The sequence below is a fragment of the Salmo salar genome, chromosome 29, assembly GCF_965601325.2.
Source record: "Salmo salar chromosome 29, fSalSal1, whole genome shotgun sequence".
Classification (NCBI taxonomy): Eukaryota; Metazoa; Chordata; class Actinopteri; order Salmoniformes; family Salmonidae; genus Salmo; species Salmo salar.
The window spans coordinates 30,408,066-30,480,154 of NC_138319.1; the positions used below are offsets into that span (position 1 = coordinate 30,408,066).

Consider the following 72,089-nt stretch of genomic DNA (forward strand, 5'->3'; position numbering starts at 1 on the left):
TTGGGCTTTCCTCTGACACAGCCTGGTCTAGAGGTCCTGGGCTGTATTCAACACCCTCTGTAACGCCTTGTGGTCGGGTGCCTTGCAGTTGCCGTACCAAGCGGTGATGCAGCCGGTCAGATGCTCTCAATGTTGCAGCTGTAGAACTTTTTGAGGATCTGAGGGCCCATGCCAAATCTTTTCAGCCTCCTGAGGGGGAAGAGGCGCTGTCGTGCCCTCTTCACAACTGTGTGTGGACCATGTTAAGCTTTCGACTCCACTACAGCCCCATTGATGTGAATGGGAGTGTTCGTCCCTCCGTTTCCTGTAGCCCGCAATCAGCTCCTTGGTCTTGCTGATGTTGAGGGAGAGGTAGTTGTCCTGGCACCACACTGCCAGGCATCTGACCTCTTCCCTATAGGCTGTCTCATTGTTGTCGGCGTACCGTGGACAAGCCACCCGGGGGAGACGGGAGGAGACCACCCAGCCTACTGGATCTCACCAAGGAGGTGTGGGACGCCCAGCTGATGTGATGATGAGGGAGCAGATGACAGCCATATGGTAAGGGAACATATGGAGAAGGCCCAGCGTGCCCAAACCAAGGGTTCCATTTGGGTTTTCCGGCAGCCGGGGAGACGGGAACCCCAATAGATTTACCATGTGAACCTATTGAAGAGGTGGCACGTGAGGACAGCCTTGGCCGTGTTGTGGTCAAAACCAGCTCAGAAGCAAGCACTCCGGGAGCTCATCATACCAGATCCTCGAGGCCTGAAGGAAGGCTGTGAAGCAGGAGGTGGAGGCTATGCTGAGGATGGGAGTCATTGAGGATTCCCACAGAACATGGTGCAGGGGGTGAACGACATCAGTTTGTTCGACTCCTACCCCATGCCGAGAGTGGACGATCTCATCAACCGGTTGGGAAAGGCCTGATACATCAGTACCCTGGATCTGACCAAGGGATATTGGCAGGTACCCTTCTCCTCTTGGGAGAAGCCGGCATTCTCGACACCGGACGGTTTATACCAATACCGGGTCCTCCCATTCGGTCTACATGGAGCCCCGCCCACGTTCCAGCGCCTGATGGACCGAGTCCTCCGACCCCACCAACAGTACGCACTGGCCTATTTGGATGACATCATCCTCCACAGCCAAGGTTAGGAAAGCACCTAACGCCAGGCAGTACTGGACTTGCTCAGACAAGCCAGGTTGACAGCAAACTCCAAGAAATGCAAGCTGGGGTTCGAGGAGGTGGAGTACCTGGGGTATTTGATTGGACGGGGGAACATCAATCCCCAGGAGAGGAAGGTCCAGGCGGTTCGTAACATCCGCACGGTCTGCTCAAACCGAGGGGCTCTGTGTTCTACCCCGGAGGAGACAGCATTCCCCGGCGGTAACCCGGAAGAGGTCTCCTGGGGGAGACTGTTTCTTTTCTTTTCCTTTATTGGTTTAAACTGAGGTATCACTCTTGTGTCCGTGTCTGATCTGTGTAAACGTCTAGATCAAACCCCCTGGTCTGCCACAACAGGCATAAGCCATGGACAACGAACACAATTACATTTTATCTATGGAAATTTGAATACACAAAGATACCGTGACGAGATCCTGAGGCCCATTGTCATGCCATTCACCTGCCGCCATCACCTCATGTTTCAGCATAATAATGTACGACCCCATGTCGCAAGGATCTGTACACAATTCCTGGAAGCAGTTCTTCCATGGCCTGTATACTCAGCAGCCGTCACCTGTTGTGTATGTTTGGGATGCTCTGGATCGACGTGTACGACAGCATGTTCCAGTTCCCACCAATATCCAGCAACTTCGCACAGCCATTGAAGACGAGTGGGACAACATTCCACAGGCCACAATCAACAGCCTGATCAACTCTATGTGTCGCGCTGCATGAGGCAAATGGTGGTCACACCAGATACTGACTGGTTTTCTGATCCACGCCCTTACTTTTTTTTAAGGTATCCGTGACCATATCTGCATTCCCAGTCAAGTGAAATCCATAGATTAGAGCTTAATGAATTTATTTCAATTGACTGATTTCCTTATATGAACTGTAACTCAGTAAAATCTTTGAAATTGTTTAATGTTACGTTTTGTTCAGTGTAGCTTGTGTGTGCAGAGCGGCACCAGAATTAAAAATACATCTTACCTTTTTGTAGTTAATAAATACAACATTAAATGTGATAACAAAGCCTATAGTATCCTTAACTGACATTGAGAAGTTAATCCATTTTTCTCCATCGAATAACTATCTCACTCCCGATCTTCTGAATCACGATTGTAACGGCAGTACAGTAGCCTATGGTAACGTCAGTACAGTAGCCTATGGTAACGTCAGTACATTAGCCTATGGTAACGTCAGTACAGTAGCCTATGGTAACGTCAGTACAGTAGCCTATGGTAACATCAGTACAGTAGCCTATGGTAACATCAGTACAGTAGCCTATGGTAACGTCAGTACATTAGCCTATGGTAACGTCAGTACAGTAGCCTATGGTAACGTCAGTACATTAGCCTATGGTAACATCAGTACAGTAGCCTATGGTAACGTCAGTACAGTAGCCTATGGTAACATCAGTACAGTAGCCTATGGTAACATCAGTACAGTAGCCTATGGTAACATCAGTACAGTAGCCTATGGTAACATCAGTACAGTAGCCTATGGTAACATCAGTACAGTAGCCTATGGTAACATCAGTACAGTAGCCTATGGTAACATCAGTACAGTAGCCTATGGTTATGTCAGCACATTAGCCTATGGTAACATCAGTACATTAGCCTATGGTAACGTCAGTACATTAGCCTATGGTAACGTCAGTACATTAGCCTATGGTAACATCAGTACATTAGCCTATGGTAAAGTCAGTACATTAGCCTATGGTAAAGTCAGTACATTAGCCTATGGTAACATCAGTACAGTAGCCTATGGTAACATCAGTACATTAGCCTATGGTAACATCAGTACATTAGCCTATGGTAACGTCAGTACAGTAGCCTATGGTAACGTCAGTACAGTAGCCTATGGTAACATCAGTACAGTAGCCTATGGTAACGTCAGTACAGTAGCCTATGGTAACGTCAGTACAGTAGCCTATGGTAACATCAGTACAGTAGCCTATGGTAACGTCAGTACAGTAGCCTATGGTAACGTCAGTACAGTAGCCTATGGTAACATCAGTACAGTAGCCTATGGTAACGTCAGTACAGTAGCCTATGGTAACGTCAGTACAGTAGCCTATGGTAACGTCAGTACAGTAGCCTATGGTAACATCAGTACAGTAGCCTATGGTAACGTCAGTACAGTAGCCTATGGTAACGTCAGTACAGTAGCCTATGGTAACGTCAGTACAGTAGCCTATGGTAACGTCAGTACAGTAGCCTATGGTAACGTCAGTACAGTAGCCTATGGTAACATCAGTACAGTAGCCTATGGTAACGTCAGTACAGTAGCCTATGGTAACGTCAGTACAGTAGCCTATGGTAACATCAGTACAGTAGCCTATGGTAACGTCAGTACAGTAGCCTATGGTAACGTCAGTACAGTAGCCTATGGTAACATCAGTACAGTAGCCTATGGTAACGTCAGTACATTAGCCTATGGTAACATCAGTACAGTAGCCTATGGTAACGTCAGTACAGTAGCCTATGGTAACGTCAGTACAGTAGCCTATGGTAACGTCAGTACAGTAGCCTATGGTAACATCAGTACAGTAGCCTATGGTAACGTCAGTACAGTAGCCTATGGTAACGTCAGTACAGTAGCCTATGGTAACGTCAGTACAGTAGCCTATGGTAACGTCAGTACAGTAGCCTATGGTAACATCAGTACAGTAGCCTATGGTAACGTCAGTACAGTAGCCTATGGTAACATCAGTACAGTAGCCTATGGTAACGTCAGTACAGTAGCCTATGGTAACGTCAGTACAGTAGCCTATGGTAACATCAGTACAGTAGCCTATGGTAACGTCAGTACAGTAGCCTATGGTAACATCAGTACAGTAGCCTATGGTAACATCAGTACAGTAGCCTATGGTAACGTCAGTACAGTAGCCTATGGTAACGTCAGTACAGTAGCCTATGGTAACATCAGTACAGTAGCCTATGGTAACGTCAGTACAGTAGCCTATGGTAACGTCAGTACAGTAGCCTATGGTAACATCAGTACAGTAGCCTATGGTAACGTCAGTACAGTAGCCTATGGTAACGTCAGTACAGTAGCCTATGGTAACATCAGTACAGTAGCCTATGGTAACGTCAGTACAGTAGCCTATGGTAACGTCAGTACATTAGCCTATGGTAACGTCAGTACAGTAGCCTATGGTAACGTCAGTACAGTAGCCTATGGTAACGTCAGTACAGTAGCCTATGGTAACGTCAGTACAGTAGCCTATGGTAACATCAGTACAGTAGCCTATGGTAACGTCAGTACAGTAGCCTATGGTAACGTCAGTACATTAGCCTATGGTAACGTCAGTACAGTAGCCTATGGTAACGTCAGTACAGTAGCCTATGGTAACATCAGTACAGTAGCCTATGGTAACGTCAGTACAGTAGCCTATGGTAACATCAGTACAGTAGCCTATGGTAACGTCAGTACAGTAGCCTATGGTAACGTCAGTACAGTAGCCTATGGTAACGTCAGTACAGTAGCCTATGGTAACATCAGTACAGTAGCCTATGGTAACGTCAGTACAGTAGCCTATGGTAACGTCAGTACAGTAGCCTATGGTAACATCAGTACAGTAGCCTATGGTAACGTCAGTACAGTAGCCTATGGTAACGTCAGTACAGTAGCCTATGGTAACGTCAGTACAGTAGCCTATGGTAACATCAGTACAGTAGCCTATGGTAACGTCAGTACAGTAGCCTATGGTAACATCAGTACAGTAGCCTATGGTAACGTCAGTACAGTAGCCTATGGTAACATCAGTACAGTAGCCTATGGTAACGTCAGTACATTAGCCTATGGTAACATCAGTACAGTAGCCTATGGTAACATCAGTACAGTAGCCTATGGTAACGTCAGTACAGTAGCCTATGGTAACATCAGTACAGTAGCCTATGGTAACGTCAGTACATTAGCCTATGGTAACGTCAGTACAGTAGCCTATGGTAACGTCAGTACAGTAGCCTATGGTAACGTCAGTACATTAGCCTATGGTAACATCAGTACAGTAGCCTATGGTAACATCAGTACAGTAGCCTATGGTAACGTCAGTACAGTAGCCTATGGTAACATCAGTACAGTAGCCTATGGTAACATCAGTACAGTAGCCTATGGTAACGTCAGTACAGTAGCCTATGGTAACATCAGTACAGTAGCCTATGGTAACGTCAGTACAGTAGCCTATGGTAACGTCAGTACAGTAGCCTATGGTAACATCAGTACAGTAGCCTATGGTAACATCAGTACATTAGCCTATGGTAACATCAGTACAGTAGCCTATGGTAACATCAGTACAGTAGCCTATGGTAACGTCAGTACAGTAGCCTATGGTAACATCAGTACAGTAGCCTATGGTAACGTCAGTACATTAGCCTATGGTAACGTCAGTACAGTAGCCTATGGTAACATCAGTACATTAGCCTATGGTAACGTCAGTACAGTAGCCTATGGTAACGTCAGTACAGTAGCCTATGGTAACATCAGTACAGTAGCCTATGGTAACGTCAGTACAGTAGCCTATGGTAACGTCAGTACAGTAGCCTATGGTAACATCAGTACAGTAGCCTATGGTAACATCAGTACAGTAGCCTATGGTAACATCAGTACAGTAGCCTATGGTAACGTCAGTACAGTAGCCTATGGTAACATCAGTACATTAGCCTATGGTAACATCAGTACATTAGCCTATGGTAACGTCAGTACATTAGCCTATGGTAACGTCAGTACAGTAGCCTATGGTAACATCAGTACAGTAGCCTATGGTAACGTCAGTACAGTAGCCTATGGTAACGTCAGTACAGTAGCCTATGGTAACATCAGTACAGTAGCCTATGGTAACGTCAGTACAGTAGCCTATGGTAACGTCAGTACAGTAGCCTATGGTAACATCAGTACAGTAGCCTATGGTAACGTCAGTACAGTAGCCTATGGTAACGTCAGTACATTAGCCTATGGTAACGTCAGTACAGTAGCCTATGGTAACGTCAGTACAGTAGCCTATGGTAACGTCAGTACATTAGCCTATGGTAACGTCAGTACAGTAGCCTATGGTAACATCAGTACAGTAGCCTATGGTAACGTCAGTACAGTAGCCTATGGTAACGTCAGTACAGTAGCCTATGGTAACATCAGTACAGTAGCCTATGGTAACGTCAGTACAGTAGCCTATGGTAACGTCAGTACAGTAGCCTATGGTAACGTCAGTACAGTAGCCTATGGTAACATCAGTACAGTAGCCTATGGTAACGTCAGTACAGTAGCCTATGGTAACGTCAGTACAGTAGCCTATGGTAACGTCAGTACAGTAGCCTATGGTAACGTCAGTACAGTAGCCTATGGTAACGTCAGTACATTAGCCTATGGTAACGTCAGTACAGTAGCCTATGGTAACGTCAGTACAGTAGCCTATGGTAACGTCAGTACAGTAGCCTATGGTAACGTCAGTACATTAGCCTATGGTAACATCAGTACAGTAGCCTATGGTAACGTCAGTACAGTAGCCTATGGTAACGTCAGTACAGTAGCCTATGGTAACATCAGTACAGTAGCCTAGCCTATGGTAACGTCAGTACAGTAGCCTATGGTAACATCAGTACAGTAGCCTAGCCTATGGTAACGTCAGTACAGTAGCCTATGGTAAGTCAGTACAGTAGCCTATGGTAACATCAGTACAGTAGCCTATGGTAACGTCAGTACATTAGCCTATGGTAACATCAGTACAGTAGCCTATGGTAACGTCAGTACAGTAGCCTATGGTAACGTCAGTACAGTAGCCTATGGTAACGTCAGTACAGTAGCCTATGGTAACATCAGTACAGTAGCCTATGGTAACGTCAGTACAGTAGCCTATGGTAACGTCAGTACAGTAGCCTATGGTAACATCAGTACAGTAGCCTATGGTAACGTCAGTACAGTAGCCTATGGTAACATCAGTACAGTAGCCTATGGTAACGTCAGTACAGTAGCCTATGGTAACGTCAGTACAGTAGCCTATGGTAACATCAGTACAGTAGCCTATGGTAACGTCAGTACAGTAGCCTATGGTAACATCAGTACAGTAGCCTATGGTAACATCAGTACAGTAGCCTATGGTAACGTCAGTACAGTAGCCTATGGTAACGTCAGTACAGTAGCCTATGGTAACATCAGTACAGTAGCCTATGGTAACGTCAGTACAGTAGCCTATGGTAACGTCAGTACAGTAGCCTATGGTAACATCAGTACAGTAGCCTATGGTAAAGTCAGTACAGTAGCCTATGGTAACAGTCAGTACATTAGCCTATGGTAACATCAGTACAGTAGCCTATGGTAAAGTCAGTACAGTAGCCTATGGTAACGTCAGTACATTAGCCTATGGTAACGTCAGTACAGTAGCCTATGGTAACGTCAGTACAGTAGCCTATGGTAACGTCAGTACATTAGCCTATGGTAACGTCAGTACAGTAGCCTATGGTAACATCAGTACATTAGCCTATGGTAACGTCAGTACAGTAGCCTATGGTAACGTCAGTACAGTAGCCTATGGTAACATCAGTACAGTAGCCTATGGTAACGTCAGTACAGTAGCCTATGGTAACATCAGTACAGTAGCCTATGGTAACGTCAGTACAGTAGCCTATGGTAACGTCAGTACAGTAGCCTATGGTAACGTCAGTACAGTAGCCTATGGTAACGTCAGTACAGTAGCCTATGGTAACATCAGTACAGTAGCCTATGGTAACGTCAGTACAGTAGCCTATGGTAACATCAGTACAGTAGCCTATGGTAACATCAGTACAGTAGCCTATGGTAACGTCAGTACAGTAGCCTATGGTAACGTCAGTACAGTAGCCTATGGTAACATCAGTACAGTAGCCTATGGTAACGTCAGTACAGTAGCCTATGGTAACGTCAGTACAGTAGCCTATGGTAACATCAGTACAGTAGCCTATGGTAACGTCAGTACAGTAGCCTATGGTAACGTCAGTACATTAGCCTATGGTAACGTCAGTACAGTAGCCTATGGTAACATCAGTACAGTAGCCTATGGTAACGTCAGTACAGTAGCCTATGGTAACATCAGTACAGTAGCCTATGGTAACGTCAGTACAGTAGCCTATGGTAACATCAGTACAGTAGCCTATGGTAACATCAGTACATTAGCCTATGGTAACATCAGTACAGTAGCCTATGGTAACATCAGTACAGTAGCCTATGGTAACGTCAGTACAGTAGCCTATGGTAACATCAGTACAGTAGCCTATGGTAACGTCAGTACAGTAGCCTATGGTAACGTCAGTACAGTAGCCTATGGTAACGTCAGTACAGTAGCCTATGGTAACGTCAGTACAGTAGCCTATGGTAACATCAGTACAGTAGCCTATGGTAACATCAGTACAGTAGCCTATGGTAACGTCAGTACAGTAGCCTATGGTAACATCAGTACAGTAGCCTATGGTAACGTCAGTACATTAGCCTATGGTAACGTCAGTACAGTAGCCTATGGTAACATCAGTACAGTAGCCTATGGTAACGTCAGTACAGTAGCCTATGGTAACGTCAGTACAGTAGCCTATGGTAACATCAGTACAGTAGCCTATGGTAACATCAGTACATTAGCCTATGGTAACATCAGTACATTAGCCTATGGTAACGTCAGTACAGTAGCCTATGGTAACGTCAGTACAGTAGCCTATGGTAACATCAGTACAGTAGCCTATGGTAACGTCAGTACAGTAGCCTATGGTAACGTCAGTACAGTAGCCTATGGTAACATCAGTACAGTAGCCTATGGTAACATCAGTACAGTAGCCTATGGTAACATCAGTACATTAGCCTATGGTAACGTCAGTACAGTAGCCTATGGTAACATCAGTACATTAGCCTATGGTAACATCAGTACATTAGCCTATGGTAACGTCAGTACAGTAGCCTATGGTAACGTCAGTACAGTAGCCTATGGTAACATCAGTACAGTAGCCTATGGTAAAGTCAGTACAGTAGCCTATGGTAACGTCAGTACAGTAGCCTATGGTAACATCAGTACAGTAGCCTATGGTAACGTCAGTACAGTAGCCTATGGTAACGTCAGTACAGTAGCCTATGGTAACATCAGTACAGTAGCCTATGGTAACGTCAGTACAGTAGCCTATGGTAACGTCAGTACATTAGCCTATGGTAACGTCAGTACAGTAGCCTATGGTAACGTCAGTACAGTAGCCTATGGTAACGTCAGTACATTAGCCTATGGTAACGTCAGTACAGTAGCCTATGGTAACATCAGTACAGTAGCCTATGGTAACGTCAGTACAGTAGCCTATGGTAACGTCAGTACATTAGCCTATGGTAACATCAGTACAGTAGCCTATGGTAACGTCAGTACAGTAGCCTATGGTAACATCAGTACAGTAGCCTATGGTAACGTCAGTACAGTAGCCTATGGTAACGTCAGTACATTAGCCTATGGTAACGTCAGTACAGTAGCCTATGGTAACGTCAGTACAGTAGCCTATGGTAACGTCAGTACAGTAGCCTATGGTAACATCAGTACAGTAGCCTATGGTAACATCAGTACAGTAGCCTATGGTAACGTCAGTACAGTAGCCTATGGTAACGTCAGTACAGTAGCCTATGGTAACATCAGTACAGTAGCCTATGGTAACGTCAGTACAGTAGCCTATGGTAACATCAGTACAGTAGCCTATGGTAACGTCAGTACAGTAGCCTATGGTAACGTCAGTACATTAGCCTATGGTAACGTCAGTACAGTAGCCTATGGTAACATCAGTACAGTAGCCTATGGTAACGTCAGTACAGTAGCCTATGGTAACATCAGTACAGTAGCCTATGGTAACGTCAGTACAGTAGCCTATGGTAACGTCAGTACAGTAGCCTATGGTAACATCAGTACAGTAGCCTATGGTAACGTCAGTACAGTAGCCTATGGTAACGTCAGTACAGTAGCCTATGGTAACATCAGTACAGTAGCCTATGGTAACATCAGTACAGTAGCCTATGGTAACATCAGTACAGTAGCCTATGGTAACATCAGTACAGTAGCCTATGGTAACGTCAGTACAGTAGCCTATGGTAACATCAGTACAGTAGCCTATGGTAACGTCAGTACATTAGCCTATGGTAACGTCAGTACATTAGCCTATGGTAACATCAGTACATTAGCCTATGGTAACGTCAGTACAGTAGCCTATGGTAACGTCAGTACAGTAGCCTATGGTAACATCAGTACAGTAGCCTATGGTAACGTCAGTACAGTAGCCTATGGTAACGTCAGTACAGTAGCCTATGGTAACGTCAGTACAGTAGCCTATGGTAACATCAGTACAGTAGCCTATGGTAACATCAGTACAGTAGCCTATGGTAACATCAGTACAGTAGCCTATGGTAACGTCAGTACAGTAGCCTATGGTAACATCAGTACATTAGCCTATGGTAACATCAGTACATTAGCCTATGGTAACGTCAGTACATTAGCCTATGGTAACGTCAGTACAGTAGCCTATGGTAACATCAGTACAGTAGCCTATGGTAACAGTCAGTACAGTAGCCTATGGTAACGTCAGTACAGTAGCCTATGGTAACATCAGTACAGTAGCCTATGGTAACGTCAGTACAGTAGCCTATGGTAACGTCAGTACAGTAGCCTATGGTAACATCAGTACAGTAGCCTATGGTAACGTCAGTACAGTAGCCTATGGTAACGTCAGTACAGTAGCCTATGGTAACGTCAGTACAGTAGCCTATGGTAACGTCAGTACAGTAGCCTATGGTAACGTCAGTACAGTAGCCTATGGTAACGTCAGTACAGTAGCCTATGGTAACATCAGTACAGTAGCCTATGGTAACGTCAGTACAGTAGCCTATGGTAACGTCAGTACATTAGCCTATGGTAACATCAGTACAGTAGCCTATGGTAACGTCAGTACAGTAGCCTATGGTAACATCAGTACAGTAGCCTATGGTAACGTCAGTACAGTAGCCTATGGTAACATCAGTACATTAGCCTATGGTAACGTCAGTACAGTAGCCTATGGTAACGTCAGTACAGTAGCCTATGGTAACGTCAGTACAGTAGCCTATGGTAACATCAGTACAGTAGCCTATGGTAACGTCAGTACAGTAGCCTATGGTAACGTCAGTACAGTAGCCTATGGTAACGTCAGTACAGTAGCCTATGGTAACATCAGTACAGTAGCCTATGGTAACGTCAGTACAGTAGCCTATGGTAACATCAGTACAGTAGCCTATGGTAACGTCAGTACAGTAGCCTATGGTAACGTCAGTACATTAGCCTATGGTAACGTCAGTACAGTAGCCTATGGTAACATCAGTACAGTAGCCTATGGTAACGTCAGTACAGTAGCCTATGGTAACATCAGTACAGTAGCCTATGGTAACGTCAGTACAGTAGCCTATGGTAACGTCAGTACAGTAGCCTATGGTAACATCAGTACAGTAGCCTATGGTAACGTCAGTACAGTAGCCTATGGTAACGTCAGTACAGTAGCCTATGGTAACATCAGTACAGTAGCCTATGGTAACATCAGTACATTAGCCTATGGTAACATCAGTACAGTAGCCTATGGTAACATCAGTACAGTAGCCTATGGTAACGTCAGTACAGTAGCCTATGGTAACATCAGTACAGTAGCCTATGGTAACGTCAGTACATTAGCCTATGGTAACGTCAGTACATTAGCCTATGGTAACATCAGTACATTAGCCTATGGTAACGTCAGTACAGTAGCCTATGGTAACGTCAGTACAGTAGCCTATGGTAACATCAGTACAGTAGCCTATGGTAACGTCAGTACAGTAGCCTATGGTAACGTCAGTACAGTAGCCTATGGTAACGTCAGTACAGTAGCCTATGGTAACATCAGTACAGTAGCCTATGGTAACATCAGTACAGTAGCCTATGGTAACATCAGTACAGTAGCCTATGGTAACGTCAGTACAGTAGCCTATGGTAACATCAGTACAGTAGCCTATGGTAACATCAGTACAGTAGCCTATGGTAACGTCAGTACATTAGCCTATGGTAACGTCAGTACAGTAGCCTATGGTAACATCAGTACAGTAGCCTATGGTAAAGTCAGTACAGTAGCCTATGGTAACGTCAGTACAGTAGCCTATGGTAACATCAGTACAGTAGCCTATGGTAACGTCAGTACAGTAGCCTATGGTAAAGTCAGTACATTAGCCTATGGTAACATCAGTACAGTAGCCTATGGTAAAGTCAGTACAGTAGCCTATGGTAACGTCAGTACATTAGCCTATGGTAACGTCAGTACAGTAGCCTATGGTAACGTCAGTACAGTAGCCTATGGTAACGTCAGTACATTAGCCTATGGTAACGTCAGTACAGTAGCCTATGGTAACATCAGTACATTAGCCTATGGTAACGTCAGTACAGTAGCCTATGGTAACGTCAGTACATTAGCCTATGGTAACATCAGTACAGTAGCCTATGGTAACGTCAGTACAGTAGCCTATGGTAACATCAGTACAGTAGCCTATGGTAACGTCAGTACAGTAGCCTATGGTAACATCAGTACATTAGCCTATGGTAACGTCAGTACAGTAGCCTATGGTAACGTCAGTACAGTAGCCTATGGTAACGTCAGTACAGTAGCCTATGGTAACATCAGTACAGTAGCCTATGGTAACATCAGTACAGTAGCCTATGGTAACGTCAGTACAGTAGCCTATGGTAACGTCAGTACAGTAGCCTATGGTAACATCAGTACATTAGCCTATGGTAACGTCAGTACAGTAGCCTATGGTAACGTCAGTACAGTAGCCTATGGTAACATCAGTACAGTAGCCTATGGTAACGTCAGTACAGTAGCCTATGGTAACGTCAGTACAGTAGCCTATGGTAACGTCAGTACAGTAGCCTATGGTAACATCAGTACAGTAGCCTATGGTAACGTCAGTACAGTAGCCTATGGTAACGTCAGTACAGTAGCCTATGGTAACGTCAGTACAGTAGCCTATGGTAACATCAGTACAGTAGCCTATGGTAACATCAGTACAGTAGCCTATGGTAACATCAGTACAGTAGCCTATGGTAACATCAGTACAGTAGCCTATGGTAACGTCAGTACAGTAGCCTATGGTAACATCAGTACAGTAGCCTATGGTAACGTCAGTACATTAGCCTATGGTAACGTCAGTACAGTAGCCTATGGTAACATCAGTACAGTAGCCTATGGTAACATCAGTACATTAGCCTATGGTAACATCAGTACAGTAGCCTATGGTAACATCAGTACATTAGCCTATGGTAACGTCAGTACAGTAGCCTATGGTAACATCAGTACAGTAGCCTATGGTAACGTCAGTACATTAGCCTATGGTAACGTCAGTACAGTAGCCTATGGTAACATCAGTACAGTAGCCTATGGTAACGTCAGTACAGTAGCCTATGGTAACGTCAGTACAGTAGCCTATGGTAACATCAGTACAGTAGCCTATGGTAACATCAGTACATTAGCCTATGGTAACATCAGTACAGTAGCCTATGGTAACATCAGTACATTAGCCTATGGTAACGTCAGTACAGTAGCCTATGGTAACATCAGTACAGTAGCCTATGGTAACGTCAGTACATTAGCCTATGGTAACGTCAGTACATTAGCCTATGGTTACATCAGTACATTAGCCTATGGTAACGTCAGTACAGTAGCCTATGGTAACGTCAGTACAGTAGCCTATGGTAACATCAGTACAGTAGCCTATGGTAACGTCAGTACAGTAGCCTATGGTAACGTCAGTACAGTAGCCTATGGTAACATCAGTACAGTAGCCTATGGTAACATCAGTACAGTAGCCTATGGTAACATCAGTACATTAGCCTATGGTAACGTCAGTACATTAGCCTATGGTAACATCAGTACATTAGCCTATGGTTACATCTGTACATTAGCCTATGGTAACGTCAGTACAGTAGCCTATGGTAACGTCAGTACAGTAGCCTATGGTAACGTCAGTACAGTAGCCTATGGTAACATCAGTACAGTAGCCTATGGTAACATCAGTACAGTAGCCTATGGTAACATCAGTACAGTAGCCTATGGTAACGTCAGTACATTAGCCTATGGTAACGTCAGTACAGTAGCCTATGGTAACGTCAGTACAGTAGCCTATGGTAACATCAGTACAGTAGCCTATGGTAACATCAGTACAGTAGCCTATGGTAACATCAGTACAGTAGCCTATGGTAACGTCAGTACAGTAGCCTATGGTAACGTCAGTCCATTAGCCTATGGTAACGTCAGTACATTAGCCTATGGTTACATCTGTACATTAGCCTATGGTAACATCAGTACAGTAGCCTATGATAACGTCAGTACAGTAGCCTATGGTTACATCTGTACATTAGCCTATGGTAACGTCAGTACAGTAGCCTATGGTTAAGTCAGTAAATAGAACGAACGGCCAGCTGGCTTGGGTAGAAACCTTTGATATGTGTCGGGACTATATCTCGTGGAAGGATGAAATAGTATGAACAAATTTATCAAAATATATTTTTTTAAATGAAAATGTCAATCATTATTTGAAAATGTTGATAAACTGTTGTCTCAGGCTGAGCAACACCCTTGCCAATACACTGCATTTGGAAAATATTCCGACCCATTCAAAATGTCCACATTTTGTTACTTTACAGCCTTATTCTATAATTGATTAAATCAATGAAAAATATTGACATTTTGATTTTGGAGTGTAGTTACCCTTTAATTCAAATTTGCAGGCACCTAGCACTGTTGGTTGGCTTGCAGTGTTTGTGGAGCATATGAGATAGAGTTTGCAAAACAAATGGCTGCTGGATTGATGCAAATAATCATGATATCATTCTGTAGCTAGTTCATTGATAGAGAAGGTTTTTGGGAAAGTCTTTCCATCTACCAGAAGACGGTTAGGTCAATCATTAGCATCGCTATGTTTTTCCTGTTCCTGAATTGTTTGAAACCAGGACGTTTTACTTCATATCATGAGGTATGTCTTACCTTGATTCAAAGTAGCCTATAGCCAAAATCCCACCATAGAAACGTAGTGGGTTTTTATATATATATAAAGACGTACTCAGATGCATTCCCCTGTTCTATTGGTTTTCTTTACATTTTCGTTAATTGTCTAGCAGCCAAAGGCATTATCCTAATCATATTAGCAACCAATGATATTTGTTGTATCTTTAAATCCCCCCTGTTCTATTGGTTTTCTTTACATTTTTGTTAATTGTCTAGCAGCCAAAGGAATTATCCTAATCATATTAGCAACCAATGATATTTGTTGTATCTTTAAATCCCCCCTCTTTCTAACAGATATTTCCATCTCTGTCCATAAACCCACTTACCTGTGCGTTGCGCATTTTAGAACTGTGTTTTCGCACAAATTGCATTTAGAAACATTGAAGCATAGGCCTACTGCCGTGTATATATTTCTGCGCCTAAAAAGTTAAGAAATAATATTTGATCAACATTCCGATCTGTTCCATCAGGCCTATTAATTTATACGGCGTATACTTCCAATACCACTACTTTGATACGTATCAGTGGGTAATAAGAAGTGAGTATATACAATGCCCACTGCAAAATAAGTGGTTATACGGCATATACTTGCGTATACCCTCCACTACACCACTGGCTGTGACCATCATAGCATTCAATGATCAATTAATTGCATTCATTCTTGCACCATGCCATCAATTATCAGTTGTAAACATGCCTGCAGCATGAACTATTTTGCCTGCGTGCATTCAGTGCCTTCGGAAAGTATTCAGACCTCTTGACTTTTCCTCATTTTGTTACATTACAGCCTTATTCTAAAATGGATTATATAAATGTTTTTCCTCATCAATCCACACACAATACCACATAATGAATAAGCAAAAACACGTTTTTAGAAATGTTTGCAAAAGTATTAAAAATAAACAACAGAAATACCTTTTTTACAGTGGCTTGCGAAAGTATTCACCCCCCCTTGGCATTTTTGCTATTTTGTTGCCTTACAACCTGGGATTAAAATAGATTCTTGGGGGGTTTGTATCATTGGATTTCCAGAACATGCCTACCACTTTGAAGATACAAAATCTTTTTTATTGTGAAACAAACAAGAAATAAGACAAGAAAACTTGAGCGTGCATAACTATTCATCTCCCCAAAGTCAATACATTTGCAGCAATTACAGCTGCAAGTCTCTTGGGGTATGTCTCTTTAAGCTTGGCACCAGGGGCGAAAATCTGATATCAACTTTGGAGGGGACAATTACATTACATTTTCTCAAGAGCAATTCTTGAGGGGGACACCAAAAGTAGTGCTGTAACACATAGCCTACGTTGTAATATGGTAAATGTATATTGAGGAACCAAAGAAATAAGGTGTTTGCCATACTCCTAACTACCGGTACCCAAAACTACACAACTAATCACAACAGCAATACCATTGCCTTTAACAAATCTTAGTTCAGTCACCAGTTTAAGTTGAGAGTGGGGGTATCGATGGCATTTTCCAATTATGTTCCTATTTTACAAGTCAAAAAATTGAGAACCTTTCATAATGTTGCCAAACAAAGACTCAACAAACTTACCTGAGACTCCCTGTCTCTGCCAGTCTGTCCCTGCATATCTGTCCCCAACTCTGCTGTCTGTGTGCCATCTGTTGCCTGCTCTGCCTAATGACATCATTGTGAAACATTTCCATTAGAATTTCATTTCTTTCTTATGAACATTTTATCAACTAGTCTTTGAGATATTAGGCTACTAGGGTTCTTACTTTGCGTTTTGGTGTACTGAAAAATACTCTGATGTCCGTCTTTTTTCTGCCATTTTTCTACCTGGCTGGCTACACACACACAGTATGTAGGTTATTTACAGTAGGAGATGGGCTTCTATCATCTTATCTTCTATCATTCTATATGGGCTTCGATCTAAAAGGTAGCTAGCAAATGTGAAACGGATTGCAGTGACAAGAGTTGACAGCTGTATGAGTTCACCATTTACACAACATATGCTGCAACCTTTTGTAATTTTAATCGTTTGTTTCATATTGGCTGGCTTCTAACAATAGCTGAATTTGCAAAGCTAGCGAGCACCAATTCAGTGGTGTTTGCTATAATCTTTGCTACCCGGGTTAAATCAAGGTGAAATAAAATATATAAATAAAAGTTCCCTTGCGACAATTTAGCTTTTGCAACGAGACCATTAAATATATTTAAAACAATGGTAGAAGAGAGTGTAGTTCTGTTCAGTTTATCGCTAAAATTATCACAGGGACTTTGAAGCACTAACTTACATGCATGCTGATCTTGGAATAAATTGACGATAGCAAAGATTCCATCTTTGACGACGCCACATAAATGGAATAGGTACTAGCTAGCTTAATAGTTAATATTTGCGCGCTAGCTCTGCATATTCAGCTAGTGTGTGTGCGCGATTGACTGGATTAACCTCACGTCAGTTACGTGCATTGAGTGCCTTTCAGACAGTAGATACGACCTCTACATTACCTAGCAAGCTAAGGAACTGGCAGTGGATCAAACCTTTGTGAGGCAAAGGGTGGGGGGGTCGCAATCTTTTGAAACTTAAAAACGCGCTATTAAGTGTCTATAATCAGCACAGTTGCTTTCATTGCGTATTATTAATATTATTTAAATGACATAGTTATGTTCCAGTGATATATTGGGGGGGACAAATCATATTTTTCCCAGGATGGGGGGGTCGTGTCCCCCCCCGGGTTCCGCCCCCGCGGCACATCTAGCCACTGGGATCTTTTCCCATTCTTCAAGGCAAAACTGCTCCAGCTCCTTCAAGTTAGATGGGTTCCTCTGGTGTACAGCAATCTTTAAATCTTACCACCGTTTCTCATTTGGATTGAGGTCTGGGCTTTGACTAGGCATTTCCAAGACATTTAAATGTTTCCCCTTTAACCACTTGGGTGTTGCTTTAGCTGTATGCTTAGGGTAATTGTCCTGCTGGAAGTTGAACCTCCATCCCAGTCTCAAATCTCTGGAAGACTGAAACAGGTTTTTCTCAAGAATTTCCCTGTATTTAGCACCATCCATCATTCCTTCAATTCTGACCAGTTTCCCAGTCCATGCCGATGAAAAACTTCCCCAGGGTGAAGTTTTGTCTCATTTGACCAGAGTACCTTCTTCCATATGTTTGGGGAGTCTCCCACATGCCTTTGGCGAACATCAAACGTGTTTGCTTATTTTTTTCTTTAAGCAATTGCTTTTTTCTGGCCACTCTTCTGTAAAGCCCAGGTCTGTGGAGTGTACGGCTTAAAGTGGTCCTATGGACAGATACTCCAATCTCCGCTGTAGAGCTTTGCAGATCCTTCAGGGTTATCTTTGGTCTCTTTGTTGCCTCTCTGATTAATGCCCTCCTTGCCTGGTCCGTGAGTTTTGGTGGGCGGCCCTCTCTTGGCAGGTTTGTTGTGGTTTAATATTCATTCCATTTTTTTATAATGGATTTGATGGTGCTCCGTAGGATGTTTAAGGTTTCTGATATTTTTTTATAACCCAACCCTGATCTGTACTTCTCCACAACTTTGTCCCTGACCTGTTTGGCGAGCTCCTTGGTCTTCATGGTGCTGCTTGCTTGGTGGTGCCTCTTGCTTAGTGGTGTTGCAGAGTCTGGGGCCTTTCAGAACAGGTGTATGTATAGTGAGATCATGTGACAGATTATGTGACACTTAGATTGCACATAGGTGGACTTTATTTAACTAATAATGTGACTTCTGAAGGTAATTGGTTGCACCAAATCTTATTTAGGGGCTTCACTGCAAAAGGGGTAAATACATATGCACGCACCACTTTTCAGTTTTTAAATTTTTTTGAATTTTTTCATTTCACTTCACCAATTTAGACTGTTTTCTGTATGTCCATTACATGAAATACAAATACAAATCTTTTTAAATTACAGGTTGTAATGCAACAAAACTGGAAAAACGCCAAGGGGGATGAATACTTTTGCAAGGCATTGTACATAAGTATTCAGACCCTTTGGTATGAGACTCGAAATTGAGCTCAGGTGCATTCTGTTTCAATTGATCATCCTTGAGATGTTTCTACAACATGATTGGAGTCCACCCGTGGTAAATTTAATTGATTGATTGGACATGATTTAGAAAGGCTCACACCTGTCTATATAAGGTCCCACAGTTGACAGTGCATGTCAGAGCAAAAACCAAGCCATGTGAACGAAGGAATTCTCCGTAGAGCTCCAAGACAGGAGTGTGTCGAAGCGCAGATCTGGGAAAAGGTACCAACATATTTCTGCAGCATTGAATGTCCCCAAGAACATTGTTAATTGGAAGAAGTTTGGAACTACCAAGGCTCTGTCTAGATCTGGTTAACCGGATAAACTAAATAGCCTAATCTTCATTACTAATGTTCAAACTTAGACGTCAAACAGTATCAAGGTTCTGATCTAATGCTTCTAAAAATGTTAGGCATAACCATGTTCATGGAAAAGAAAAATCATAAGGAATACGCTTTTGAAGTGTCTGTCCTATATTTAGGAGATATAGGACAGGAGATATAAGTCTCAGGAAATATTTACGTTTTTTTGTAAACATATTTGACCCTTTATTTTTGTTGGCACAAAACTACCTCCATTCGTTAGTATGGGTTACCTTCAGACGAGTCCAAAACGACCTCCATCCGACAAGGGCGGATGTGGTGGATTGACACGCAGCCCATGCAAAAAAAATGTATATCTCTAATTTAAACTGATGTATTTTTATGGGAATTGTTTTATTATATTACTTAGATATAGACTGTTCTACAGGTAGTTAACCGTCCATGTTATACTTGTAGTTAACAGTGTTCTAGAAGTAGCGGTTAGAGGGTTGGACCATATACCTCTCAATGTGTGTCGTGGCATATGGAATGGGAAAGGCAAATATCAGTTTCTCACAAAATCACTGAAGATCTCTTCTCTTCTTTGCTCTTTTCCAGTAAGTTGCTTTAATCGCCGGTGTGGGTGGTGACCTTTGTGGTCATTTTCCCAATCCTCTATTTCAACTACGGCAAGGAAGTCCATGAAAACACCAACAACAACCACACAAGCAAAATGGCCTCCAATGACTCTCACTGTTTCCAGGTCGGCAGCCACCTGAAAAATCACTCTGGCGTGAAAAAGCTGAACTACATCATGAGCTCTGTGATCGTCATCGTGGCCTGTGTGCAGACGGCACTGCATTGTCACGTCATGGCCTTCTGACCAGGAAGTACGGGCTAGACTGCATGTTTCACCAGGAATTCTGGGCTCAGCTGAAGAGCTTGTGTTTTGATGTGGTGCTGCTGGTGTGTTACATGTCCTATTACATGTTCAGGAATTACTACCTGGAACACCTGCAGCAGCTGGAGCACACTAACGAGGTGTTCCTCAGTCTCACGGCCCTCAGCTGTCTCGACATGTTTACTTTCCTAAGGAGCGGACATTGCTATATGTGTGACCTCTTCTCACATTACCTAAACTATGAACTCAGAGCCAAAACCTCGCTGTAATATTACTTACCTTTTAAACAGTACTTTAGCACCATCTGCTTGTTTATATTGCTACACAACATAGTCTACTGTACTGTAGGTCTATTGCAGTTTGACTATATTGGACTAAAATGTATTTTGTCTCATATTGGAATTTAAAATACAGTAAGTTGTGCCAATGACATTTCTCTCAATATGTCGATTTCAATCTTTGAAAAAACTTTGTGTAAGGCTACAGAGTATGTAAATATTGTAATAAATAAATAAATGGTTAAAATGTTACTGTTCTACTATTATTCTGTGAAACATTACCTCCTCCTCACCCTTTACCCTCGTCTCGACAGAATAGGCAAAGCTGACCACACACACACCTATATTATTTCCCCTCTCAGTTTTATGGAGGCCAGTTACTGTTTAACATCCCCACCCTACTTTCAGTTTGTTTAGTAAATCGATCTAATGACAACCGAAGCCGGCACCATCCAATGTGTCGCTCAATGAATTATAGGCCCATAGCTTTCCTTTCCAACCCTCCGTGTGTTGTTGCAACTACTCTCCCACGACTCTCTCATTTCGTGTGGTGACAAGGGGGACAAGTGTCAAAACTGGTGGCTAGTTTACAGGTGGACTAGCGTCCTGTTGGATTAATGCACATCGCTGACGGACCAAGAGAAAGGTAAGCGGTCTCCTTTGAAATAATAAATAATTAACATATGATGTTTGTTGCCTAAATCTTATATGGTTCTGTGACTCGTTCATTTTGGTCTTTCATTTGACCTATCGTCCGCAATGAATTAGTCGTGCAATCAGGGATCCTTGGGACGTCCCTACCCTAAACCCTATCTTTAACCCCTACCCTTACCATAACCCTTACCTAACCCTAACCTTAACTGTTACCTTAACAATTTTAAAGATGCGCTATGCAGAAATTGCTCAACCATTTCCTGGTTGCTACAATTCTGATAGTTTGTCTAATTTCAGTTTATGTGACAAAACAAGCAAATATAGTGTAGATAACCTTTGTACCATTTAAACCGCTGTGAAGAATCTTTTCCATAAGCAAACATATTGTATTTTCAGCTGTTTGAAGCAGGGGTACAAAACCTAAAGAAAAGTATGAAAAAATAAATCTTAAGAATGGGAAGCATATAAATAGCACACACAGAACAGATCTGCCTTTTCTTAGACTTAGGCTCCGAAAAAGTTAAATATTGCAGCTCTAAAATGTCAACTTCAATGTGAAGGGGATGCGCTCCTCCGGTGACTGTAGAGGCGTGCTCAGACCAACAAACGTTTCGGAAAGTATTCAGACCCCTTGACTTTTTCCACATTTTGTTACGTTACAGCCTTATTCTAAAATTGATTAAATCGTTTTCCCCCCGTCATCAATCAACACACAATATCCCATATTGACAAAGCAAAAACACCTTTTTAGAATCTTTGCAAATGTATAAAAAAAATCAAAAAAATCCTTGTTTACATACTGCAAGTATTCAGACCCTTTTCTATGAGGCCTGAAATTGAGCTCAGTGCATCCTGTTTCCATTGATCATCCTTGAGATGTTTCTACAACTTGATTGGAGTCCACCTGTGGTAAATTCAATTGATTGGACATGATTTGGAAAGGCACACACCTGTCTATATAAGATCCCACAGTTGACAGTGCACGTCAGAGCAAAAACCAAGCCATGTGAACGAAGGAATTCTCCGTAGAGCTCCAAGACAGGAGTGTGTCGGGGCACAGATCTGGGGAAGGGTACCAAAAATGTTTTTCAGCATTGAATGTCCCCAAGAACACAGTGGCCTCCATCATTCTTCAATGGAAGAAGTTTGGATCCACCAAGACTCTTCCTAGAGCTGGCCGCCCAGCCAAACTGAGCAATCGGGGGAGAAGGTCCTTGGTCAGGGAGGTGACCAAGAACCCAATGGTCACTCTGACAGATCACCAGTGTTCCTCTGTTGAAATGGGAGAACCTTCCAAAAGGACAACCATCTCTGCAGCACTCCACCAATCAGGCCTTTATAGTAGGGTGACCATCCGGAAACCACTCCTCAGTAAAAGGCACATGGCAGCACGCTTGGAGTTTACCAAAGGCACCTAAAGGACTCTCAGTCCATGAGAAACAAGATTCTCTGGTTTGATGAAATCAAGATTGAACTCTTTGGCCTGAATGCGAAGCGTCACATCTGGAGGAAACCTGGCACCATCCCTATGGTGAAGCATGGTGGTGGCAGCATCATGCTGTGGGGATGTTTTTCATCAGCAGGGATTGGGAAACTAGTCTGGATCAAGGGAAAGATATATATATTTAATTTAACCTTTATTTAACTAGGCAAGTCAGTTAAGAACAAATTCTTATTTACAATGACGGCCTACCAAAAGGCAAAAGGCCTCCTGTGTGGACGTGGGATAAAAAAACACAAAAAAAACCCATATATAAATATAAGACAAACACACATCACGACAAGAGAGACACAACACTACATAAAGAGAGACCTAAGACAACAACATAGCAAGGCAGCAACACAACATGACAACAACATGGTAGCAACACATCATGGTAGCAGCACAAAACATGGTACACCAATATATCGCACAGACAACATCACAAAGATGAACGGAGCAAAGTACAGAGAGATCCTTGATGAAAACCTGCTCCAGAGCGCTCAGGACCTCAGACTGGGGCGAAGGTTCAGCTTCCAACAGAACGACGACCCTAAGCACACCGCCAAGACAACTCAGCAGTGGCTTCGGGACAAGTCTCTGAATGTCCTTGAGTGACCCAGCCTGAACCCTATCGAACATCTCTGGAGAGACCTGAAAATAGCTATGCAGCGATGCTCTGACAGAGCTTGAGAAGATCTGCAGAGAAGAATGGGAGAAACTTCCCAAATACAACTGTGCCAAGCTTGTAGCATCATACCCAAGAAGACTCAAGGCTGTAATCACTGCGAAAGGTGCTTAAACAAAGTACTGAGTAAAGGGTCTGAATACTTATGCACCAAATGCACTGTATATACAGTACCAGTCCAACGTTTGGACACATACTCATTCCAGGGTTTTTCTTTATTTTTACTATTTCCTACATTGTAGAATAATAATGAAGACATTAAAACTATGAGATAACACATATGCAATCATGTATTAAGCAAAAAAAGTGTTAAACAGATCTAAATATTTTATATATTTGAGATTCTTCAAAGTAGCCACCCTTTGCCTTGATGACAGCTTTTCACACTAAAGGATGCCTAACATCCTAACGTTACTCCTTATAGTCGAAGGACCTTCCATGTTCTGTTTAGATGTGAATTGGCTCTCAGCCAAAACAGCCAAATACTCCATCTAAACGTGAATCAATTGTCATTTGTGGTACTGTTATAGAAACATAAAGCCGTCTACTCTCATATCACATCAAAATAATTTCACAAATGTAAAATACACACTTACTGTACCTATTTAACCAGTTTTAACACAGTTGCAGTCTAACCTATTTTTCTTCAGTGACAATACGTTTGTGGCATCTGTCTTCTGTTTACACACAGGTGTTCGGAAATGCAGATAGCTAATTAGCACAGGTAGTCTACTTTGTCTTCCGTTTGTTTTCCGTAAACAAGCTCTGTAACACGGAGATAGGGCCGTGTGGGAACCCTAACCCTATATAAAGGTGCGTATCAATTTAACCTTTGTTTTTTTGAAAATTATTTCTCACCGATATGAAAGATAAGGTCCTTATGCTTCCAAAAAAGTACCGCAAGCAATGTGTGTTAATGTTCAGGCCGAGCGTTGCGGCTCTTAACAACCCCCCCCCCCATACAGAAGGTGCCTTCTTCTAATTACTTTTATGTGAAAATGAAATGACAGTCATGATCAGAGGCTAGAACAGGCCCAGCTGCTGTTGCAGTGGTGCCTATGGGAGAGCCACCCCTTCACTGAGTTGGCCTAACGAACAGCAAAAACACAAGCCTATGTCAATCTACTATCCCCCTTAGTACAAAAGTTTACCTCTTCTATTCTGTGCAATAAATACATATTCCAAACATAGTCTGGGACAGTTGTGGGATGCGATAGATCCCAAATTAATATAACCACTAACATAAAAAAAAATGTTTTACAAAATCAATGCAACAGATCAGAATGTTTAACTTAAAATGCTGATAAACTATTATGGTATTTCTTCACATTATAAGTGCAGCAGTGTGCACACGTAGGCTATAAATTGTTTTATTTTTTTATAGTAGGCTATTGGCTATAAGCGTGAATGTTCAACTACTGGGAAAACACCATTATCAAAAGCGACCACAAACGTGATTATGCATGTAATGTGGCAGGTGGGCTATACAATAGCTTACTTTAAGCTACTTGCATGAATTCAATAATTGTGTGAGAACTTCCTCATACAGTTCCATAAAACATTTGTTTGCTCATGGCTGTAGTCAACCTCATTGTGCATGACTTCCTTATATTAGACCAATGGCTTTAAAGTAGCATTATACCCAACCAAGGGACATCGGGCTGCAGATGGGCTGAAATCCAGACTCAGGATTGTGGCTTTAATACTGCATCTCTGTTGTTTAAAGGTGTCACCATGCAGGTAGGAAGGTCTTATCATTCCTGTCCATTAGGGCTACAGACAGACGGACGGACGGACGGACGGACGGACCGACCGACCGACAGACAGACAGACAGACAGACAGACAATTAATTAATTAATTAGCGGTAAGCTTTATGGCCCTGCGGTAGGGTTTTAGTTGCTAACACACCAACAATACATGTGACTACCTGCATGTGACCAGATCATTTCAGATAATTTCTGTTAATGTCAATGTTTTGTTTTTGGGCCAGTTTTGTTGCGGGGTCACTCTCTGGGCAGAGACTGTTGACTATAAATGCTCTGTGTTTGTATGATCCTTCATGTGATTGGGCTAGGTGCACCCTGAATTTGCATAACCTTTTTTCAATGGGCAGTAGAAGAGGAAGTCTTCCTAGTTCTGCCCTGTATGCAGATGTTCTTCTGTGGGTGTTTTGTCCCATGATATATATTTTCACTGTAATAATGGTCCCCGAATTTCACTGTACAAATGGTCCCCATATTTCACTGTAATAATGGTCCCCATATTTCACTGTAATAGTGGTCCCCATATTTCACTGTAATAATGGTTCCCATATTTCACTGTAATAGTGGTCCCCATATTTCACTGTAATAATGGTTCCCATATTTCACTGTAATAGTGGTCCCCATATTTCACTGTAATAGTGGTCCCCATGTTTCACTGTAATAGTGGTCCCCATATTTCACTGTAATAATGGTTCCCATATTTCACTGTAATAGTGGTCCCCATATTTCACTGTAATAGTGGTCCCCATGTTTTCACTGTAATAGTGGTCCCCATGTTTCACTGTAATAGTGGTCCCCATACTTCACTGCAATAATGGTCCCCATACAGTGAGGGAAAAAAGTATTTGATCCCCTGCTGATTTTGTACGTTTGTCCACTGGCAAAGAAATGATCAGTCTATAATTTTAATGGTAGGTTTATTTGAACAGTGAGAGACAGAATAACCCCCAAAAAAATCCTGAAAAACGCATGTAAAAAATGTTATAAATTGATTTGCATTTTAATAAGGGAAATAAGTATTTGACCCCCTCTCAATCAGAAACATTTCTGGCTCCCAGGCGTCTTTTATACAGGTAACGAGCTGAGATTAGGAGCACACTCTTAAAGGGAGTGCTCCTAATCTCAGTTTGTTACATGTATAAAAGACACCTGTCCACAGAAGCAGTCAATCAATCAGATTCCAAACTCTCCACCATGGCCAAGACCAAAGAGCTCTCCAAGGATGTCAGGGACAAGATTGTAGACCTACACAAGGCTGGAATGGGCTACAAGACCATCGCCAAGCAGCTTGGTGAGAAGGTGACAACAGTTGGAAATCTTTTTTTTTTTTTTATATATCCCAAAAGGCATTTTTATGTGCACCTAAGATTTTAAGTGATATTTATTTCCTTATGATTTGTCTTTTGGAAAATCATAATTTGGCTCATGGTCACTGTCCCCCCCCCCCCCCCCTCTCTCTCTCTCTCTCTCTCTCTCTCAATTAAATTACATTTCAATTCAAGGGCTTTATTGGCATGGGAAACACATGTTAGTTAACATTGCCAAAGCAAGTGAAGTAGATAATAAACAAAAGTGAAATAAACAATAAAAATGAACAGTAAACATTACACTCACAGAAGAATAAAGACATTTGAAATGTCATATTATGTCTATATAAGGTGTTGTAATGATGTGCAAATAGTAAAAGTTCAAAAGGGAAAATAAACATAGTAATGGTTTGTATTTACAATGGTGTTTGTTCTTCACTGGTTGCCCTTTTCTTGTGGTAACAGGTCACAAATCGTGCTGCTGTGATGGTACACTGTGGTATTTCACCAAATAGATATGGGAGTTTATCAAAATTGGGTTTGTTTTCAAATTTTTTGTGGATCTGTGTAATCTGAGGGAAATATGTGGGTAGTGTACACTCACTCGCTCTCTCTCTATCTTTCTCTCTCACTCGCTCTCTCTCTCTCACGCTCTCTCTCACTTGCTCTCCCTCGCTCTTAACTAATTGCACAGCAATCAGGTATATATCCCTACACTTTACTCACTACCCTCATGCCTTTTGCCCAACTCATAAACTGAATGATGCAGGCGATGAAATTATTTTATGTCCATTATAGTTCCTCAATCAGATTGCATGTATTCTCTAACAGCTACAGTGGCTTGTGAAAGTATTCACCCCCTTGGCATTTTTCCTATTTTGTTGCCTAACAACCTGGAATTAAAATAGATTTTTGCGGGGGTTTGTATCATTTGATTTAAACAACATGCCTACTGTACCACTTTGAAGATGCAAAATATATTTTATTGTGGAACAAACAAGAAATAAGACAAAAAAACAGAAAACTTGAGCGTGCATAATTATTCACCGCCCCAAAGTCAATACTTTGTAGAGCCACCTTTTGCAGCAATTACAGCTGCAAATCTCTTGGGGTTTGTCTCTATAAGGTTGGCACATCTAGCCACTGTGATTTTTTCCCATTCTTCAGTGCAAAACTGCTCCAGCTCCTTCAAGTTGGATGGGTTCCGCTGGTGTACAGAAATCTTTAAGTCACACTACAGATTCTCAATTGGATTGAGGTCTGAGCTTTGACTAGGCATTTCCAAGACATTTCAATGTTTCCCCTTTAACCACTTGAGTGTTGCTTTAGCTGTATGCTTAGGGTCATTGTCCTGCTGGAAGGTGAACCTCAGTCCCAGTCTCAAGTCTCTGGAAGACTGAAACAGGTTTTTCTCAAGAATTTCCCTGTATTTAGCATCATCCATCATTCCTTCAGTTCTGACCAGTTTCCCAGTCCCTGCCAATGAAAAACATGGTGGGATCATGTTCTCGGGGTGATGAGACGTATTGGGTTTGCGCCAGACATAGCGTTTTCCTTGATGGCCAAAAAGCTCAATTTTTGTCTCATCTGACCAGAGTACCTTCTTCCATATGTTTGGGGAATCTCCCCCACATGCATTTTGGCAAACACCAAACGTATTTGCTTATGGCCACTTTTCCGTAAAGCCCAGTTCTGTGGAGTGTACGGCTTAAATTGGTTTTATGGACAGATACTCCAATCTCGGCTGTGGAGCTTTGCAGCTCCTTCAAGGTTATCTTTGGTCTCTTTGTTGCCTCTGATTAATGCCCTCCTTGCCTGAGTTTTGGTGGGCATTCCTCTCTTGGCAGGTTTGTTGTGGTGCCATATCCTTTCCATTTTTTAATAATGGATTTAATGGTGCTCCGTGGGATGTTCAAAGTTTCGGATATATTATTATAATCCAACCCTGATCTGTACTTCTCCACAACTTTGTCCCTGATCTGTTTGGCGAGCTCCTTGGTCTTCATGGTGCCGCTTGCTTGGTGGTGCCCCTTGCTTAGTGGTGTTGCAGACTCTGGGGCCTTTCCGAACATATGTATACAGATTGAGATCATGTGACACTTAGATTGCACACAGGTGGACTTTATTTAGCTAATTATGTGACTTCTGAAGGTAATTGGTTACACCAGATCTTATTTAGGGGCTTCATAGCATACATATGTACCCACCACTTTTTTTTTTTTTTTAATTAAACAACAAATTTTATTCATTTAACTTCACCAATTTAGACTATTTTGTGTATGTCCATTACATGAAATCCAAATAAAAATGAATTTCAATTACAGATTGTAATGCAACAAAATTGGAAAAATGCCAAGGGGGTGAATACTTTCGCAAGGCACTGAATTTAGTGCAGTGAAACTATGTGACTGGTAGTAAGAGTAGGGAGATATGTGTTGAGATATGTGTTGTCTGTACAGAAGGATTTGATCAGTGGCTTCCATAGAGGGAAGTTAATGGGAGTCAATGGGTATTCCCTAGTTTCACTTAGAGAGTCTGATTAATCAATGGAAGTTATCAGTGGTGTTTTTCTCTGTGCTCTGCCTCCCTGGAGATTAGATGTGATCATGGTAGAGGCTGTTGTATTGCTTGACTATTGATTTGATTAGGCAGACTATGTAGGCCACAGCATACTGGCGACACACACACCAACACACGCATGCCCACACACTCCCTTAATGACATCGTCTCCACCCTGTCAAACTTGCCAATATGCCTCAGGAAAAGAGAGAGATTGGAGAGGGAAGGGAATATCCATCTCTCCAGCCCTGTGATAAGTGAGGGAAAGAAGGACAGATTAAATAAGAAGCGATAAGGTGAGAAGTCTTTGCCAAGGCACCACCCACTTTCTTAAAAAAGTACCAATCAAATGGCAGGGAACTTAGTTTACCTTCTACACTCCAGACGTTGGAAGAACTGAATGTGACAGAGGAATACGAAAAAGAGAGAGGAAGAGAAGAGTAGGGAGACCAAGCCAGACAAGAAGTGGTAAAGGAATAGAAATAGTGTTAGCAAAATACATTGGAACAAATTCAAGGGAGACAGAGAAAAGGGAGGCAGAGGAAAAGAGTTAGAGAGAGAAAGAGAGAGAGAAAGAAAGAGAGAGAGAGAAAGAAAGAGAGAGAACGAGGGAGAGAGAATGACAGTGACAGAGGGATAGAAAGTGAGGGTTGAAGTATCTGTCTGTGTCAGTGAGTAATTCCTTGTTGGACATGAATGTAGCCAACTACAGTGAGGGACTGGACCCAACGTACAGCACCCTGGGCTTCGAACACGCTGACATCCTATATGGTGGGGGAGGTGAGTGGACTGGACACACACACACGGTCTACTAAAATGATAGGTTAACAGGTGCTGGCATCATATCTGTGTGGTCAGTTTGTGTCTTCTGAAATGTAAGGTCAGATATTCTTCATCCTGATCCCTCTACCAGCAGTCAATAAATGATTTGTAGAAATACAATATCTGAATACTGACTTCAGTAAAAAGCCTAAAGTCAACTTGACCTTTTTCCTTGTAAGCTTGCATATAGACATTAAAATGTGATATTGTACATTTAGTCCAGTAGATAAGCTCCCAAAAAAGACCATATTGTTCAATTTGGTATAAAAGCGTGAAAATTGGCACACCTGTATAATTTGTCTTGCTGAACAAAACCTGATATAGTGCCATTTCAGCAAAGGCTTGCGTCGGCCTTAAAGGTCAATGGTGATAATGCGTTTTGGGTCATGACTTCCTTTTTGTTGGGTCTACATGGCCCCAAAATAGCTTAACAATTTTGTATTGGTTTTAGAGGAGAAAATTTGAACAACAACAAAAACCATATAGTCTTTGTTTTTACCTTGATGAGCACACCAATGACGAAAAACCATCAACAGAAATCGCAGTAAAATTGGGATATTTTCACTTTCAAAGTATCTTTTTACACTAGTTAAATACAGTGATTTGGGGAGTCTCCCACATGCCTTTTGGCGAACATCATGTTGCTTATGTTTTTCTCATACCGCTCAGGAAGGAGATGCGTTCTGTCTCCTGGAGATGAACACACTTTGGTGTGACGCTTGCAAGCTGAAGAACACCATCCCAACTGTGAAGCACGGTGGTGGCAGCATCACGTTGTGGGGATGCTTTGCTGCAGGAGGGACTGGTGCACTTCACAAAATAGATCAGCATCATGAGGTTTGAAAATTATGTGCATAAGTTGAAGCAAAATCTCAAGACATCAGTCAGGAAGTTAAAGCTTGGTCGCAAATGGGTCTTCCAAATGGACAATAACCCCAATCATACTACCAAAGTTGTGGCAAAATGGCTTAAGGTCAACAAATTGTGGCCATCACAATGCCCTGACCTCAATCCTATTGAAAATTTGTGGGCAGAACTGAAAAAGTGTGTGTGAGCAAGGAGGCCTACAAACCTGACTCAGTTACACCAGCTCTGTCAGGAGGAATGGGCCAAAATTCACCCAACTTATTGTGGGAAGCTTGTGGAAGGCTACCCGAAACATTTGAACCGGGCTAAACAATTTAATGGCAATGCTACCAAATACTAATTGAGTGTATGTAAACTTCTGACCCACTGGGAATGTGATGAAAGAAATAAAAGCTGAAATAAATCATTCTCTCTACTGTTATTCTGACATTTCACATTCTTAAAATAAAGTGGTGATCCTAACTGACCTAAAACAGGAAATTATTACTAGGATTAAATGTCAGGAATTGTGAAAAACTGAGTTTAAATGTATTTGCCTAAGGTGTATGTAAACTTCCAACTTAAACTGTATCTCTATGTCACGTCCTGACCAGTAATAGGGGTTATTTGTTATTGTAGTTTGGTCAGGACGTGGCAGGGGGTATTTGTTTTATGTGGTTCGGGGGTTATGTGTATGTAGAGGGGTGTTTTATTTATGTGTTCTGGGGTTTTGGTGTATGTTCTTGTTTTGGTATCCTAGGTTTTTCTAGTTTGTGTATTTCTTTGTTGGTCTGTGTGGCTCTCGATCAGGAACAGCTGTACATCGTTGTTCCTGATTGAGAGTCATATATAGGGAGCTTGTTTTCACCTGGTTGATTGTGGGTAGTTGTATTTGCACTGCTGTTGTTTAGCCTGCAAATCTGTTAGCTGTCGTTCTTTGTTTATAGTTTTTCCGTGTTCGCTATAATAAATATAATTATGAGCACGCAACCCGCTGCACCTTGGTCTAATCACTTCGACAGCCGTGGCAGAACTACCCACCAAACACGGACCAAGCAGCGGAGGAAGGAGCAACGGGTGGACTGTCGTGAGTCATGGACTTGGGAGGAGATTCTGGCTGGAGAGGGCCCATGGAGGAAGTCTGGTGAGGACCGGGAACGCTACTGGGGAACACGGCTGGCGAGGAAGCCGGAGAGGCACCCCCAATAATTTTTTTGGGGGGGGCACACGGGTAGTTTGGCTGGGCCAAGGGTGAGCCCTAAGCCAGCTCCCCGTGGTTATTATGGGGAACGTATGGAGTGGAGAGCGCCGAGGTATGCTGAAGTGCGCACGATCTTGCCCATACGCACGCACAGTCCGGTGCGAGTGATCCCAGCCCCTCGCAAGTGCCGTGCTAGAGTGGGCATCCAGCCTGGTAGGAGGATGCCTGCGCAGCGCATCTGGTTACCGGTGCGCCTCCTAGGTCCACGCTACCCTACGCCGGCTCTACGCACGGCAACCATCAGGCCCCTGCACAGCCCAGTTTGCCCTGTACCAGCACTCCGCTCGTACAGGGCTACTAGTTCCATCCAGCCAGGATGGGTTGTGCAGGAGGTGCGATCGAGACCGCCAGTGCGCCTCCACGGCCCGGTAAATCCAGTACCGGCACCACGCACCAGGCCTCCAGTGCGTCAGCCCAATCCAATTCAGCCTGTTCCCGCTCCTCGCAGTAGCCTTAAAGTGCGTGTCTCCAGTCTGGTAGCTCCACTACCAGCCCCATGCACTAGGCTTCCAGTGCGTCAGCTCAGTCCCGAGCTTCCGACGACAGTACTCCGTCCAGAGTGTCCGACGACAGTACTCCGTCCAGAGTGTCCGACGACAGTACTCCGTCCAGAGTGTCCGACGACAGTACCTCGTCCAGAGTGTCCGGCGACAGTACCTCGTCCAGAGTGTCCGGCGACAGTACCTCGTCCAGAGTATCCGGCAACAGTACCTCGTCCAGAGTATCCGGCAACAGTGTCTAGTCCGGAACCGAGTGAGACGGCCTACTGTCCGGAACCAAGTGAGACGGCCTACAGTCCGGCACCGAGTGAGACGGCCTACAGTCTGGCACCAGGTGAGTCTGCCTACAGTCCGGCACCGAGTGAGTCTGCCTACAGTCCGGCACCGAGTGAGTCTGCCTACGGTCCGGAACCGAGTGAGTCTGCCTACGGTCCGGAACCGAGTGAGTCTGCCTACGGCCCGGAACCGAATGAGTCGCCCTACAGTCCAGGGTCTACAGTGACACGAGTCAGGCCTAGGTATTTGGGAGGAGTGGACTGGTCAGGGGGTGGTCTTAGGCCCGAGCCTAAGCCACCTCCACTGTTGGAGGTTTGGGGAGGGGGGTGTAGCACAGAAGCCGTCATTGACGGCAGCCACCCTCCCTTCCCTCCCTTTAGTTAGGGGTTTATTTTTTGGGGTTTTGTTGAGGTGCATACGGGGTCTGCACCTTTGGGGGGGGGGACTGTCACGTCCTGACCAGTAATAGGGGTTATTTGTTATTGTAGTATGGTCAGGACGTGGCAGGGGGTATTTGCTTTATGTGGTTCGCGGGTTATGTGTATGTAGAGGGGTGTTTTATTTATGTGTTCCGGGGTTTTGGTGTATGTTCTTGTTTTGGTATTCTAGGTTTTTCTAGTTTGTGTATTTCTTTGTTGGTCTGTGTGGCTCTCGATCAGGAACAGCTGTACATCATTGTTCCTGATTGAGAGTCATATATAGGGAGCTTGTTTTCACCTGGTTGATTGTGGGTAGTTGTATTTGCACTGCTGTTGTTTAGCCTGCAAATCTGTTAGCTGTCGTTCTTTGTTTATAGTTTTTCCGTGTTCGCTATAATAAATATAATTATGAGCACGCAACCCGCTGCACCTTGGTTTAATCACTTCGACAGCCGTGACACTCTAGCCATGAAATGCTTTGAAAGACTGGTCATGGCTCACATCAACACCATCATCCCAGACACCCTGTATCCACTCAAATTCACATACGACCGCAACAGATCCATGCAATTTCTATTACACTCCACACTGCCCTTTACCACCTGGACAAGAGGAACATCTAATATGAGAATGCTGTTAATTGTCTACAGCTCATTGTTCCTCCAAGCTCATCACTAAGTTCAGGACCCGGGGACTAAACAATTACCTCTATAACTAGATTTTGGAATTACTGATTGGCCACCCCTAGGATGGTGAGGGTATGCAACAACACATCTGCCACACTGACCCTCAACACGGATGCTCCTCCGGGGTGCATGTTTGGTCCCTTCCTGTACTCTCTGTTCTCCCACGACTGCGTGACAGCGCACGACTCCAACACCATCATTAAGTTTGCTGACGGTAGGCCTCGTACTGGACGAAGATTTTTACTTTAACGTGTCGAATTCAGACACCGGACAAAGCCCAAATCCCCGTCATTCGCATGAACAAGAGACGAAGATATTGGGGACGTAGGTCGAGGTGCCTTGTAAGGATCCGACGGCGAGTGGGTAATCCGCCTCTACCATCAGTCCTATTAGCCAACGTGCAATCATTGGATAATGAACTGAATGAGCTCTGATCAAGACTCTCCAACCAACGGGACATTAAAAATTATAATATCTTATGTTTCACTGAGTCATGGCTGAACGACGACATGGATAACATACAGCTGGCTGGGTTTTCCGTACATCGGCAAGATAGAACAGCTGTAAGACTAGGGGTGGTGGTCTGTGTCTATTTGTCAATAACAGCTGGTGCAAGAAATCTAATATTAAGGAAGCCTCAAGGTTTTGCTCGCCTGATGTAGATTATCTCATGATAAGCTGTAGACCACACTATTTACCAAGAGAGTTTTCATCTATATGTTTCCGTAGCTGTCTATTTACCACAACAAACCAATGCTGACACTAAGACCACACTCAAAGAGTTGTATAAGGCCATAAGCAAAGAAGAAAATGCTCATCCAGAGGCGGCACTCCTAGTGACCGAGGACTTTAATGGAGGGACACTTAAATCCGTTTTACCTAATTTCTACCAGCATGTTACATGTGCAACCAGAGGGAAAATAACTCTAGACCACCTTTACTCCACACACAGTGTCACGGTTATCGAAAGGAGGAGCGGACCAAAGTGCAGCGTGTGTGTCGTTCCACATTTATTTACACTGTGAAACTATGCAATACATATAAATAAACTGAATAACAGAAACAACAAACCGTGACGCAGAGTTAACATACACGTACTCGAAAACAATCTCCCACAAACCCAGGTGGGAAAAACACCTACTGAAGTATGATCTCCAATTAGAGACAATGAGGACCAGCTGCCTCTAATTGGAGATCATCCCAAACAAAACCCAACGTAGAAATACAAAACTAGAACCTGACAACATAGAAAAACTAAACTAGAAAACCCCCCTGTCATGCCCTGACCTACTCTACCATAGAAAATAACAGCTTTCTAAGGTCAGGATGTGACACACAGAGACGCATACAAAGCTCTCCCTCGCCCTCCATATGGCAAATCTGACCATAACTCTATCCTCCTGAATCCTGGTTACAAGCAAAACTAAAGCAAGAAGTACCAGTGACTCGCTCAATATGGAAGTGGTCAGATGACACAGATGCTAAGCTACAGGACTGCCGATGAAACAACAGTGTTAGGCCTGATCACCGACAACGTTGAGACAGCCTATAGGGAGGAGGTCAGAGAGCTTGCAGTGTGGTGCAAGGATAACAACCTCTCCCGCAACGTGATCAAGACAAAGGAGATGATCATGGACTACAGGAAAAGGAGGGCTGAGCACGCCCCATTCTCATCGACCGGGCTGAAGTAGAGCAGGTTGAGAGCGTCATGTTCCTTGGTGTCCACATCACCAACAAACTATCATGGTCCAAACACACCAAGACAGTCGTGAATAGGGCACGAAATTGCCTATTCCCCCTCAGGAAAGTGACAAGATTTGTCATGAGTCCTCAGATCCTCAAAAAGTTCTACAGCTGCACCATTGAGAGGATCCTGACTGGTTGCATCACCGCCTGGTATGGCAACTGCTCGGCCTCTTGACCTTAGGGCAATATAGAGGGTAGTGTACAGCCCAGTACATCCAGAGGGGCCAAACTGCCTGACATCCAGGACCACTATACCAGGCGGTGCCAATACAATTGCAAAGACTCCAGCCACCCTCGTCATAGACTGTTCTCTCTGCTACCGCACGGCAAGCGGTACCGGAGCGCCAAGTCTAAGTCCAAAAGGCTTCTTAACAGGTTCTACCCCAAGCCATAAGACTCCTGAACAGCTAATCAAATGACTACCCGGACTATTTGCATTGACCCCCCCACCTCCCATTTATACGCCGCTGCTACTCTCGGTTTATTATCTGCGTATAGTGACTTTACCTCTAACTACATGTACATATTACCTCAATTACCTCGTACCTATGCACACCGACTCGATACTGGTACCTTGTGTATATAGCCAACTTATCATTACTCATTGTGTATTTATTCCTCGTGTTTAACAAAAGTTTTCATTATTTTTCTCTCTGCATTGTTGGGAAGTAAGCATTAATTAAGCAAGCATTTGCAGCTGTTGTTTAAGAAGCATGTGATAAATACAATTTGATTTGATTTTCTAGGGCGGCAGTTTTCCAATATGGCCGCCAACCAGCTCCATGGCTGTATTTCCATAGATAATTGCTCTGTAATGCACACTGATGGCTTAAAAGCTGGTGTGGAGAAATGCGGTGTGGAGAACACAATCAAATTGCCAAAATATGCACACAATTATTTTTGCCATCCAGCTCCATGGGGCTAAATTAGATCAGCTTCACCTGTCTGAATAACATTGATGATTGTCATTTGTCATTCTGCTTATACACTCACAATCCCTAATGCAATTTAAAAAAACTGTTGAATATTGTATTATCCATTCATTCATAATCCATGAATGATAAGAGGTCTGTTTCGATAGGAATCTGCAGTGTGTCGTAAAGACAGGTTTATTGTGGGCCTACAGTATGAGAAGAAGTTGGGACATCCACTGATGTCATCTCAACACGACTGATTAAAGTAATATTAAAGGGAAGTTGGTCAAACATTTACTTTATTCTCTTTGGCATTGTCAAGATGTATTCTTCCACCTTGGACATGGTTGGTGTATGCAGGAAAATGTCTGGTGTGAGTTGAGATATGAATGCACAGATTACTTTAGATTAGATATATTCCTGTGTTTGTTGTCTTTGTTGTTATGTGATCTGATGGTTTTGGTCTTGAGACCATGTCAAATCACATGTGGCCTGGGTCTTTGTCTAAAAACACTGGTTCTTGTTCTCAGCCTGGGTCTGCAGGGGTTGTGACTTGGCCTGGTTCTAGAGTTTTGAGGTCCCTTCTCTTGACTTCCTATCTGATTCCATGTAGATACAAAAAACCCAGATAACATGGCTTTGGAGTGTGGTTTAAAATTATTGCTGTCTTTCACATGTATCTCAGATCTTGTATTAACTTTTATTTATTTAGGGTAGCCCAATTGAGACCAGAGTGTCATTCCCAGTAGTACCCTGAGTACAAACATTTTCACACAAACAGGAAGAAAAAATTACATTACAAATAAAACAAGAAGAATAAAAAAAGTAACCACTAGGCACAACCTCAACACCACAATTTCAACAAATAAACCAGGTGAAAGCTGTCCTAATCAAACTAGTTCCCACTGTCCACCATACTGTAATAGGCAGATAGCAGTCAGCTAGCACAAAGCTACAGAGTCCCTGTCCTTCTCTTCCTCTGTCTAGACACCTTGATTTCCCATGCACAAAACTAATTACTGATTTCCCTATTTGAACTGAAGAGGTTTTTCTGATTCCAGAAGGATGTGTGTGTCTGGTGAGCGCGTCTGTGCGTGCAACCTTTACTGTGACCATAAAACGTGCATTAGCTCCCCTGCACTAACACCTAGACTTAAGCTCAGCAGGCTAACCCAGTCTTTTGGTAATGTGTGTGTTCTAGACAGTATGCCAGCGGAGCCGGGCCTGTCCCAGGCAGATGTAGTGAACGGTAACTGTGCTATCTGTGGAGACAAAGCTACAGGGAAACACTATGGCGCCTCCAGCTGTGACGGATGTAAAGGTTTCTTCAGACGCTCCATACGCAAGAACCACATCTACTCCTGCAGGTAGGTGTGTGTGTTCAGCCTACAGCTGCATCCACCAGAGCCTATGTCTACGATAACATCAGACATAATATGAGATGTTAACGTCACAGTAATCATTACGCTGCTGCAGGTAGAGAAGTCACTAGTTGGTGGTGCTGGAATGAACAGAACTACAAGGAAGGCCCATAGAGTTCAAATATTGACAGGGATCCTGTATGTGTATCTGTCTGTGCGTCTCCAGGTTTAACCGTCAGTGTGTGGTCGACAAGGACAAGAGGAACCAGTGTCGGTTCTGCAGGCTCCACCAGTGTTTCAGAGCTGGCATGAAGAAAGAAGGTTGGCCACATCAGACCAGTACTAATGAATATCAATACAATACCATCAATGTACAGACTTTTGTTCCAGCCCAGCACTAACTCTGTACTCACAAACTGAAACTATGGATGTTGGGTGGCTGGGAGGCGGAATATACGGATGCTGGGTGGCTGAGACTATGGATACTGGGAGGCTAGGAGGCTGAAACTATGGATGCTGGGTGGCTGGGGGGCTGAAACTATGGATGCTAGGTGGCTGGGAGGCTCAAACTATAGTTGCTGGGTGGCTGAAACTATTGATGCTGGGTGGCTGGGAGGCTGAAACTATGGATGCTGGGTGGTTGGGAGGTTGAATCTAAAGATGCTGGGTGGCTGGGAGGCTGAAACGATGAATACTGGGAGGCTGAAACTATGCTTACTGGGTGGTTGGGAGGCTGAAACTATGGATGCTGGGTGGTTGGGAGGTTGAATCTAAAGATGCTGGGTGGCTGGGAGGCTGAAACGATGGATACTCCTTTAAAAGTTGTGAGCTTACACTTAGAGGTATCCACTTAGAGGTATCCAGCGTCACGGCTTCATTGCTCCAGACCAACGCAAGGGGGAGTTAGAGCACTCATTATGCATTTGGGTCCGAAGGATTTCATATGACCAATGATATCAAGTGGTTCCAATGACGAATTTGACGCGAGCCATCCGTCGCTGGTGACTTTCTTCAGTGAAGATGGCTGACAAAACATTACCGTGGATGCAAATGTAAGTAATTATAATGTCATAACAAGTCAAGCAAAAAATGTAGAATTGAGAGGAATATGATGATTGTGCACATTGTGCAAATGATTGTGCATATTTTTTGGTCATGAAGTTAATTTACTAAAATCGCTATTTAGCAAGTTAGCTGACTTGCTAACATTAGCCACCTAGCTAGCTAGTGTTATGACATGAGTATGAAATTGTAATTTGTGTTGTTTAATGTTTTAGGGACTCCTGAGAAAACCAGCAAACCAGGCTGTCATCTTGTAAAATAGTGGCTGTAAAGAATCTAGCTAACTAAAGCATTTACTGCAAATTGAATGTACAATTGTGTAAGCTTGCCTTGCTTATATTTGCCATGCAATGCAGCTGAAATAACATAGCTAGCTAACTATTTAGTTCTTATTGTGTAGTGGAGGATAAAAATAACTGTATGCCTATGGATGTGTAGCGAGCTACAGTATGTAGCCGATCTGTGTATGGACACGAAAACGTTTGGTATGAATATTAGTTCAGAACCTATGAACCTCAGCTATCATAGTTGATGTATCGACTTCAAGTCTGATTGACATTAATGAAGCCTATGGATTGAGTAGAATATAATAACTTTATTGTGCCAAGGATTCAAGTCCTATATACATGTACTGTAGTTATTACCACGCATGAGATCCCCCTCATTGTAGCCTGTACATTGAATATATTCATTGATCTTCCTTGGCAAATAAAGGTACGGTTCAGGTATGAATCTCTGTGAGACATTCTTTTTCAGTCATATCTAATACCAGGTGTATCAAACTCCATTCTTTGAATGATGCTGTGTCTGCATGTATGTATTACAATTATACACTAAAACAGTGTTTACAACTCCTGCTCCTGGGACATCAATGATTCCACATTGTAACTATGCAATAGACTAGAAACATGATTTAAGTAAAGGCTGATTTGTAATTCATATACACAGATAAAAACAGTACACTACACTTCCTATACATATCTAACTCCCTTCATCTGCATTAATCTGAGGACACAGGATAGGTGTAGTATTTCAATGAGATACTTAATTTCAACCAGTGGAGAATGTGAAATGCTTTATTGAAAGAAGTTCATTATCCAGGTGTTATAAATATATAATACATGCATTATAAATATTATAATTGTAATATTATATTATAAATACAAGTTCAATCTGTACTTCAATGCACATATGGTGTGCATTATAAACAAAAGAGGAAGAAAGAGGAGGTGGGGAGAGAGGTAAAACAGAGGAGCAGGGAAGACAGCATATGATTAATGAATTATAGTACTACCCTAATATTCTCTCAGTTCATCACGATTACATAATAGTGTCTCTAGTGGTGTCTTCTAACCAGCCTTCGGTTCCCAGTCGGCCCGAAGGTTATCTTAAGTGCGGGTGAGGTGGCAATGATGGGACTGGCTTCCTCTCTCACATCAAAACATACCTGCAGAAGAGAGACAAATGGATAGAGAGAGAGCATGATTAAGCTTTGTTTTGTTTTTTTTCTAACACAGTCAGTAATCATAATCATCAGGAGGTGAAATGCAAAACTGACCTTGGATCATTAACTCTGGGACTACTACATCTCTATCTGTATTTCAATGTAAAGCATATCTTAAATTATACTTCCTGTTGACCCGACAATGGGACCTCTCACCTATGATCATGCTGTGCCCTCTGTGTCAGCCAGTTCAGATGCGGGAGGAGTTCACCAACACAGCTGATATAACCTAGAGGATTTAGGGAGAAGGGGCAGAGGGATGAAGTGAAGGACAGAGACTGTTATTGAGAAAATAAGGTAGTTAAAGAGACAGTGTTCAACAGGAATCTGTGTGTGTAGTCTCACCTGGTGTCCACACTAAGTGGCTACAGAGTACTTTATGCTGAAAAACAGACACATGAGGACAAACAATAGAAGATAATATCATTATTAGACTTTTACATTATCAGATCACAAATGAATACATAAATATCACTTGAAGCTTGATGATGACGTGATCATTTGAATCAGTTGTGTAGTGCTAAGGCAATAGCTGGTGAGGGGTCAGGTTCGCCTCTGTACTTAAAGTACAGAATACAGAATACAGAGTACAGAATCAGTTGTGTAGTGCTAAGGCAATAGCTGGTGAGGGGTCAGGTTCGCCTCTGTACTTAAAGGGTGATAATTCCAACTCTCCGTGAAATGCTGCAGATCTGCCCGCAGACGAGGTAGGAACACATATCCCACACAGAAGAGGGGGATAGAATTCGACAGGTCAAGGTAGCCTTCTTCCTCCAAACTGTGCAGCAAGTTGTAGTACTGACATGTCACAGCACTCCAAACATCTCTCCATAAGTGTTCCACTCTAACAGAGAGAAATGAAATAGTTTTGGGGGGGGGGGGGGGGGGGGGGTAATCTCTGTGGTTCTATGGTCTTCCTCCATGAATACTAAACACCGAGGTGGGTCCGAAGTTATAGAAATGCAAGTTGTGTGTGCCTCTGTGAGTGGTTACTGACTGTATGTAACACAGACACCTATCTGAGTGTACGTGAAACATTTAAATATAGAGGGCTATGTGTCTCACCACTTAGTTATTGCAAGGCTAACCCCCAGGGAAATCATGACTTGGCAGCAACAGGTGCTTGAGAGTTCAGTGAAAATGGCTGAGTGTTTGTAGTGTAAATCTGAAAATTAGCAGCTGACATCTTAAGGGTTTTTTAATTAATCAATGTGAGACAGGTTCCATGTACAACAAGACAGGCAGAGAGGAAGAGAGAAAAAGAACACAGAACAGTTTAATTACCTCTGGTTATGGACACTTTTGCCAGCAGTAAAGCTTCCACGGCCTGTTCCTCGGACAGTGAACAGACATCTGGCAATATCTACATTTTTGACCCAAAAATGACATTTTTTTTGACCCATTTTTAAACTAACTTCTTAGATTTGATGGAGACATTATACATCGTAGTACCTTATCAATTTATGATTTGTATCAATGTGGACGAGAGACAGGGGAGAAGGAACAGAGTATTTTTGCCAAGCAATGCAACGAAGCTGGATCATTCTGGCAATGATACCTGCACCGTCTACATGCTGCAAAGACTCGTTAAACTCTTTGCCATTGTACACGATGGCCCATTGCTCTGAGACTTCATTTGACCATTCTAAAGCCCGCATGGGGCATCCTTGCCTTAATGGCGCTGACTTTCTGGTCTAACTCTTCATCTGACGTATCAGATTAGCATTTCATGACAGACATTTTGTTCTTTCATCCTTCTGTAAAAAACGCTAACCGTTACACTGTCATGAAATATGATTATATATTGACTCTGAAACAAATAGGACGTGGCCTGCTTATGAGTTGCCATGAAAGAAAGTTAGATGAGTTCAACTGAAAATGGCGAGAACAGGCGTTCGTAGCTAAATGTTTTTGGTTAATCTGAGAATAATAATTGCATGATTTATCATTCTACGGTATGTATGTATGTATGTATGTAATATAGTAGAATGTTATTAACTGACACTGAATCGTAGGAGCTAACTACTAGCTATGTAGAAGTTAGACAGAAGAACGCCCAGTGCTGCTCACCTGAGATACCATCATCACACAGTCCTTCGTAGGTGTCCGCTATGACTTCTTTTGTGTTGGAAAGAAAGGCTGAACAGTATTGTTGTAGCCAAACTGACTCTCAAAAAATGGCCAAAATGGAGGGTGGTTGATAGCGAAATTAAATTGGAGTTTTATTTTCAAATACATTTTTTGTTCTCGAAGTATTTTTGGGGAATAAAATGCATAAAGTTTTGCGCTCTATTACAAATATTTGATTGCAATTTTTTTTTTTTACTTTGAAGCCTCGTTTTTGCTTTCAGAACAATTATTTTTGATTGACAGAAATGTACCTCCGTAGCATATAACAATTTGCCTGTGAATAACCAGATTTGCCGACCAAGGGGGAGTTAGAGCACTGATCATGCCTTTGGGTCCCAATGCACTTCTGTGTCTCTAACTGACAATGAATGGGCAATATAAACCAAATAATAAACTGATAATTGTGCACGACTTCAAATGAAACAAACAGGGAGCAGGTTTCGAACCCTCAAACTTCTTGCCCGAAGTCCAGTGCGCTATCGACTGTGCACCAAAAGTAACGAACCACATAGCATATCATTACAGCAGTATGTACCGGTATTGTGTGTTGAGTGCTCATAATTGTATTTTAATGAAAACGAACACTTTGACAAAAGAAACAAAAGAAACAGAAAACAACTACCCACAAAAACTAATGGAAAAACAGGCTGCCTAAGTATGGCTTCCAATCAGAGACAACGATAGACAGCTGCCTCTGATTGGAAACCATACCCGGCCAAAACATAGAAAACAAAAACATAGAATGCCCACCCACTTATCACACCCTGACCTAACTAAACAGAGAAAACACAGCTCTCCTAGGTCAGAGCGTGACAGGTATGTTAGCTATCTACCTAACGTTAGTAGTTATACATCAAACTTGCCAGTATATTAACTATAGGCAATCTAACTACCCAACTTTAATTGACTTGATTATTCCCGTCATTCTTAGCATAGCTAAATGGTATAGTCGTTGTGCGTTCTCAATGGTCATTCGGGTGCTTTCGTAATTTCACTCTGGCTATCTACTCCGATTTCAGAGCACTCTCATCTGAGTGTACCAGAGCTCAGAATAATGAATTTACGAGCGCTCAACACCCGTTGAATAAAAACGTTCGGTGTCAGTAAATGTCGGCAAAAAAGTGCAATTAAATTGTTTCCAGCAGTACAGTTACAGTCACCAACACTCTGGTTAACAAGAAAATTGCCTATCCAGCTCTGTTAGGGCAAGTAAAATGGTCAGAGTGGTCTCATTTGTGTCTGGAAGTAGCTAGCAAGCTAGCCAACGTTAGCTTGGGTGCTTAACTGCCGTTGTAAGGCCAGAACGCTCAAATCAACCCTACTCCTCGGCCCGAATGTCCAGTGTGCGCTCCGAGAGCGAAACGGTCTGAATTTACAAACTGACAATCTGACAATGCTTTGAATTTATTAGCGCAGGCACTCCAGATTGAATTTAAGAAAACACCCAAAGTTGAAAAATGTCTAACTAGTAATTTGTTATTCTAACTAGCTAGCAAGAGGTTGAATAGCAACAGCATCAACTTCCAGTAGAGAAGTAGAGAAGGCAAAGAGCAAGTACGCTCAACTGAAAGTTTGGTTACACTACAATTAGGGTGTGGAAATGTTATGCCCCTTAGATATTAATTTAGAATCCTCCAATCCTCTAATGCTGTAGCCTACTCCCGACCGTCATGTTGTACAGCGCCATATTTTCCATTCCATTCTAATGGAAACACTGAGGGTTTAATTTGTCATTTTTCTTGGAATAGAAACACCATAATATTAATCAAATGAATTAAGCCAAATTTCTTAAAATCAATCCCATATACTATGTTATTACAAAAAAGGTTTTAGATTCTCTTGTAATGCCAATATGGAAGACTATCAAATACTTGTAAAATATGCCCTCTGGTGGTAAAACTAGCACTAACTTGCATTAACAGAAAAAATGGCTGACAAATAAAATAACGTGCCACAGAATGCTGCAGCAGTGTCATAATCTTCGTCGTCTGAAGAGGAGAAATCATTGGACCAATATGCAGTGGGTATATTGCTCATCTTCGTATTTATTGAAGGTAAACACACTTAAACAAAATAACGACGATAACAGTCCAGTAAGGTGCACAGACTAAACCGGAAACAACCACCCACAAACACAAGTGAAAACGAACACACTAAATATGGCCTCCAATTAGAGACAACAACCACCAGCTGCCTCTAATTGGAGGTCATTGAAAAAAACACAACATAGAAAGAGAAACCTAGAATAAACATAGAAATAGAAAATATAGAACATACATCAAAACCCCGAAACACACAAAACAAACACCCCCTGCCACGCCCTGACCAAACTACAAAAACAAATAACCCCTTTTACTGGTCAGGACGTGACAAGCAGCTTGCAAGGTGTGCTGCAACTTTTAAAGGAGAAACCACTGTATGAATGGTGGGTGGCTGAAACTATGAATGCTGGGTGGCTGAAACTATTTAAAAGAAAATGTGTCTTTATTTAACTAGGCAAGTCAGTTAAGAACAAATTCTTATTTTCAATGACGGCCTAGGAACAGTGGGTTAACTGCCTTGTTCAGGGGCAGAAAGACACATTTTTACCTTGTCAGCTCGTGGATTTGATCTTGCAACCTTTCGGTTACTAGTTCAACGCTCTAACCACTAGGCTACCTGCCATGTGGCGGGAGGCTGGGAAGCTAAAATTATGGAAACTGGGAGGCTGACAATATGCATACTGGGTGGCTGAGAGGATGAAACTATGAATGCTGGATGGATGGGAGTTTGAAAGTATGGATGCTGGAAGGCTGGGAGGCTAAAACTATGGATACAGATTGGCTGGGAGGCTGAAACTATGGATGCTGGGTGGCTGGGAGGCTGACACTGGATGCTGGGTGCCTGGGAAGCTGAAACTATGGAAACTGGGTGGCTGAAACTATGGATTCTGGGTGGTTGGGAGGCTGAAACTATGGAAACTGGGTTGCTGAGAGGCTGAAACTATTGATGCTTGGTGGCTCGGAGGTATAACATATGGATGCTAAGTGGCTGGGAGGCTAAAACAATGGATATTGGGTTGCTGAGAGGCTGAAACTATGGATACTGGGTTGCTGAGAGGCTGAAACTATGGATGCTGGGGTGGCTGGGAGGCTGAAACTATGTATACTGGGTGGCTGGGATGTTGAAACTATGGATGCTGAGTTGCTGGGAGGCTAAAAAACGATGGATTTTGAGTGGCTGGGAGGATGAAACTATGGATAAGGGGACGCTGGGATGCTGAACTATGGATATCGGGTTGCTGAGAGGCTGAAACTATGGATGCCGGGTTGCTGGGAGGTTGCAGCTATGGATACAGGGTGGCTGGAGGCTGAAAGCATGAATTATGGGTGGCTGAAACTATGGATGCTGGGTGGCTGGGAGGCTGAAACTATGGATGGTTTGTGGCTGGGAGGCTGAAACTATGGATACTGGAAGGCTGGGATGTTGAAACTATGGATGCTGGATGGCTGGGAGGCTAAAACGATGGATACTGGGTGGCTGGGATGTTGAAACTGTGGATGCTGTGTGACTGGGAGGCTAAAACGATGGATACTGGGTGGCTGGAATGTTGAAACTGTGGATGCTGTGTGACTGGGAGGCTAAAACGATGGATACTGGGTGGCTGGGATGTTGAAACTGTGGATGCTGTGTGACTGGGAGGCTAAAACGATGGATACTGAGTGGCTGGGATGTTGAAACTGTGGATGCTGTGTGACTGGGAGGCTGAAATGATGGACAAGGGGTGGCTGGGAGGCTGGAACTATGGATACTGTGTTGTGGAGAGGTTGAAACTATGGATGCTGGGGTTGCTGGGAGGTTGAAACTATGGATGCTGTGTGGCTGGGAGGCTGAAACTATGATACTGGGAGGCTGAAACTATGGATACTGGGTGGCTGGGAGGCTAAAACTATGGATGCTGGGTGGCTGGGAGGCTGAAACTATTGATGCTGGGTGGCTGGGAGGCTGAAACTATGGATACTGTGTTGTGGAGAGGTTGAAACTATGGATGCTGGGGTTGCTGGGAGGTTGAAACTATGGATGCTGTGTGACTGGGAGGCTGAAACTATGATATTGGGAGGCTGAAACTATGGATGCTGGGTGGCTGGGAGGCTAAAACTATGGATGCTGGGTGGCTGGGAGGCTGAAACTATTGATGCTGGGTGGCTGGGAGGCTGAAACTATGGATGCTTCGTAGCTGGGAGGCTGAAACTAAGGATACTGGGTGGATGGGAGGCTGAAACAATGGATACTGGAAGTCTGAGACTACATATACTGGGTGGCTGGGAGGCTTAAACTATTGAATGCTGGGTGGCTGAATGTAGTGATTCTGGGTGGCTGGGAGCTGAAACCTTGGATACAAGGTGGCTGGGAGGCTGAAACTATGGATTATGGGTGGCTGGGAGCTGAAACTTTGGATACAAGGTGGCTGGGAGGCTGAAACTATGATTCTGGTTGGCTGAGAGGCTGAACTATGGATACTGGGTTGCTGAGAGGTTGAAACTATGGATGCTGTGTGGCTGGGAGGCTGAAACTATGTATACCGGGTGGCTGGGAGGTATAACATATGGATGCTGGGTGGCTGGGAGGCTAAAATGTTGGGTACTGTGAGGCTGAAACTATGTATACCGGGTGGCTGGGAGGCTGAAAATATGGATGATGGGTGGCTGGGAGGCTGATACTTGGTATACTGGGTTGCTGAGAGGCTGAAACTATGTATGCTGGGTGGCTGGGATGTTGAAACTATGTATGCTGGGTGGCTGGGAGACTGAAACTATGGATGATGGGTGGCTGGGAGGCTGAAACTTGGTATACTGGGATGCTGATAGGCTGAAACTATGTATGCTGGGTGGCTGGGATGTTGAAACTACATATGCAGGGTGGCTGGGAGTTACAAACTATGGATGATGGGTGGCTGGGAGGCTGAAACTATGGATGCTTTGTAGCTGGGAGGCTGAAACTTGGTATACTGGGTGGCTGGTATGTTGACACTATGGATGCTGGGTGGCTAAAACGATGGATACTGGGGGGCTGAACCTTTGGATGCTGGGTTGCTGAGAGGCTGGACCTATGTATACTGGGTGGCTGGGATGTTGACACTATGGATGGTGGGTGGCTAAAACGATGGATACTGGGAGGTATTAACTGTGGATGCTGGGTGGCTGAGAGGCTGAAACGATGGATACTGGGTGGCTAGGAGGCTGAAAGTATGGATGCTGGGTGGCTGGGAGGCTGAAAGTATGGATGCTGGGTGGCTGGGAGGTAGAAATTTGGGATGATTGGTGGCTGGGAGGCTGAAATTTGGGATGATTGGTGAATGGGAGGCTGAAATGATGGATAAGGGGTGGTTGGGAGGCTGAAATGATGGATAAGGGGTGGTTGGGAGGCTGAAACTATGGATAAGGGGTGGCTGGGAGGCTGACACTATGGATACTGTGTTGCTGGGATACTGGTATGCTGAAAATATGTATACTGGGTGGCTTGGAGGTATAAAATATGGATGCTGGGTGGCTGGGAGGCTAAAACGATCAATACTGGGAGGCTTAAACTATGGATACTGGGTAGCTGAAAGTATGGATTCTGGGTGGCTGGGAGCTGAAACTATGAATGCTGGGTTGTTGGGTGGTTGAAACTGTGGATGCTTGGTGACTGGGAGGCTGAAACTATGGATACTGGGTGGGTGGGAGGCTGAAACTGAATGCTGGGTGAATGAGAGGCTGACACTGGATACTGGGTGGATGGGAGGCTGAAACTATGAATGCTGGGTGAATGAGAGGCTGACACTATGGATACTTGGTGGTTGGGAGGTTGAAACTATGGATACTGGGTGGCTGGGAGGCTGAAACTATGGATACTGCTTGGTTGGGAGTCTTAAACTAAGTCTTGGAGGCTCAGTGGCTGAAACTATAGATGCTGGGAGATTGAAACTAAGTATTTGAATCTGTGAGGCTGAAACTAGCTCTGGGAGGCTAAGAGGCTGAAACTATGGATGCTGGGTGGCTGGGAGATTGAAACTATGGATGCTGCTTGGTTGGGAGTCTTAAACTAAGTCTTGGAGGCTCAGTGGCTGAAACTATAGATGCTGGGAGATTGAAACTAAGTATTTGAATCTGTGAGGCTGAAACTAGCTCTGGGAGGCTAAGAGGCTGAAACTATGGATGCTGGGTGGCTGGGAGATTGAAACTATGGATGCTGCTTGGTTGGGAGTGTTAAACTAAGTCTTGGAGGCTCAGTGGCTGAAACTATAGATGCTGGGAGATTGAAACTAAGTATTTGAATCTGTGAGGCTGAAACTAGCTCTGGGAGGCTAAGAGGCTGAAACTATGGATGCTGGGTGGCTGGGAGGCTGAAGCTACCCCTGGGAGTCTGGGAGTCTGAAACGAACTCTTCTATAAACCAGAAGTAATTATTCAGAGAACGTTGTGTTTATGAGGTGTATCAGAGTTGGATTGTATGTGTGTGTGTGTGTGTGTGTGTGTGTGTGTGTGTGTGTGTGTGTGTGTGTGTGTGTGTGTGTGTGTGTGTGTGTGTGTGTGTGTGTGTGTGTGTGTGTGTGTGTGTGTGTGTGTGTGTGTTTATGGGCCCAATAACCTTGGCATAGAGTTTAATGACATCCAAATCATGTGCCTTTCAAACATGTTGTTCAAGGCTGCTATTGGTTAACGTTTGACTTCACCTCTCTACACAGCTCTTTTGCTAGGATGGTATCAGCAAATTCAGGGGGACTTGAATCTATCCAGATCCATGCGGTTGTTAGTCTTCCACACTAGCTGTGGGAAATGTTAACACAGAAATGTCATAGTGATATATCTCATCTGATGTATGTGTGTGTGTATTTCAGCGGTTCAGAATGAAAGAGATCGAATCAGCTCCAGAAGAAGCATTCAGGACAATCAGGATATCCTACCTATCACTGTTCTTGCCCAGGCGGAGTCCCTGTCTCAACATGTAACACACACACACCACACACACACACACACACACACACACACACACACACACACACACACACACACACACCACACACACACACACACACAAATACAGGACAAATACAATTGCTCTAAGTAATCATGTAGAAGGTGGTTAATATCATCATGAGAGTCTCCATTCATCTGTATGACAGCTCACTTCCTTCTCTCTCTAGATCACTGTGTCCAGTCCCAGGGGTGCAGTAGAACAGAAGTCAGCCGGTGTGGGGGATGTCTGTGACTCCATGAGACAACAGCTGCTTGTGTTGGTGGAATGGGGCCAAGTACATTCCTGCCTTCGGAGAGCTGCCCCTGGATGACCAGGTACACAACCTGACCAGGCTAGGCCAACTACACGACTACCAAGTAGTGACTGGAACTGGGACTGAAACAAAACAGTGGTTGTCAAAGTTTTGCCACAACTCAACTAAAGCCTTTTGAATGTGCCTGTGACCTTCCACAAACACAAAGTAATGTTTCTGGCTTCAGTCCGTAGCTAATGATTTAGAGTCAAATGATGCTGAGATGTTTGTAGCCCGGTGTTTGGTCACTCATGTCATTGTTTCTCATGCTGTGTGTGTGTTTTGTTTCGTGTGTGTGTGTGTGTGTTTTGTTTCGTGTGTGTGTGTTTTGTTTTGTGCGTGTGTGTGTGTTTGTCCAGGTGAGTCTGCTCAGAGCTCATGCAGGGGAACACCTTCTACTTGGGGTCGCCAAGAGGTCAATGCCTTATAAGGACTTCCTGCTCCTTGGTAAGAACTGACCAATCACCTCTCCTTCATGCCTTAGTTACACCCAGTCAAACCTGCCATACTCCCTTTGCCAAGCTTGTTTTAAGTCTAACAGGTCGTTGCCCTGCAAGACTGTTATTATACCCTGATAATCATTGACCAAGGCTTATCTATGGAGGCCTCTGACTTAAGCACTTCTTATCAGAGATAAATACATGGACGACACTTTACTTGGATTGACCCTACAGATGATTTGTAGATGGTAAAACTATCCAAATAATGAGTTAGTAAGTAGTGGTACATACACACAACGCAGGTACTAACAGACACACATTGTACACATTAATAACAGATTAAATGTACTGCACTGACACAAATGTTTCAGCATGCTTATAGAGAAGGGCCACCAAAAATGTACTTTAATGACACAAATGACCGATGATTGGTTGAAAGAAATTGATAATAAGGAGATTGTGGGAGCTGTACTGTTAGATTTCAGTGCAGTCTGATATTATTGACCATAACTGGTCCTGAACATCTCTAAAACTAAGAGCATTCTATTTGGTACTAATCATTCCCTAAGTTCTAGACCTCAGCTGAATCAGATAATGAATGGTGTGGCTGTTGAACAAGTTGAGGAGACTAAATTACTTGTTTATTACCATAGATTGTACACTGTCTTGGTCAAAACATATATTCAATGGTTGTAAAGATGGGGAGAGGTCTGTCCATAATAAAGAGATGCTCTGCTTTTTTTGACACCACACTCCACAAAGCAAGTCCTGCATGCTCTAGTGTTATCTTATCTTGATTATTGTCCAGTCTTGTGCTCAAGAGCTGCAAAGAAAGACCTAGTTAGGCTGCAGCTGGCCCAGAACAGATTGGTACATCTTGCTCTTCATTGTAATTAGAGGGGTAAATATTAATACTACACATGCCAGTCTCTCTTGGCTAAGAGTTGAGGAGAGACCGACTGTGTCACTTCTACTTTTTATAAGAAACATACATAAATTATTATACATTAAAGTGTTGGAGAATTCCAAATTGTTTGTATAGTCAACTTACACACAGCACTGACACACACAGACTTATCCCAACAGACATGCCACCAAGGGTCTTGTCACAGTCCCCCAGGTCAAGGAAACATATAGTATTATACAGAGCCATTGATTGCAATGGAACTCCCTTCCATTTCATATAGCACAAGTGAACAGCAAACCTGGTTTCAAAAAACAGATAAAGCAACACCTCACGGCACAACGCCTCTACCCCATGTGACCTACTTGTTGTGTGTATGTACCGACATGTACAGTATGTGTAACTGATAGATGCACACACACACACACTACATTTAATTTTTTTTTTAATGTACTGTATGTAAATTGTATAGGGTTTTTGTCTGTAATGTTTTTTTCGTCATGTCGGACCCTAGAAAGACTAGCAGTCAACCAAATAAAATAAAATAATGAAATCACTAACAGACACACACAAATAGTACATCCCTCATAACACATGGAAACACACACTCAACCCCCCTCCCATAACACATACTCAACCCCACACCCATAACACACACTCAACCCCCATGCCATAACACACACTCAACCCCCATCCCATAACACACACTCAACCCCCCCTCCCATAACACACACTCAACCCCCCTCCCATAACACACACTCAACCCCCATCCCATAACACACACTCAACCCCCCTCCATTAACACACACTCAACCCCCCTCCCATAACACACACTCAACTCCCCTCCCATAACACACACTCAACCCCCATCCCATAACACACACTCAACCCACCTCCCATAACACACTCAACCCCCCTCCATTAACACACACTCAAACCCCCTCCATTAACACACACTCAAACCCCCTCCATTAACACACACTCAACCCACCTCCCATAACACACACTCAACCCACCTCCATTAACACACACTCAACCCCCCTCCCATAACACACACTCAACCCCCTCCCATAACACACACTCAACCCCCCTCACATAACACACACTCAACCCCCTCCCATAACACACACTCAACCCACCTCCATTAACACACACAACCCCCATCCCATAACACATGGAAAACACACACTCAACCCACCTCCCATAACACACACTCAACCCCACACCCATAACACACACTCAACCCCCATCCCATAACACACACTCAACCCCCATCCCATAACACACACTCAACCCCCCCTCCCATAACACACACTCAACCCCCCCTCCCATAACACATGGAAAACACACACTCAACCCCCTCCCATAACACACACTCAACCCCCATCCCATAACACACACTCAACCCCCATCCCATAACACACACTCAACCCCCTCCCATAACACACACTCAACCCACCTCCCATAACACACACTCAACCCACCTCCATTAACACACACTCAACCCCCCTCCCATAACACACACTCAACCCCCCTCCATTAACACACACTCAACCCCCCTCCCATAACACACATGGATCCCTCCCCTCTCTCCCTCTCCAGGTAATGGGTGTGTGATCCATGGCAGCAGTGCAGAGCCAGAGATCGGTCGTGTAGCTAACCGTATTCTAGGTGAGCTGGTCCTGCCCTTCCAGGACATCCAGATAGATGACCATGAGTACGCTGCTCTCAAGGCACTCGTCTTCTTTGACCCTGGTAAAGCACTTGAACGTTTCCCGAACCAGACAACCTTCCATACTGTATTTTCACACTTTTACACACCACACACACACACATACCCACCACACACACCCACACACACCACACACACTCATACACATCACTGACACCACACACACCACACACACTACACAATAGCTTTATTTACTCAACTGAATAAAGTTAATTTGAATGGTGGTTTTGTTAATCATTGACATGTGACTGTTCTCTGTTCCTTTTGTTCCACCCGGACACCAAAAGTCTTCACACATTCATTTCATATCATTCATCAATACATTTTCTCCCTCTCCATCCATCCCTTCATCCGTCCATCTCTCCTTCTCTCCAGATGCCAAGTCTCTGCGGGATCCGTGTAAGATCAAGGCGATGCGTCTGCAGGTCCAGATGAGTCTAGAGGACTATATTAACGACCGTCAGTATGACTCCAGAGGGAGGTTTGGAGAGCTGCTGCTACTGCTTCCTACTCTACAGTCCATCACCTGGCAGATGATAGAACAACTGCAGCTTGTTAAACTCTGTGGCCTGGCCAAGATAGACAACCTACTGCAGGAGATGCTGCTGGGAGGTGGCTGTATGATAACATCACATTAATAATATTGTTAAGTAATATAGATAGTTATGACGCTACTTGGAGGTGAGTAGTAGAGTGCACATTTAATGGTAAATATATTCTCCTGCGTCTTGATTGGCTGGTTTGTCTGCCTGTCTCCAGGTCTGGCATCAGAGCCCGCCCACCTGCACCAACCAGGCCACACCCAGTTAGCCCAGGACCCTTTGACTGGACACACACTGGTCATCAGCCCCATGCCTGCTACACACACTTCTCAGATAGGTAAGACACACACACACACGAAGTTGTTCCTCAGATAGGCAAGATTCATGGGCATTCACTGGCAAGCAACCATGACTGCTCCATATTACCCTCTCTGTCTCTCTCTGTCCCTCTGCTGTGGCTCATCTCTCTCTCTCTCTCTCTCTCTCTCTCTCTCTCTCTCTCTCTCTCATGCTCACTGTCTAAACTGTATTTTCCATGAATGTGCAACGGGCCAAATACCGTATGAAAGCATCTCATTTTCTGTCCCCTGGGTTCAGAGTACTGTATCACAGCATCTTATAGTTTTTCCCCTTGGTTCAGAGTACTCAGTCTGGCCCAACATCATCTCTCTGTCTTGCTCTCTCTGTCTTGCTCTCTCTCTCTCTCTCTCTCTCTCTCTCTCTCTCTCTCTCTCTCTCTCTCTCTCTCTCTCTCTCTCTCTCTCTCTCTCTCTCTCTCTCTCTCTCTCTCTCTCCTCTCTCTCTCTCTCTCTCTCTCTCTCTCTCTCCCCTCCATCTCTGTCTCTCCCTCTCTCTCTCTCCCCCTCTCCCCCATCTCCCCCCTTTCCCTCTCTCTTCACAGCGTCTCCAGACACTCCTATCCCGTCTCCTCCTCAGGGTCCATAGATTATCAAGTCAACTTCAAGCCCCTCCTTCCTGCTGGCTCCGCCTTCCACAAAGACGTACCCGGAACCCTCCCCCTGAGTGTACAGCACCCGACCCGCGAATAACAACTACAAAAAACAACAGAAAGTCTGTTCGATGGGCAAAATACTCATTTGAGATATACATTCTATGCGTAACTCGTAAATCATGCATTCAATGGTAGTGTCAAAACTTGAGTTTGCCCTATTTAGTGCCATAGGTTTTCACTCCAGTTCGGTAGTCTAGAAATTGAGTAATCTGTGTAAATTGAAGCATCTATAAATCATTCGATTATTCCTAGTCTCTGAGCCTGTGTTATCATGGTGTAAATGACAGTATGTATTTAAGCCTTCCATAGGCTCATCATTGAAGATGGAGTGAGAGATTTGCTAATCAACGTGTACATTATATACAGTATGTGTTTCTCAAAGCGATTAGGACTGTGTCTGTAACACATGATGTTCACGTGTTGCCATGTTGCTTGTGGTGTGGTGCTTTACTGGAGCATAATGTATGTCAATAATATAACTAACTATATATTTAGTTCTTAATCAACTCTGCAGTGGCTTTTAGTCTTTTGAGATTACTGTCATGATATGATAGTATATGAAAACTGTCAAATTTGGTGTTTAAATTCAGTTGTATTTGTCAAATGAATCTTATTGAACTTCTTTAGAGACTTTCAAATGGTGTATACATGTTAGACAATGTAAGCTGTGTATTGTGATTATAACAGAACAGTATTGTCATTGAATTGTAGCCTCTGCTTTAGTCTGCTTTTGCATGAACATGGACATAGTTCTGAAAAAATACAGACTTAATAGAACTAACCCAGAAACCACATTGTCCCGCAGCAGAGAAATTAAGGGTACTGGCTCCCCCATGTGGCTTGTTTAGAAATATACATTCTGTAATCACTAGATGGCCAAGGTGTCAATATGGTCAGAGAGGATGAGAAAGTATGTGAGGTATTTGTTATTAATTAATGATATAGATAGGTTCCATATTTCATTTTTTTCCATGACCTTTCCCCCGACTGTTCCTATAAATGTTCTATTGGTCTGGGATATGTGGTGTGTGTCTAAGGCTGGATTGATCTGGGTTATGCTCTGTTTGTTGATGTGAGTTGAGTGAAAGCTCATTTTGCCCCCTCATCTAAAAGAAAATAAGAAAACACAAAAATAGTGTAGGAATAAATGTGCCTCCATATAAACCCTACCCATACTGAATGTTTTAGTGTGTTTATGTTTACACTCAGTCTTGGGTAGCTTACTTTCCAAATGTAATCCATTACAGTTTCAGTAAGTAACTTCTAGATTATCCAAACTCAGTAGCGTAATCTGATTACAATCTGTTACTTTTAGATTACTTTCCCCTTAAGAGGCATTAGAAGAAGACCACAATGAATGTGACCAATTAAACAAAATGATTGCATGATAAATCAATGCTAGAGTTCACATAGCTGGCATTTTACTTTATGGGTTATGTAGGCGTCTTCTTACCCATTGCTTTCTACTTCAATACAGATAATACAACGATTAGACTATTCCTTTACATTAAAAACAATATCTGTCAGATTTCCAGTCATTCCAATTAATTTAATTTTCAAGAATAGGACTTGGAAAGTGTGGCAATATAGATTAGCCTAATTATTTTAGCTAAACGTAATCCAAAAACAAACGGTTTATTAGCCTACACTGTTGTTCATTTTGTTGTAGTGGAGGACTGGTTGGGCTCATTGCTTCGAGTAAAAAAATAAATGCTGGTGTCACGGAATGACATGCTTTGAGCACTACCAAAAAGTGCTATTTGCATGTGAAAAAGGAAGGTCATATGCTGCATTTGCTCTAGGCCTATTGTTTACCTTTTAGTTGGTGACACTTTGATATCTTGAAAATATGCAACTGTTTAAATCTATCAAAAGTGTGCAAGTTTGAGGATGTGTTCATTAGGCCTGTGGAGATTTTTTCTTTTAATCAGCATGAATTAGATTGTACGTGGAGCACAATATGGATGAGTTTAGAAGAGAGGACTCCCTCAAACTGTTATTCCATACTGAAGGCTGGGATCCACAATATGCAGCTCTTGCAAGAGCGCACTTTTCACTCTGTCCACTGATCGCAAAAACAATGATTGATAGGCAGTGTAAACTTCTTATATTCAACCATTATTGGGTTTAAATACACATATACATCTGTGAACAGCCATCCACAACAACCACAGTCTGTAAGGCGCAAATAGCTAAATGAGAGAGCAGCAGTGTGATTCATGTCAATGCGCCATGTAGATATCAATAATAAGGGATATCCGTATTGTCAGTAGGCTAATCCACTGCTGTTGTCGTCCTAACCTCCCAGGCGTTTATTCAAATTGGATGTATACTACTTGGATGCCGACAGCAGCCGCACCGTTGGAAGACATAGCTTGGACTGCAGCCTACAGAAAAAAGCCTATTTCTGCTCTTTTCGCAATCCATCAAACGCATTGGTTTGTCACCATAGTGGTCTCTGACTCAGGGGGAACAAATGTAAACTTTTTTCAATGCTAATTTGAATGTCATTGAAAAAAAGGTGTCATATATATTTGTTTTCAACAAACAGCCTTTCTGAATTTAAAAATAATCCTAGAAGCAATCATCTAGTTTTTCCAAAAGTGTCTGTAATCTGAATACAATATTTTTGCTGGTAAAGTAACGGATTACTAATAATTAAAAAAAAAATCAGTTACATGTAATCTGTTACTTCCCAACCCTGTTTACTCTGATGCCTGTCCTACTCCATTCTGTGTTTGTGGGAGGGAGAAGATGGTGTCTGAAATCAACATGGCAAAATCTCTCTATCAACTCTATAATGAAGTAGAAAACCATGTCAGGTTGAAACAACATTGTATGGTGTGTGTGTGTGTTTGTGTGTTTCTGTGTGTGTATGTGATTCTGGTTCCTGTAGCAGACAAACCTGTGTGTTAAAATGCTGGTCACATATCTCATCTCAGACAATCCCCTTGCCCCCACCCCCTCCACACACACACACACACACACACACACACACACACACACACACACACACACACACACACACACACACACACACACACACACACCGTTCGTCTCATGACTGACAGCTCTGTATTACTACCCAGCAGGCACATGAAGGGATGGAAGGATGTAGGGAGGGAGGAATGGCGTGGAATAATCATATTTGCCTTTCATTTGCTCTACACATCAATTCTTTGTGTGGTTTTGGTTATGATGAAGGCAATGGCAGAGAATTACAGTTTATAACCTGCCCAATCTCAAATTAACCCCTGGCTAATATCCCCTGGGCATATATTTTGTACACATCCAATCCTTTCCTATGCTGTACATATCCAATCCTTCCCGCTTTACACACTGTGCCTCAGAGCCCAGGGCTTTGTGTTGATAAAGGATCAGGCATCAGACAGCTTGACGTACAGAACTCCACCACCAGATGACAGTACTACTCTATACTATCTTCATAAACCCTTTCTTCTCTGCCTCTCCATAATGGCAGTTATGAATTAACTAAAAACCCTCTGTCAACATTATCTGACTATGCTAGAAAGAATGGATGTTCTTTATAAAGTTATTTTAACTTCCTTACCCTTTAAGTCTGACCTTAAATCTCATATAGCGTAGTTGTTGAATATTTCTGATATTTCTGATACTGCTACGCAGCCTCACTTTGTAGTCAGGTTCAGGGAATGGAAAGGAGAGAGAAAGCAAAACTCTCTCTCACTCTTCCTCTTTCTCTAGGTCATATTCAGGTATAGGATTAATTTGATCATTATTGTCGCAACAAAATAATCTTGACCTTCGGCTCGGGAGGCGAAGGTCATGGGCCACATCAAATTGGCTATCTAGCTAACTACAGATCAAGTCAACATGGCTAGTTAACAAGCTAACTACAGATCACGTCAATATGGCTAGTTAACAAGCTAACTACAGATCACGTCAACATGGCTAGTTAACAAGCTAACTACAGATCAAGTCAATATGGCTAGTTAACAAGCTAACTACAGATCAAGTCAATATGGCTAGTTAACAAGCTAACTACAGATCAAGTCAATATGGCTAGTTAACAGGCTAACTACAGATCAAGTCAACATGGCTAGTTAACAAGCTAACTACAGATCAAGTCAATATGGCTAGTTAACAAGCTAACTACAGATCAAGTCAACATGGCTAGTTAACAAGCTAACTACAGATCAAGTCAATATGGCTAGTTAACAAGCTAACTACAGATCAAGTCAATATGGCTAGTTAACAGGCTAACTACAGATCAAGTCAACATGGCTAGTTAACAAGCTAACTACAGATCAAGTCAATATGGCTAGTTAACAAGCTAACTACAGATCAAGTCAACATGGCTAGTTAACAAGCTAACTACAGATCAAGTCAATATGGCTAGTTAACAAGCTAACTACAGATCAAGTCAACATGGCTAGTTAACAAGCTAACTACAGATCAAGTCAACATGGCTAGTTAACAAGCTAACTACAGATCAAGTCAATATGGCTAGTTAACAAGCTAACTACAGATCAAGTCAACATGGCTAGTTAACAGGCTAACTACAGATCAAGTCAACATGGCTAGTTAACAGGCTAACTACAGATCAAGTCAACATGGCTAGTTAACAAGCTAACTACAGATCAAGTCAATATGGCTAGTTAACAAGCTAACTACAGATCAAGTCAACATGGCTAGTTAACAAGCTAACTACAGATCAAGTCAACATGGCTAGTTAACAAGCTAACTACAGATCACGTCAATATGGCTAGTTAACAAGCTAACTACAGATCAAGTCAACATGGCTAGTTAACAAGCTAACTACAGATCAAGTCAACATGACTAGTTAACAAGCTAACTACAGATCAAGTCAATATGGCTAGTTAACAAGCTAACTACAGATCAAGTCAATATGGCTAGTTAACAAGCTAACTACAGATCAAGTCAATATGGCTAGTTAACAAGCTAACTACAGATCAAGTCAATATGGATAGTTAACTTTCAGGGGATAAACTAGATGTCTATATCCAAATATTGTTTGATTTGCTTGCCATCTATAGTGGCGATGACAGTAGTCCGACTGACATCTTTACCAGGACGAGGACTTGGCGATATCAAGCTCTTTCCAAAAGACTAATCTCTGATGAAGCAAGCTAAATGACACGTTGTTTGCTTAGCTAACTAGCTACATGCCAAATTGATAGGCTACCCTGACGTATCTGGAATTACATGATCAATTGATGTTTTACTGATCGTGAAATGCATGCAGTTGCTTGCTGTATAACTCTGATGATAGAGCTAAATGTGGAATAATGGGAAATGTGTAGTTCTGTCTATGTTCTTCAAGAGGTGATGATATTACAACATAATAGTTGACATTTATTTAACAATTCCTTGAAAACGGCATGCAGTTGTCAATGGATTTAGTGAAGCTGGGGTCTCCTTGCCCCCCAGCAGCCAAATTGAAAGCTCTGAAACGTATTGTGATGTTTTATTGATAACGACCTATTTTCCAGAATGATTCCTGATTCCGTGTACATATCCTTTCTGATTAAACCACTATGGTTCAGGGGAAAAAAATCAAATTTCTGTGGTCTTACGTATATGAAGAAGGACTAAAACAAATAACCTGGAGATGCACATTATGACTCAATGACTCTCTCTCTCTCTCTCTCTCACTCTCTCACACACACACACACACACACACACACACACACACACACACACACACACACACACACACACACACACACACACACACACACACACACACACACACACACACACACACACACACACACCTAAACATCCAGACAGCTCCTCCATTCGAGAACGCCGGTCGGCTGGTAGTGGAAAATGTATTCAATTCAAACCAAATTGATGTAGCGAGGAGTAATCTTTCTCTATTAAACCTGTCACGTTGTTCCTTAATATATTTTACTGCCTAGCTATGAGGGCAGCACAAATCAAATAGCATAGACACACACACACACACACACACACACACACACACACACACACACACACTTGTGAGGACTTTTTGGGGAACAACAATTGACTCCCAATCAAAATGATATTTTTCCTAACCCTTACACTAATTATAACCCGTACCCTAACTGTAACCCTAACCCTCAACCTAACCCATAACGCATAACCCTAACATTAATTGTAACCCTAACATTAATTGTAACCCTAACCCTAACCCCTAGTCCCTAACCCTAACTCTAATTGTAACCCTAACCCTCAACTTAGCCCCTAAGCCTGAAATTGCTGTTTTCCTTACGAAGACCAGCAACATATTAGCATTGTCAGCATTCTCCTTGGTTTACTATTATTGTGAGGACTTCTGGTACTCAGAAGTATACTTAAACAGGCACACACACACACACACACACACACTACGGGAATGAAAAAGGGAGTGAAAGGGAGAGAGAGAGGGAGCGAGAAAGAGAGTGAAATAGAGAGAGAGAGAAATAAATAGAGATTGAGAGAGAGAGAGTAAAAGTGAGAGAGAGAGAGTAAAAGTGAGAGAGAGAGTAAAAGTAGAGAGAGAGAGTGAAGTAGAGAGAGAGAAAGCATGAAAGAGAAAGAGAAGGATAGATAGATAGATAGATAGATAGATAGATAGATAGATAGATAGATAGATAGATAGATAGATAGATAGATAGATAGATAGATAGATAGATAGATAGATAGATAGATAGATAGATAGATAGATAGATAGATAGATAGATAGATAGATAGATAGATAGATAGATAGATAGATAGATAGCGAGAGAGATAGGGAGATAGTTAGAGAGAGATAGGGAGAGAAATAGAGACATCGAGACATAGATAGATAGATCGATAGATAGATAGATAGATAGAAATAGATTGAGATAGATTGAGAGATAGATAGAGAGATACAGGGGTTCCTTCTTTAAAAGTTGCATCATACTGCGGCACACCTTGCGTGCTTCCGCAGCATTCTGTGGCACATCATTTAATTGTCAGCCATTATTGCTAGTTTGACCACCAGAGGGCATCTATGAGAAGCATTTGATAGTATTCCGTATGGGCATTACCAGAGAAGTTAAAACCTTTTTTGTAATGACATAGTATATGGGATTGATTTTAAGAAATTTGGTTTAATTAATTTGATTAATATTATGGTGATTCTAGTCAGAGAAAAACAAAAAACATAACCTCAGGGTTTCCGTTAGGATGGAATGGAAAATATGGGGCTGTACATCGTGACGGCCGGAAGTAGGCTACAGGATTGGAGGATTCTAAATTGTTTGCCTTCATTAGAAAACTTTGTTCCAATATTTCTATAAATCAGTGAAATTTATTCTCATAGTAATTCGTTATGGATCCATAACTAAATCAACATCTGCATTTTATAATTATTTTATTAACGAAATGTGTTTATTAGGCTACTGTGCAGTCTACAATACATACTGTAGTAAGCATGGGAAAGTGCCTAATTCCTTACATAAGGGAGAGTAGGCCATGCCTGTACTACAGAATGCGGGGCACGTGGGAGACCGGTGTTATTTCATAGTTGTGATGTCTTCACTATTATTTTACAATGTAGAAAATAGTAAAAATAAAGAAAATTCCTGGAATGAGTAGGTGTGTCCAAAATTTTGATTGGTACTTGCTTAATTAATTTGATTAATATTATGTTTTTTCTATTGCAAGAAAAACGAAAAACTCTCTGGGTTTCCTTTAGTATGGAATGGAAAATATGGCTCTGTATAACGTGACGGTCGGTAGTACAGTACTGGGCTATTTAGCTAAAGAATCTCCGCAGGGTACGAGGAAGGAGTAGACTGTCCTTGTAAATAAGAATTTGTTCTTAACTGACTTGCCTATTTAAATAAAGATTATACAAAGAGCATAACATTTCTGCACCATTATTTTCTAAATCTTGTCTAACTAATACCCAAACGGAGATTAAGTGAAAATAAAAAATCTCGTTGATTTATCAAGACCAGTCCCCATGCTTGCCTCAGAGCAGCGCGAAATGGTGCTAAAATAATTGTAGGCTTTTGCTTCTAACTTCAATATGCTTTTTAAATAAATAAGACCTACACCATTTTTAACAGCACATTACTCAACACTAGTGAGACTAATTTTGCCTATGGTAGCCCTATAGTATATCGAAGAAGAAAAAAATTTAATGATGCGACTCTCCACCAATAATTACATTTAGAGGATTGGAGGACTGTAAATTAATATCTAAGGGGCATTTTCCGTTAGGATCTGTGAGAATATTTGAGAATATCTAAGGTGCTTTTATATAATTCTAAATTAATTAATAATAATAATCACTTTGTTTAAAAAGTAACGATATTTTGGAGATTTAGTTTTCCTTTATCCTAGAGTGAGTGAGAAAAAGGCAATTCTTGAACATGGCGTGAGACATTCTCACTTATTTGTAAATAAAGCCAGTTTGTTATTTAGAATTATTTATTTCAGGAGAAACCGAACTTGATTGTTTATCAGACATCACTTGCTTATATTCAGTCAACACATATCTTAAAACCTCTTAGGGATACCCCCCACTTCTCTTAAGAATAACATGGAATATTTGAACATTTTCATTTCTCCATGCTTGTCTCAGAGCAGCACAAATCAGTGCTGAAATAGACGTCCACAGCGAGAAGGCTATGAACTCTGTGCCCACTCGTGGTATCTCTCTTCGGTTACACATCCTTGGAATAGCAGAACAGCATAACGGTCTGGGCGGCCCTTGCTGTGCCTGGTGAGCAGTTGGTCAAGTTCTGTTGTCAGAAGAGGAATGGAAATGTCAGGGTGAACCGAAGACCTGACGAACCCGCCAGGTATGTTGACTCTTCCTGTTGGAGGTGGAGTTCCAGAGCTCACAGGTGTGCCTGGCATGGATTGTGACTCCATCTCATTTGTCACCCTTTTCAACGCATGAGTGAGTCAATGATTCCAATGATTCGTCTGACAAACAAAGAACTTCGCGTCCTGCAGGCCCAGGCATGGATCAAAGCTGGCGAGACATTCAATAACGTTCAAGTACGAAAAAAAAAAAAAATGTATGAAATGAAAAAAATGAAATGTATGCATTCACTACTGTAAGTCGCTCTGGATAAGAGCGTCTGCTAAATGACTAAAATGTAAAAAAAATGTAAAAATGTAATTTTCACAGATGAATCAACCGTGGCCCTTGAGCAATTTGCTAAAAATTGCTACAGAAAAAAAGGAAGAAGATCAAGAAGATTAACGAAAGCATGAAGATGTTGATGAAGAAACACTTTAGAGTACTTAAGCATCAATTATATTGCAAGTTGAGGGATTTTCACAACAGTAGCCGGGCTATAAAAAGTCTATTGTCCTGCTAATATAAAAATATTTGCATGATGGGCTACATTCTTTATTGTAACCACAATGTCACACATAGTTTGTATCCACCTTTCCAATTCATTTTAGAGTTTGGGATTTACAAATGCGCGCTTTTAATTATTAGTTACATTGTTTTCATTCGAACGTGCAGACTTTCTTGATTTAAATTACTGTTTTATCTAGGATACTACATTTTTGACCAGTTGCAATTGTAAGTAGGCCTAAAAAAAGTCTGTTAAGCCTCATAGCCTACCTTAGCCAGTTACGTTATTTTATATACACTACTGTTCAAAAGTTTGGTGTCACTTAGAAATGTCCTTGTTTTTGAAAGAAAACCACATTTTTTTGTCCATTAAAATAACATCAGATTGATCAGAAATACAGTGTAGACGTTGTTAATGTTGAATATGACTATTGTAGCTGGAAACTGACCATTTTTTATGGAATATCTACAGTTGAAGCCGGACATTTACATACACTTAGGTTGGAGTCATTAAAACTAGTTTTTCAACCACTCCACAAATGTTTTGTTAACAAACTATAGTTTTGGCAAGTCGGTTAGGACATCTACTTTGTGCATGACACAAGTAATTTTTCCAACAAGTGTTTACAGACAGTTTATTTCACTCATAATTGACTGTATCACAATTCCTGTGGGTCAGAAGTAATACAAACACTAAGTTGATTGTGTCTTTAAACAGCTTGGAAAATTCCAGAAAATTATGTATTTCGCTGTAGAAGCTTCTGATGGGCTAATTGGCATCATTTGAGTTAATTGGAGCTGTACCTGTGGATGTATTTCAAGGCCTACCTTCAAACACAGTACTCCTTCGCTTGACATCCTGGGAAAATCAAAGAAATCAGCCAAGACCTCAGAAAGAAATTGGAGACCTCCACAAGTCTGTTTCATCCTTGGGAGCAATTTCCAAATGCCTGAAGGTACCACGTACTGCTTTAGCAGTATGCTTAGGGTCATTGTCCTGCTGGAAGGTGAACCTCCGTCCCAGTCTCAAATCTCTGGAAGACTGAAACAGGTTTCCCTCAAGAATTTCCCTGTATTTAGCGCCATCCATCAGTTTCCCAGTCCCTGCTGATGAAGAACATCCCCACAGCATGATGTTGCCACCACCATGCTTCACTGTGGGGACGGTGTTCTCGGAGTGATGAGAGGTGTTGGGTTCTTGTCAGACATGACATTTTCCTTGATGGCCAAAAAGCTCAGAAGCCCAGAGTACCTTCTTCCATATGTTTGGGGAGTCTCCCACATGCCTTTTGGCGAACACCAAATGTGTTTGCTTATTTTTTTGTTTACGCAATTGCTTTTTTTGGCCACTCTTCCGTAAAGCCCAACTCTGTGGAGCGCACAGCTTAATGTGGTCCTATGGACAGATACTCCAATCTCGGCTGTGGAGCTTTGCAGCTCCTTCAGAGTTATCTTTGGTCTCTTTGTTGCCTCTCTGATTAATGCCCTCATTGCCTGGACTGTGAGTTTTGGTGGGGTGGCCCTGTCTTGACAGGTTTGTTGTGGTGCCTTCTTTCCATTTTTTAATAATGAATATAATGGTGCTCCTTGGGATGTTCAAAGTTTCCGGATATTTTTTTATAACCCAAATCTGTACTTCTCCACAACTTTGTCCCTGACCTGTTTGGAGAGCTCCTTGGTTTTCATGGTGCCGCTTGTTTGGTGGTGTTGCAGACTCTGGTGACTTTCAGAACAGGTGTATATATAGTGAGATCATGTGACAGATCATGTGACACTTAAATTGCACACAGGTGGACTTATTTAACTAATTGCGTGACTTCTGAAGGTAATTGGTTGCACCAGATCTTATTTAGAGGGTTCATAGCAAAGGGGGTGAATACATATGCACGCACCACTTTTCTGTTTTTTATTTATCATTTTTTGAAACCAGTTATTTTTTTAATTTCACTTCACCAATTTCGACTATTTTGTGTATGTCCATTACATGAAATCCAAATAAAAATCCATTTAAATTACAGGTTTGTAATCCAACAAAATAGGAAGAACGCCAGGGGGGATGAATACTTTTAACAAGGCAGAGAGAGAGAGAGATAGAGAGAGAGGGAGGTATAGGAAGATAGATAGGGAGATGGGGAGATAGATAGAGAGATAGATAGATAGAGACATAGGGAGATAGATAGAGAGATAGGGAGACATGGAGATAGATAGAGAGAAATATAAAGAGAGAGTGAGATCGATAGAGAGATAGATTGATAGATACATAGATATATATGGAGATAGATAGAGAGATAGGTAATGGGATTTCATGTCTTTTGAATGTTGATGAGTGCTCTCCGTTTTCTCTGTCAGCTGACCTTCATTATCTTGCCTGACTGTAGTGCGTGTGTGTGTGTTTGTGTGCGTGTTAGCTCATCACTTGCTCACCAGTGTGTTTGGTGTAAACTCTCCCTCATTGACCTTTAGTGGTGTGGATCGATAGCAGGAGATTTGTCGTGTGTTCTACCATCGTCTCAAACTGAAGAGGCTAACATCCCTTCACAGGGTCATTTAGGAGGGGGAGTGGTCGCAGTCTGTCTGTGTGTGTGTGTGTGTGTGTGTGTGTGTGTGTGTGTGTGTGTGTGTGTGTGTGTGTGTGTGTGTGTGTGTGTGTGTGTGTGTGTGTGTGTGTGTGTGTGAGAGAGAGAGAGATAGAGAGAGGGAGAGAAAGAGGCTGATTGTGTACATGGTAGAAACAGAGAGAGAAGAGAAGAGGGGTGAGGGAGGGAGTAGTTGAGAGGTTGAATTAGTCCTTTTAGATGAAATCAATAATGATCCATTCATTGAGTGTCTTTCTACTGGCCTAGCTACCACGTCCAATAACAATTAGGGAGAGAGGCAGGTGGCAGGGAAACAGTGCACACACGCGCTCATGCACACACACACACACCGAGTCCCCCCACCCAGGGGTGTAGCAGCAGTCTACAGGGGGTCTGTGACAGGGAGCTGTCTGTCTGTGGCTTACTGAACACTGAAGGAGCTTTCCCTCTAAGCTCTCTTCCCAATCTTTCTTCTCTCTACATCCCCTCATCTTTCTATCTCTCCATTCTGACATGCCTATTTTAAACAGACCACTAATGCTTGGCGGGTTCTGGGTTTCTTGCTGTTTCAGGCTAATCGCCTGACATGACGTGTTAATATGATAATGGCAGTTAACACCTGTCCAATTAGCTGGATTGGGATAAACCTCATACTGAGCGAGGACGCAACGCTGCGTTGCTAGCTCACACATAGATAGACGGAAACGCTAAACACTCTCAGTGGCTGTGGTTTACTGAACAAATATATAAACGCAACATGCAACAATTTCAAAGATTTTACTGAGTTACAGTTCATATAAGGAAATCAGTCAATTGAAATAATTTCATTAGGCCCTAATCTATTTGATTTTACATGACTGGGAATACAGGTACAGTCATGTTATCTCGTGCATTCAAATTGCCATCAATAACGTTTTATTGTGTTTGTTGTCCATAGCTTACGCCTGCCCACCACTACCATAGGGCATTCTGTTCACAACATTAACGATAACAGACGCCATACACGCTGTCTGCCTTCTGCCCGGCGAAGAGCACACTTCTCCACCGTGCCAGTTTCCATTGAAGGTGAGCATTTTCCCACTGAAGTTGCTTACGATGCCAAACTGCAGCCAGGTCAAGACCCTGGTGAGGACGACCAGCATGCAGATGACCATCTCTGAGACAGTTTCCGATAGTTGTGCAGATATTCTGTGGTTGTTCAAACCCACAGTTTTATCAGCTGTCCGGGTGGCTGGTCTCAGATGATCCCGCAAGTAATTTTTAACATTTTTTATTTAACTAGGCAATTCAGTTAAGAACAAATTCTTATATACAATGACCGCCTACCCTGGGCCAATTGCTGGGCTAATTGTGCGCAGCCCTAGGGGACTTCCAATCACGGCCGGATGTGATACAGCCTGGAATCAAACCAGGGACTGTAGTGACACCTGTTGCACTGAGATGCAGTGCCTTAGACCACTGCGCCACTCGGGAGCGAAGAAGAAGCCGGATATGGAGGTCCTGGGCTGGTGTGGATACATGTGGTCTGTGGTTGTGAGGCCAGTTGGACGTACTGCCAAATTCTCTAAAATGATGTTGGGGACGGCCTATGGTAGAGAAATGAACATTAAATTCTCTGGCAACAGCTCTGGTGGACATTCCTGCAGTTAGCATGTCAATTGCACACTCCCTCAAAACTTGAGACATCTGTGACATTGTGCTGTGTGACAAGACTGCACATTTATGTGGCCTTTAATTGTCCCCAGCACAAGCACTTGTGAAATGATCATGCTGTTTAATCAGCTTCTTCATATGCCGCACCTGGTGGATGGATTATCTTGGCAAAGGAGAAATGCTCACTAACAGGGATGTAAACAAATTTGTGCAGAACATTTGAGAGAAATTAGCTTTTTGTGCGTATGGAACATTTCTGTGATCTTTTATTTCCGCTCATGAAACATGTGACCAACACTACATGTTGGGTTTATATTTTTGTTCGGTGTAGTTTGTTATACATTGAATGTTCATTTTCTATTCAAATCCTAGTGTAGGAAAGTGTAATTAATGGGGCTTATGAGAGACAGTGAGGGAGGAAGCCACAGAGGGGTTTTTAACTATGGTTGACTTGGGTTAGGGCTGTCATCTTATCTCGTGTTTTTTTAGTTTTTATCTTAGTTTCTGAATGTCTACTGCTGGATGTCTTTGAGTTTTGAAACCACATTGAACTCATCTTGTGGATACATTGGGAACATCTCAGTAGTAAGCACAATTTACAGTAAGCACACATTCTCTTTTTGGGTAAAGCATTTATTAAGCATTCCCAAAATTTGCGTTGTTAGTAGCATTTACATTGCTCTCCAAAAGGTTATCTCGACCTGCTCAGCGTTTACCCACCTGTGTGTATGTACATATAGCCTATACAGTGAGTATACCAAACATTAGGAACACAATCCTAATATTGCGTTGCAACATCAATTTGTCGGGGCATGGTCTCTACAAGATGTCGAAAGCGTTCCACAGGAATGCTGGCCCATGTTGTCTCCAATGCTTCCAACAGTTGTGTGAAGTTGGCCGGATGTCCTTTGGGTGGAGGACCATTCTTGATACACACGGGAAACTGTTATGCGTGAAAAACCCAGCAGCATTACAGTTCTTGACACTCAAACCGTTTCACCTGGCACCTACTACCATACCCCGTTTAAAGGCACTTCAATCTTTTGTCTTCCCCATTCACCCTCTGAACGGCACACACATTTCAATCCACGTCTCAATTTTCTTAAGGCTTAAAAATCCTTCTTTAACCTGTCTCCTCCCCTTCATCTGCACTGATTGAAGTGGATTTCACAAGTGACACCAATACGGGATCGTAGCTTCAATCTGGATTCCCCTGTCAGTCTATTTCATGGAAAGATCAGGTGTTGCTAATGTCTTGTACACTCAGTGTCTAGGTTTTGTTTTATTTCACCTTTATTTAACCAGGTAGGAAGGTTGAGAACAAGTTCTCATTTATAATTGCAACCTGGCCAAGATAAAGCAAAGCAGTTCGACACATACAACAACACAGAGTTACACATGGAATAAACAAAACATACAGTCAATAATACAGTAGAACAAAAGAAAACAATAAGTCTATATACAGTGAGTGCAAATGAGGTAAGTTAAGGCAATAAATAGGCCATGGTGGCGAAGTAATTACAATATAGCAATTAAACACTGGAATGGTAGATGTGCAGAAGATGAATGTGCAAGTAGAGATACTGGGGTGCAAAGGAGCAAGATAAATAAATAAATACAGTATGGGGATGAGGTAGGTAGATAGATGGTCTGTTTACAGATGCGCTATGTACAGGTGCAGTGATCTGTGAGCTGCTCTGACAGCTGGTGCTTAAAGCTAGTGAGGGAGATGTGAGTCTCCAGCTTCAGAGATTTTTGCAGTTCGTTCTAGTCATTGGCAGCAGAGAACTGGAAGGAAAGACGACCAAAGGAGGAATTGGCTTTGGGGGTGACCAGTGAGATATACCTGCTGGAGCGCGTGTTACGAGTGGGTGCTGCTATGGTGACCAGTGAGCTGAGATAAGGCGGGGCTTTACCTAGCAGAGACTTGTAGATAACCTGTAGCCAGTGGGTTTGGCGACGAGTATGAAGCGAGGGCCAACCAACGAGAGCATACAGGTCGCAGTGGTGGGTAGTGTATGGGGCTTTGGTGACAAAACGGATGGCACTGTGATAGACTGCATCCAATTTGTTGAGTAGAGTGTTGGAGGCTATTTTATAGATGACATCACCAAAGTCGAGGATCGGTAGGATGGTCAGTTTTACGAGGATATGTTTGGCAGCATGAGTGAAGGATGCTTTGTTGCGAAATAGGAAGCCGATTCTAGATTTAATTTTGGATTGGAGATGCTTAATGTGAGTCTGGAAGGAGAGTTTACAGTCTAACCAGACACTTAGGTATTTGTAGTTGTCCACGTATTCTAAGTCAGAGCCGTCCAGAGTAGTGATGGATGGGCGAGCAGGTGCGGGCAGTGATCGATTGAATAGCATGCATTTAGTTTTACTTGCGTTTAAGAGCAGTTGGAGGCCACGGAAGGAGAGTTGTATGGCATTGAAGCTCGTCTGGAGGTTAGTTAACACAGTGTCCAAAGAGGGTCCAGAAATATACAGAATGGTGTCGTCTGCGTAGAGGTGGATCAGAGAATCACCAGCAGCAAGAGCGACATCATTGATGTATACAGAGAAGAGAGTCGGCCCGAGAATTGAACCATGTGGCACCCCCATAGAGACTGCCAGAGGAGTAGTTGGTAAACCAGGCGAGGCAATCATTTGAGAAACCAAGGCTGTCTAGTCTGCCAATAAGAATGTGGTGATTGACAGAGTCGAAAGTCGAAAGTAAAAAAAAATTAAAAAAAGTCCAAAGGTATACAGTAGGAACGCATAAAGCTGTGTATCTATGATAACTATAGTTTCCTAAACTAGCCTAGAAAACTAGCTGGCAGGCAGACACTGGAAGGAGAAGTTTCTCAGGGAAAGAGTGAGTGCTTTGCATAGACGCGTCGATGGTAAAAAAAAAGCTTGGTGCGTAAAAAAAGGTATTAACCGATTCCCATGCTTGTAAAACAATGGTTCTGTTCCGAAACACTAGAGATCACTTTCTTTTACGGTTCTGTTTCTGTTCCTCGAAATGTGGTTCTTTATGGTTTTCGGTTCTGTTCCCTGAACTGGTTCCAATCCCTGGTATGTTGGCCTGTGTGTATATTTGATTTGAGATATGGGTGTGGTGTTGAAGATAGATGGTGATAGATGGTAGATTGTTGCCATACTTCAAAGCCTGGGTGTGATTGAGAAGCACAGCTTGACAACAGCAATCTGAAAATCACAGTAGGACCTTAGACTGGCCAATCCCACTCACAGTTTCTGACAGTCACTCCATTATATAAACAAAGGAAAGTTTGCTACGGTAATAGTGCCCGCCTCCACTACACCACACTATCTACACACAAACACGCACACGCATGCACGCACACACACACACACACACACACACACACACACACCCCCCCACCCCCCCACACACACAAACACACACACACACACACACACCCCCCCCCCCCCACACACACACACACACACACACACACACACACACACACACACACACACACACACACACACACACACACACACACACACACACACACACACACACTGCTGATCATACTGTATTTATTGAGTGTGTGTTGTCCCAGCCAAACCCTCAAACCCACAGACTGTGTTTCACTGTTTGTTTTACTGTGGAAAGGGGTGGAGGCGACTGGGTGGGCTGAGGTTGAGAAACAGGGGAAAGGCTGAGCACTCATTGTGTGTGTGTGTGTGTGTGTGTGTGTGTGTGTGTGTGTGTGTGTGTGTGTGTGTGTGTGTGTGTGTGTGTGTGTGTGTGTGTGTGTGTGTGTGTGTGTGTGTGTGTGTGTGTGTAAACTACAATAGCTTCTAATGGTTTACAGGAATACAGTAATGCTATTCACCCCAACAGAGCAGCTAAGGACAGACAGAGACAGGTCTGGCTGGTCCAGAGTTCAGAAAATACACGAATTCACTTATCGACATAATCATTTTTACCGTTTAATACTTTGCTATTAAAAAGTAA

At 42.7% G+C, this 72,089-nt stretch overlaps 1 protein-coding gene and 1 long non-coding RNA gene across 2 annotated transcripts; both read left to right on the top strand.

Annotated features, from left to right (window-relative positions):
• The first annotated feature begins 29,444 nt into the window (after window positions 1-29,444).
• On the top strand, window positions 29,445-55,754 carry LOC106590549 (hepatocyte nuclear factor 4-gamma). The gene is given in 11 exon segments (XM_014181659.3): window positions 29,445-29,906; window positions 37,798-37,963; window positions 38,184-38,278; window positions 49,513-49,619; window positions 49,819-49,920; window positions 49,922-49,966; window positions 50,304-50,391; window positions 52,891-53,043; window positions 53,396-53,632; window positions 53,780-53,899; window positions 54,464-55,754. Coding segments are annotated over 11 exon segments (1,245 nt in total). The 5' UTR covers window positions 29,445-29,818; the 3' UTR covers window positions 54,508-55,754.
• LOC145865798 (uncharacterized) lies at window positions 38,303-39,751 on the top strand. Its single transcript, XR_014383097.1, has 2 exons — window positions 38,303-39,009; window positions 39,235-39,751. It is a non-coding gene; the product is annotated as an uncharacterized LOC145865798 (long non-coding RNA).
• Window positions 55,755-72,089: the final 16,335 nt, after the last annotated feature.